Source organism: Phascolarctos cinereus, unplaced genomic scaffold (assembly GCF_003287225.1).
Source record: "Phascolarctos cinereus isolate Bilbo 61053 unplaced genomic scaffold, phaCin_HiC Scaffold_4;HRSCAF=312, whole genome shotgun sequence".
NCBI lineage: Eukaryota > Metazoa > Chordata > Mammalia > Diprotodontia > Phascolarctidae > Phascolarctos > Phascolarctos cinereus.
The window spans coordinates 154296274-154348185 of NW_027555847.1; the positions used below are offsets into that span (position 1 = coordinate 154296274).

Here is a 51912-nt window from a genome sequence, read left to right on the forward strand (position 1 = left end):
AATAGTAGCTAAATTAAGTTTAGTTTGGGTTCAGTGATGAAGGGCATTAGTATGTGAAGTTAAAAATAGTGACAGTGCATAGCACTGTGCTACTTTCACAGTACTTCCCCCTTTTTCTTGTGACTTCTTGGGTGCTATTAGCTTTACAAGGATATGGGAAACCATCTAGCTGTTAGTGTCAAATCTCTGAGAACCATAACTTGGTTTTTCTTTTTTGTTTGTTTTGTTTTACCCATAAAGACTCTGCATAAAGGCAAATTAATTTCTTGTGTAGCACATGGTTTGGGCTTACTATTCCAATATCAACTCACCCTACTAGGTTGGAAGGTGGCTTAGAAGGTGACTGCTATTTCTGCCCTGGGGAGCTTCTAAGAAAGCTCAGATTGGGGGATAGTTTCTTTGATACTATAGTTCCTGAGCCCCCACCCACTACTTCCTACGTTGATTGTAGTTGATGTCAGTTAGTCAGTCAGGTGTAATTACTTCTTAGAAACAGGCATTATACCACTAAATGGTATAATAAAAACAGCTGGTATGAAATATCCTTCCCCAAAAACCCCTACAACGCAGGGGCTCAGTCTCCAATGAGTACATGAAGTCAAGGGAAAAGTGGACTCAAGCTTAGAGCAGATGAGTTGTCAGACTCAGAGATCCTGAAGTCCTTTTGTTGGAAGTCTTTGTCTCCACGGTGGAACCCTCATGGCATTCCCCTTATGGATGGTATAGCTTTTTTTTTTCTCCTGACAGGAAGGATGTTTTATTTCAACAGACAAATTTGACAAAATCCAGAATTCAACCAGTCATCTCACCCTGTTAAGGAGCCAAGTTCCCAACCTAGAGTCAGTAGGGAATCTTTGCTGGCCCAAAGAAGGATAGAAGCTGCATTTTCTAAGTTTTACTGAAAAAATGAAATTGTATGTGTTCATTCTCAAGGAGGTAATGGGTAGGGCCCTAAGGAAGAAGGTCCTAGATGTGGAGCTGCTGGGGCCCCAAAGGGTGTTAACTGGGAAGGACAAGGCTAGGCCACCTGGTAATGGGTAAAGGGGAAGATGGCATCCTTGAGGAAATTAGTTCCAGAAGCCTAGAATCCATATTTGGCTTGGGTCTTGCCAACAATTGAACTTGTTCTCTGATCAGGTAATCTTCAGCTCCAATTTTTGCTCCTTAGCCTGGCCAATCAGATATGTGATTTGGTGTTTTTGCCTCTGGTGGCCTGTTGGCTGCCCACCTTCTTTCTTGCTGAATGACTTCATGGTTTTTTTTTTTTCTTCTGTCAATGACTGTCATTCACTGCTGGTCATCCCCTCTGATCTCTACAAAGTTAATCTCGATTTCTTGGTTCCACTTGCCCTAAGGGCTCTCGAATGCTTCATCATCAGTGAAAGAGGCATCATGGTCAATGTCCTAGGAAGGGGGAGCTAAGGCTGGATCAGGGTAGTAGCCACTTCTGTAAAAGTCCTGATAGTAAATGCTGGGGAGGATTCGTGTCACCACATGTAGGGAACTGGTTGTAGGGCTGACTGCTATAGGCTTAGGCACCCAGGGAGCCCCACTTGAGCCAGCCACCATCTTGAAATCAAAGGGAGCATTGGATGCATCATCCTGGAAGGTGAGATCTGGCTCTTTACTGCGGGTGGCTCTTCAGAAACAGCAGGGACAGGGTAAGGGTATAGCTCATTTTTGACTGGAAGAGAGTTCTCAGGGGCTACTTCCTCATCATTGTCATCCTTCTCTTGTGGGATCTGCTTTGTCACCTGTAGGGCAGCACTCTTGTGGGCAGCTGCTCTGATGGCTGAGGGCCATGGCGTAGTGGTGGCACCCACAACAGGGTCAGAGTGGAAGTAGAAGAAGCAGATTTGGACTTGGGGGGCTGGTTTGGAGAGCTTGGTGTGGGCAGAGCCATCAGTGAGTTTTTGGGAAAAGCATCAATCAGTTAGCCCCTTTTGTGGTCAGGTTTTTGGGATGAGGAAGCAAAGCTTATAGACCAGATTCCTGAAAACGTTTCCTTTGTATGTTCATCTTCCTCTGAATCTGAATCTCCCTGATGCAGCTCGGGCGCCGCGATCCGCACCGGCTTTGCAGTCCTCTTCTTTGACCTGGGGAGTCCCAGAGGGGTCTGGCACTGCGGATGAGAGCGGGCAGGCAGAGGCGTGAGGCCTTGGGGGCGGGGGAACCCACCCACGCAGAGGGGCAGCGGGGCCGGGGCTGCAGCCAGGGGTCCCCGGCCGCCGGTGGGGGCAGCAGCAGCGTCTCCTCCAGGTCCCCTCCTGTGGCTCGCCCTCTTCGCTGCTGGGCTCTGTCTGCCTCCAGGGCTCCCTTACTGGGAGGAGCGGTCTAATTGAGGGCGGGGATGCACAGAGGCCCCCATGCTTGGCTCTCTGAGGGTTGGCCTTGAGCCCACGACTGCCCTTGCCTCCCGTCGCTTGGGCTGCCGGCCCTGGACAGCTCCGTACAGGTAATGAATGCACGGTGTACCTCCTTCTGCACACCGTACTGAATCCCGAAGCTTCCTTTCTTCAATATGCTTGACTTGTCCTCAGCTCCTTATAGACAGTGTTAACACTGCTGCCAGTTTGGAGACACTGCCAAAACTCGGATGAAGAGTCCAAACCCGCTGACCATCTGAAGTTCATGAAGTCCTCATCTGAGCAAAGGGCAAGGGAAGGAGACTGAGGCTCTTCTCCTTCCCTCCCAGTGATTGCCTCTTCAGGGCTTGGCTGGAACTGCACTGTCCTGGCTTGTCACCAGAACGTTGGAAGCTGAATGGCCTTGCCATTTCGTAGAAGCCCTCCAGATGTTACAGAACATACATTAATTTAGACTCAGTAGAATAGTTCTCATCAGTTAACTTTTAAGTGAAGTGAGGTAATGGACTCAATCAAGCCCTCGCGTGTGTGTGTGTGTGTGTGTGTGTGTGTGTGTGTGTGTGTGTGTGTGTGGTGTCCCTCAGCCTCTTTATTAAATTATACCTGTGTCCTTTTTACATTTGTTGCTTTAGGCCTATGTTAGGATTGATTAAGGGTGTTTTCCAGATTATCTTGATTAGTTTCCACAGCTGTGATCTTGTAGAGTTAGGAAGAGTATTTCCCTTAGAGGAAATTCATGTCTCATTCATGTCTCATTAAAAGGACAAAAGAGAATTCTTTATTTTCCAGTGACTCTTGGACCTCTTGCTGGAGAAGCCACCTCCCTATCCCATGCTGGCATGTTAAAGAGAACTGCCAGACTACTGGCAGTGTTTTTTAATCCTTTCTGTTGTTGCTGTCTTCTGAAGTCCAGTGGGGGGTATGTGAGCTGAGATACTTGTCTCTTCCTCTATTCTCTTTCCTCCTTCCTCCTTCCTAGGAGGTGCTAATTGCTGCTTTTTTTGGAGAAGTGGTGGTGAACCATTTGTGCTTGCTCAGGTGGGTCAGATGTGTTCTTGGCCTTTCTGAATACATTAGAAACTGTACAAATAAGAGTGAACTTTCCTAGCTCAGGAAATATAGCATCTGGCTAGAAGCAGATGGCATATACCTTGTCCTGTTCCTACATCTTTTAAAATTTCTTCTCTAGATCTCTATATTTTGAAAGCTTTTTGTTCCATGTAGCATGGAGATTTTAAGTATTTGGTCTACTGACGTCTATTAAAATGTGCTTACATTTTAATGGATCAATGTATGTCTGGGTGGTCGTGGACGAGAGTTCTGTCTGTGATGTTATTCTGGGTCAGGTATAGTTTATTTGTTGAATTCTCAGGGATAGAAATTGTCAAGGACAAGTCCCTATTCTGCTATTATCCTTTTAAATGTAATGTTCTGCACACTATCACATGGTTGAAAAAACAGCCGTTTCTATTTGGGTTTTCTATTTTTCAGTAGTTTATAAAGGTTAAAAAGCTTCTGGTGTATAATTTTAGCTAGTTACCTGATTGTCTTTCTTTGTATCTGGTAGATGTTAAATTTTTACGAAGTTCAGTGATATGTTGTAGATTCTGCTACCTTATTGCATAATTTATATCAATTAATATATCTAGACTCCACAAAGATGTTTTTCTGATTTATAATGTAAGTTATCTGCTTCTGCAGAGATACCATAAACCATTTCTTTTAAATAAGCATACGTGCATAATTTAGCCATTTGTTTGTTATATCTTTGTCAACATGTTGGTTGAGTTCATATGGATGTTGTTCATGGGCTGCCTATAAAAATTTTTTTTTGTTTTATACATTGAACTTAACAAGCACCTAATAAAATGAACATTTCCATATACAAAGTAGAATAGAACAAGATTATACATGAAATTTAAAATCTGTTATGTACAGTTAACTTTTCCTTTTAAATTCAGCACACTAACTTTTTTCCAGATGTAGTAACACTGCATTCATTCAGAGCAAATCATTTATTGCATATTTTTCATTTTCCATTTTTTTGTTTGCTGTCATCACCACCTGTCCCCATTTCATCATTTTATGCTTTTGGTATGAACTTGCTCATTTGATCTCAAGCCAGGCTTCCTGAACTTTCTCTCCAGTATTTAACATGGCATCATTACTAATGATCTTGCACTATCCTTCCCCACAAGATTCTACAGATTGATTTAATAAAGCAGTATTTGGCCACCATATCTCCTTGATGGTCAAGGCTATCAAGTATTTGCTCATTGATGCAGTTTTTAGGATCTTCTGGTTTCCTGTTGTGATCATTGTTTTATATTGGTTAAACTTCCATAGGAAATAGCATTAGTCTTGATATCTATTCCTTTATCCACTTTCCTTTTTTAGGAAATTTAGTATTATTGCTATTTAGTATTAAATAGCATTTAAAAATTGATCAGATTGGAGCTGTTTAAATTGCAGACTATATTTTCTCATCCTTATGCTTTCTTCTAATTTGGTGTTGACTTTAATCTTTGTTCTAACAAGTCAACAATCTGACCTTGTATAATCAGCTATTTCAAAAATGATTCCCTGTCCATTAGTAGCTGGCTACTTCTACCATGGGGTAGTATATATTGTGCTGGAATTGGAGTAAATGAGACAGGTTAAAAGCTCACCTCTAACCCCTAATAGATAAGTAAAAGACTTATTAAGCCGTTAATAGATGCTTGCCAGTTGCCACAGAGAAGTCACTTAAATTTCCTTAGCTTCGGTTTTTTCCTCTTTAAAATGGAGATATTAATTTACCACAGATTTTAAAATACCTGCTCTACAGATATTAAAATAATTACCTTATAGTAATTATGGTACCCAATTACCTATCCTACAGGTATTAAAATAATTATTTCACATTTATTAATAGAAAGATCAGAATTTAAGAATACCTCAAAGGTTCAAGTTATATCAGTTGACACATTTGCACATACTAGATGTAGTAAAATGAGAATGTTTATTACAATGAAAACATGTAATATCTCTTTGTAATCATTTGTATTTAAAGTACATTTGTAGCCAGTCACCACCACAGGACCCCACCTCAACACCAGGTAAGCTGCCAGACCCCTATAGCCTCCAGCAGCACCAGCCATCCTCCACCACACACCCTTAACATAAGCACCAGACAGGAGGGTTCCCTGTGGGCCTCACGGCAACATTAGTGCAACACCAGGTAAACAACCAGCACCTGCAACCACTGGCACAAGAAGCCCGAGACAGAACTCCTTCCACCCTAGGAGAAGAGATCAAATTTAAAAGAAAGGAAAAAGGCCAGTAAAATGTGCAAAAAAAAAAATCTGACCATAGAAAGTTATTATGGTGACAGAGAAGACCAAGATGCAAACTCAGAAAAGGAAAACAATGTCAAAACACCTGTGAGCAAACTGCCCCCACAAAAAACAGGAAATCATCTCAAGCCTGGAAAGATCTCATGGAAGAGCTCAAAAAGAAGTTTAAAAATCATATAAGAGAGGTAGGAGAAAAATGGGAAAAGAAATGAGAAAGATGCAAGAGAATTATGAAAAAGACTCAGCAGTTCGGAAAACTGCTTAAAAAGTAGAATTGGCCAAATAGAAAAGGAGATACAAAAATCCACTAAAGAAAACAGCTCCTTAAAGAGTACTCTTGGCCAAATGGAAAAGAAAATACAAACGCTATTTGAAGAAAAAAAATACAAAAGCTAATTGAAGAAAAGAACACTTTAATAGTTAGAATTGGGCAAGTGGAAGCTAATGACTGTATGAGACATCATGAATCAGACAAATTCAGAAGAATGAAAAAATGGAAGAAAATGTAAAATACCTCATGGGAAAAACGACTGACCTGGAAAATAGATCCAGGAGAGACAATATCAGAATCATTGGACTACCTGAAAGGCATAATCAAAAGGAGTACCTGGAGAACATCTTTCAAGAAATTATCAAGGATTCTAACCTAGTTTATAGATCCCAAACTTTGATCTCCAATTATTACAGGCTTTGATGTGGCTGGAAATAGCTTGATATACCCTAATGTTGTGTGTGTGTGTGTGTGTGTGTGTGTGTGTGTGTGTGTGTGTGTTGTGGCTCCATTTTAAAAGTGAAGTTTAAGTTTAGTTAAATTTCCATTTCTTTATACAATAGATGTTTGCCTCAAAAAAAAAGAAATTATTAAGGAAAACTGCCTTGATGTGCTGGAACCAGAGGGAAAAAATAGACATTGAAAGAATCCATAGATCACCTCAGGGAAGATCCCAAAATAAAAACCCCAAGGAACATTATAGACAAATTTCAGAACTATCAGATCAAAGAAAAAATACTACAAGTGGCCAGAAAGAAACAATTCAAACACTGGGGAGTCACAATCAGGATCACACAGGACTTGGCAGCTGCAACATTAAAAATCAGAGGTCATGGAACATGATATTCCAGAGGGCAAAACTGCTAGGACTACAACCAAGAATCACTTACTTGGCAAAATTAAGCATAATAGGGGGGAAATGGTCATTTAGTGAAATGGAAGGATTTCAAGCTTTCATAAGGAGAAGACCAGAACTAATCCAAAAGTTTGATCTCCAATATCAAGACCCAAGAGAAGCATAAATAGATGGAAAGGGAAAACATAATATATAAAAAAATAAAATAAAATACATAGTACATAAAACATAAACAATAGAGCTAAACTGTTTACATTCCTACATGGGAAGATGATACTTGTAACTCTTAAAAATTGTATCACTAACAGTACAGATAGAAGGAATTTGCATAGAGAGAGGGTATTGGGTATAAGGTATATTTGAGGGAATGATATAAAAAAATTAAGGGATGAGAAAAAGGAGTTCAAAGGAAGGGAGGGGTAGAATGGGGTAATTTATCTCACATGATGAGGCTAGAAAGACCTATTACAGTGGAGAGGAAGACAGGGCAGGAGAGCAATGGGCATTGCTTGAACCTTGTTCTCATCAGTATTGGCTCAAAGAGGGAATAATATACACAGTTAGATGAATACAGAAATCTATCTTACCTGACAGGGAAGTAAGAGAGGGGTAGATTAAGTAAAGGGAGGTGGGGTGGAGACTGACAGAAGTGAAGGCAAATCAGAGGAGGTAGTAGACAGAAGCAAAACACTAGTGGTGTGGGAAAGGATGAAAGGAGAGAAAGGACAAACTGGAGGAAGAATAGGTTGGAGGGAAATACACAAGTAGTAATCATAAGTGAATGTGAATGGGATGAACTGTCACATAAAATGAAGTAGAGAGCAGACTGGATCAAAAACCAGAATCTTACAATATATTGCTTGCCGGAAATATACGCTTGAAGCAGAGACGCACACACACACACAGAGAATAAAGGTAAGGAGCTGGAACAGAATCTATTATGCTTCAGCTGAAATAAAAAAAAAGCAGAGGTAGCAATCCTGATCTTAGACAAAATAAAGGCAAAAATAAGCCTAATTAAAAGAGATAGGGAAGGAAACTACATCTTGCTAAAATATCATAGACAATGAAGCAATCAAATTAGAAGAGCAAGGAACAGGCTACCTGTAGGATTTATGGGGAGGGGAAGAATTCATGACCAAACAAGAGAGAGCATTACGAAATGTAGAACAGATGATTTTGATCATATTAAATTGAAAAGGTTTTGTACAAACAAAACCAATGCAACCAAGATTAGAAGGAAAGCAGAAAGTTGGGAAACAATCCTTACAGCAAGTGTCTCTGATAAGGGCCTCATTTCTCAAATATATAGAGAACTGAGTCAAATTTATGAGAATACCCCAATTCCCCAATTGATAAATCATCAAAGGATATGAAAGGCAGTTTTCAGATGAAGAAATCAAAGCTGTCTATAATCACATGAAGAAATGCTCTCAATCACTTTTGATTAGAGAAATGCAAATTAAAATAACTCTGAAATACCACCTCACATCAATCAGATTGACTCGTATGACAAAAAAGGAAAATGACAAATGTTGGAGAGGATGTGGGAAAATTTGAACACTAATGCATTGTTGATGGAGTTGAGAACTGTTCCAACCATTCTGGACAGCAATTTGGAATTATGCCCAAGGGACAACCAAACTGTATGTACCCTTTAGCCAGTAATACCACTACTAGGTCTGTATCCCAAACAGATCATAAAATAGGGAAAAGGACCTACATGTAGAAAAATATTTAAACCAGCCCTATTTGTGGTGACAAAATATTGGAAATTGAGGGGATACCCATCAATTAGGGAATGGCTGAACAAGCTGTGGTATATGAATGTAATGGAATACTGTTGTGCAATATGAAATGATGAACAGGCACATATCAGGAAAACCTGGAAAGACTTGTACAAACTGATGTAAAGTGAAAAGAGCAGAACCAGGAGAACACTGTAAACAGTATCAGCAACATCATGTGATGATCAACTATGAATGACTCAGCTTTTCTCAGAAACACAATGATCCAAGACAAGTACAAAGGACTCTCAAAGGAAAATGCTATCCCTATCCAGATAAAAACATGATGGATTCTGAATGGAGATTGAAGCATAATTTTTTCACTTACTTTTTCTTTCTCATGTTTTTATTTCTCCTTTTGACCTGTTTCTTCTTCCGCAACCATATGAATGTAGAAATATGTTTTACATGGTAGCATATGTATGAACTATATCAAATTGCCTACCAGTTTTGGAAGAGTGGAGGGGAAGGAGGGAGAGAAAAAAATTTGGAACTCAAAATCTTGTAAAAATGAATGCTAAAAATTTTCTTGATATGTAATTGTGGGAAAAATACTGCTTAAGGCAAAAAAAGTACATTTGTACGGATAGGATAAATTATAGTAAGTCATAGTAAAATTATAAAAAATTTTAAAAAAATTATTGAATCAGCTGATGCAGTTGATGTTCCTGGTAATTATAGTAAGTCATAGTAAAATTATAAAAAATTTTAAAAAAATTATTGAATCAGCTGATGCAGTTGATGTTCCTGGTAAGGTTGAGCCATTTAAAAAAATTTTTTTTTGCAATGTTATACTGTGCTTGCTGTGTCTAGTACTGTATTTCACTGCATAACTGTTGCCATCACATAATCGTTGCACCCTGTTTTTTCAGTCCCAAAATTGGTTTATAACTTTTCATCACAAAATCGTTGCATGGTATCATTCTGTTTGTCAAGCCACTTAAAAGGTAAACAGAACAGTAATGCAATATCAGTTGCACATGGATATGCATTTATCTCTCCCTCATTGCAAGCCCCAAGCCTAAAATTCTCAGCACACGCAATGTCTATGTGTAAACAAACCAGTGAAAGACTACTTGCCCCGTTTCTACGAGGAGTGGATGATGAGTAGTGATCACCAGTTGACCACTGGAAATATTAAGTGCCCTTCCTTGGAACTGATATGCATGTGGATAATTAAAAGTTGGGACCCAATACCACACGAAATAGTTATCAAAAGCTTCAAAAAAATGGAATTTTGAATACACCAAATGGATCTGAAGATGATACACCATGGCAGAGCAATGATGAAGTAAACACGTGGCACTGAGGATGGCACATCAGATAACAAAACCAGTGATAGTGGCACAGAATCTTGGGACACAGAAGATTAAATTTTGTAAGTCCGTATTTTGCAAAACTGTAGTAAATTTTCTCAAGTGTAATATTTTGACTATAATTCACAAATCGATAACAACTGATGTGTTAACTTTATTTTTCAGACTGGAAAAATTTTCGCTGAACTGTCATTAAGAAATGATGTGCATCTATTTGGACTATTCAATTTTAACATATATTCATTAGTATTCTGTGCATCCTAAAACTGCATCAAAGACAGTTTAGTAATAAATGATTTTTCAGTAATACCAGCACAAAGTTTTTTCTTAAAGCTTCACATAATGGTTGCACTCTACTTTTTTGCAAAAAAAAAAATTGGTATAAAATCTAAGATGATTATGCGGTGAAATATAGTACCTATTAACTCTATTCTTTTAAAAATTATTATTCATTTATTTTCAACATTCTTTCTTTTTAAATTTTGACTTCCACCACCTTCCTCACCCACTGAGAAAGCAAGCAATATGATATCAGTTATACATGTGAAATCATGCAAAACTTTCCATGTTAGCCATATTTTTAAAAATTAAGAATAATAAAGTGCTGAAGTTATACTTCAATTTACGCTCATATTTCATCAGTTCTCTCTCTGGAGGTGGGTGGCATTTTTCATCATGAGGTCTTTGAAATCGTCTTGGATCGTTGTACTGATCAGTTTTTCCCAGTTGATCATCATTACAACATTGCCATTACTGGCACAGTGGTCTCTCGGTTCTTCACTTCGCTTTACATCAGTTCATATAGGCCTTGCCATGTTTTTTCTGAAACTACCTTTCTTAGTCATTTCCCACAGCACCATAGTACTCTATCACAATCCTATGCCACAGCTTGTTCAGCCATTTCCCAGTTGCAGAGTAATCCCAGGGTTTCCAATTCTTTGTCAGCACAAAAAGAGCTGCTATAAATATTTTTGTACATATAGGTCCTTTTCCATTTTCTCTGATCTCTTTGGGGTGCAGATGTAGTAGTGATATTAGGGTCAAAGAGTATGCACAGTTTCATAGCCCTTTGGGCCTCGTTCCAAATTGTTCTCCAAAATGATTGGATCAGTTCACTACTCCACCAACAGTTCATTAGTGTACCTGTTTTTCCCTCATCCCTCCAGCATTTGTCATTTCTGACAGGTGTGAGGTGATACCTCAGATTAGTTTTGGTTTTTTTTTGTTTGTTTGTTTGTTTTTTTTTTTTAAGGCAATTGGGCTTAAGTGACTTGCCCAGGGTCACACAGCTAGTAAGTGTCAAGTGTTTGGTCTGAGGCTGGATTTGAACTCAGGTACTCCTGACTTCAGGGCCAGTGCTCTATCCACTGCGCCACCTAGCTGCCCCCTCAGATTAGTTTTAATTTGTCTTTCTCCAATCAGTAGTGATTTAGAGAATTTTTTTCATGTGACTATGAGTATTTTTGATTTCTTCTGAAAATTGCCTATTTATTTCTGGCCATTTATCAATTGGGGAATGGTATATTTTTTATAAATTTGACTTAGTTCTATATTCAGTATATGTTCGAGAAATAAGGCCTTTAACAGAGAAACTTGCTGTAAAGATTTTTGATATTCATTGTTTATGGTACCTTTTAGCCAAATGTAGTTTCCCTGATTGTCCCTTTTAATTAGGTCTATTTTTGCTTTTGCTTTGTTACCCCTGCCTTTTTTTTTCTTTTTCAATTTAGCTGAAGCATATTAGATTGTGCTCCAGCCCTTTATTTTGAGGGTGTATCTTTCTGTTTCAAGTGTGTTTCTTGTAAACAACATATTGTTGAATTCTGATTTCTAATCCATTCTGCTATCTGCCTCAGTTTTATGAGTGAGCTCATCCCATTCATCTTCACAGTTATAACTGTGTTTTTCCCTCTATCACATTTTTTCCTGTTTCTTCTCCTCTTTCTCTCTTTATCCTGTCTGTCCTCAAAAGCCTGTTTTGCTTCTAACCACTGCCTCCCTTAATCTGTTCTCCCTTTTATCATTTCACCCACTTTCTTTTATCCCCTTCCCCTCCTATTTTCCTATTGAGTAATTACATTTCTATACACAATTGAGTGTATATATATCTATATAGATATATAATTATATATTCTTTCCTCTTGAAACAATTCCAGTGAGCGTGAAGTTCAAGTATTGCTCTCTACCCCTTCATTTTCACCTCCATTGTAGATGCTCTTCCTTGTATGCCTTTTTTCCTTCAGTGAATTTTTGTATCTCTTTTTCCATTTTACCTTTTCAGCTTTTTAAGGAGTTTTTTTCTTCAGTGGATTTTTGTGCCTTTTTCCCCCATTTGGTTGGTTGTGTTTTTTAAGATATTATTTTCTTCGATATTTTTTGTGCCTCTTTTAACCAAGCTGTTAATTCTCTTTTCATAATTTTCTTATGTCACTCTCATTTCTTTTCCTAATTTTTCCTTTACCACTTTTAATTTATTTCTTTAACTCTCCCAGGAATTCTTGTTGGTTGTGGTCCAATTAACATGTTTGAAGCTTTGTAGCTATTTTCACATTGTTATCTTCTGAGTTTATGTCTTGGTCTTCCCTGCCATAGTAGCTTTTTTGTGGTCAGATTCTTTTTTTGTTGTTTGCTAATTCTTCCAGCCTATTTTTGAATTTGAACTTTATGTTAAAGTTGGGCTCTGCTCATCTGGGGGTGGGGAGGCAAATCCCCAATCTTCAGGCTTTTTTGTGCTGCTTTTTTTAAAAAGTATTTTACTTCCTCTTCTGTTAATCTGGACAATTTATATTTTTGTAAATATTCATCCATTTCACTAAGATTGTCAAATTTATTGGCATACAGTTGGGCAAAATAGATCCTAATTATTGTTTTAATTTCTCTTCTTTGGTGGTGGATTCACCCTTTTCATTTTTGATACTGATAATTTGTTTTTCTTCTTTCTTTTTTTTTAAATTAAATTAACCAAAGGTTTATCTATTTTATTGTTTTTTTCTTAAAACCAGCTCTTAGTTTGTGCTGCTGTTTTCATTGCTAGCTCTGTGGCTCTGTGTTTTCAGTGTTTCCAAGGTGGTACAATCTGGGGAGAGGTGTGCTCAACACTCTCCTCATCTATGCTCTGGTCTTTACACAGGAAGGGCCCCTCGTCCCCTGCAGCCACAAGTGCTAATGCCCTCTTTGCCTTAGAACTGAGACCAGGGGCCCCTGCTCCCTTTTGGCCAACCATTGGCCTTTCTCTCCTTCCTAAAACTGCAACCCAGAACTTCATGTGGGCAATAGAGTTGCCAGTCAGTGCCAGCTGTTCTCTGTGCCAGCAAAGGATCTTCTGTAAACTCTTTCTGACTAGTTGTCCAACCCACTTACCATCTCTGGGCTGAGACCTCCTGAAGCTGCTGCTGTAGTGTGTGTGCGGATTCTGGACAGGCTTTTACTTCGTGTTACACACTTCTCCTGCCAACCTCCTAAGTTTCCTTAGACTGGAAAAATGTCTCACCCTGACCTTTTGTTGTTTCTGCTGCTCTATGTTGCCCATACTTGGACCTGGGTCACAGTCCTGGGTCTCAGTTTCTGGGGAAGTAGGAGCACTAGCACACCAGAGCTTGCAGAGTTTGCAGGGAGTAGGGACCCTGGTCACAGTTCCAAGGTGGAAAAGAGTGCTTGTGGTCACTCATAGAGCAGTGTACAATACAGGAGGGCAATAAACACACTTCTTCCTAGGTCATACCACCTTGGAAGAACCAAAAACTTACAGGTCTCCAGATTACCTCTGAAAACAGCAGCACAAAAATTCTGAAGCTTTGGACGGTGCTCTCTAGCTCTGGAAGCAGATCCCCACTTTAGCATGGAGTTAAAAGTCAAGAAAAAGGCTGGAAAATGAGCAAACGGCAGAAAAATATCTTGACTATAGAAAGAAATTTCTGCTACTCAAAAATTTTATTTGAGGCATTATAGTTATTTGGAGGGGAATGTTGAAAGAGTTCACCTGGGTTGCCTCTAATCTTCCCAACACATTTAACTTTCAAAGCTGTTCTGCTTATTGTATTTCCTTCTGGCCATTCTTCTCTTATGTGCCTTCAAAAATGCTTCAATGAGCTTTTGTTTTTTAAGCTCTTCTGTTGCTAATTACTTTCCCTCCTCACTCTCCCTCCAAATTAAAAAAAACAACAACAAAACTCAACAACCAAACCTTGTTACAAATATGCATGCTCAAGCAAAACAAATTTCATCAGAAGTTTCTGCAAATGTGTATTTCATTCTACACCTTGAAGCCATCACCTTTCTGTCAGGAGGTGGGTAACGTGCTTTATCATTTAGTTCTCTGGAATTGTGGCTGGTCATTGCATTGATGAGAGTTCTTAAGTCTTAAGTCTTTTAAAGGTTTTTTTTTACAGTGTTGTTTTTGTGTTATTGCATAAATTATTCTTTTAACTGTTCACTTTACTGTTGCATCAGTTCACACAGATCTTCCCAAGTTTCTCTGAAGCCATCTCTTTCATCATATCTTATGACTGAATAATATTCCATTATATTGATATACCATAATTTGTTCAGCCATTTCTCAGTTGATCCCTTTTACTTTCTAGTTCTTTGCTATAACAAAACATGTTGCTATTAATTTTTTTTGTACATATAAGTTCTTTTCAGTGAAACTTTTTTTGATTCCACTCTTGGATCTTAGCACTTTCATAGTTTCTATCTAGAGATAAACCGGTTTTGGCACGTATCTAACCATGTCACTTTCCTACCCAATAAACTTTAATAGTTGTTTATAACTTCTAGAATAAAATATAATCCCCTTTGTTTGGCTTTTCGAGCATATCACAGCCTGGCCAGCTTCATCATGCATTATACACTGCCTCTTTCATAGCTTATTGTTCAGTTAAACTGGCCATCTCACTTTTTCTCACATAAAGCATTCCAGTTTCATCTTTGTGTCTTTGCATTGGTCATCCTCAATGCCAGGGACATACTCCCTCTTTAAATCTACCTCATGGGTACTCTCACTTTTTTAAGACATAGCTTAAGTATTACCTTCTATACAGTGCCTTTCCTAATCCTCCCCACCGTTAGTGCTTTCCCTCTCTAAGTAGTTAGTATTTATTTGGTATTTGTTCTGTATGTGCTTATATATATGTACAACATATCTTCCCCAGTAGAATGCAAGCTCCTTGGAGTTATTGCATTTTTTTTTGCTTTAGTAGGTGCTTAGTAAATGCAGCTAGATATTGTAGTGAATAGACTGCAGGACTTGAAGTTAGGAAGACCCAAATTGGAATCCTTACACTAGCTGTATAACCTTGAGACAGCTGCTTAATTTTCCTCAGCCACAGTTTCCCCATCTGTTGAAGGGAAATAATAATGCCACTTACTTCTTTGGGTTGTTGTGAGGATCAAATGAGATAAATATATATATAAAACACTTTGCAGATGTTAAAATGTTATAGAAATGTTAATTTTTTTGTTATTAGCCAGTTGAGTGGTTTCCTTACATTTGTCAAAACCAGCAATGTCTATCTGTTTTAAGGCTTTGCTTATTACTTTGTGAAATGAGGTCTGTTTATTTCAAAAGCATTAACATTTTAAGCTGTTTATCATATACTCAGAGAACATCTGTCCTTCCTCTTCTTTTTTCATGATGAAGCATTAATCTTTCTACAGATGCTTTGGGGTGATGAACTCTGTTTCACTAATGTATAGGTTTTTGCTTGGATACCTTCTATGTCCATTGTTGTCCATTTTACCATGTCAAAAGTATACATTAAGACTGGTTTGGTATTCATATTAATTGCTCTAAACATATTTTTCCCATCAAGTTTTGACTTTTAGGATGCCAGTCATTCCCTTTACACATGTAGCTTCAGCTTTCTTCTTGATAGCTTTATGCTCAGTGTGCCTTAGGTAGTCTAAAGTATTATAAGAAACAGCTTCATCCATTTTGACCTCTAGATTCAAGCTAAAATATTTAGCATCTATTTTTCCATGGCACGTATGAAGAATTTTATGCTTATTTATATTATTTCTATTTTTATATTCTGGAAGGAAGTTTCCTTAGGTGGAGTAGCTGTTTAATGTGTATTTCAATGGAGCCACATAATGATATCATACACATACATCAGGTGGTTAATATGATGTTTTAGTTCAAAATTCTTTTTTACTCCAAAGCCATTTTTGGGTTCTATTCAGGAATGATAATATTGTATTTAGTGTAGATAGAACCATAGTGGGTTTGCACTATTTCCATGAAAGATGCTATGTTTTATACTAAATGCCCTTGACATTGTGTTAATGTCATGTTTTAAATCCAGGATAGTTTTCCATGTGGAAATGAAATACTCTAACATTTTCATTGATGTTTAGAGCTATTTTAAATGTTTGTATTATAAGACTAAGTGATGAGTGCAGGACTGAGTCAAAGGCTTTCTGTTAATAAAGGTGGTGTTATAGTTTCTTTTCTTTGTAAATTCAATAAATAAAGTTACACAGAAATTTCTATAGGCTCATGTTTACCTTGATGCTTGTAAGAGTTTGTCACAAACCCCAAAAACAACAATGAAAGAAAAAAAGTCAAAACAAAACAAAAAAGTTCATAAGCCAAACCCAGCCAAGTAAAGATAATAAGGTGAGCTTATTTGTCTGGCAATAAACCCATTTCCTGTGTTATAGGAGTAATGGCAAAACAAAGGAATGCCAGTCAAGGTGATTTGTATCAAGGACTCTGTGTGCCCTGGGACTACCATGGTAGCTGTGAAGACTCTCAGAAACACTGGTCATTTGGGCTTTGGCAATATCACTAATTGGTTTAGCACCCTGGCCAGTGTGATAAAACTGCTCGTATGAGTCAAAGAAATAGTTGGGGTACCCTAGCATTGTAGACCTACCCTACTCAAAACCAAAATGATAATCAGCTAGACAAGGAGCACAGTAGAGCAAACAACACTCTTTTGTTTTCTGGCACCACAAGAATGTAAGATACAGTAGAACAAATCAGAAATACAAATACTCTGATGGAAATGTTTTAAGTGCAAATGGTGGTGATCAGTAAAGTAGGCAGACTAAGAGCATACATGAAACAGACTAAAGACGTGACTATGGAGTGATCATCTCCCCTTACAGCATCACTTATCATCAGAGACTACCAGAAAGGGGATAAACCCCGAAGTGGAGAGGAAATCCGCCAAGAAAATGGTTGAAGAATATGGCAAGGGTTCTGATTGGCTATTGTGTTTTGAAGGCACCTTCAGTACTGGCTACCCAGCCTGTCAAAGATATCTTAACTATGTTGTTGGCAGACCAGAGCTAGTTATGTAACGTCTATGTATGTTCCAAAGTCTCTTTAAGGTATTACACATCATCACAATTCTATGGGAAGTAGAGTCTGTAGCTTCTTCCACATGGGAAACTGCATTAGGCCAAGATGCTGATGCATTCTGTTCAGGTTCATAAGGAATGAGCCCACTGGCCAATACCCATTATTTTTATATAGATAAATGTTATATTTCCGGTTAGACTATAAGGTGCTTGAGGTCAGAGATTATTCACTTTTGGTTTTATATCCCTAGTGACATGTAATAGTGGCTTAATAAATGTCAATTAATTGATCTATACTTAACACTCCAGAAGAGCTATCTAATAATAAATGGAAAGGCAAAAATAATGCCAGTATCTCAAATGGTTTTGTAAGGGAGATAGAAACCACTTAGGATGGAATTTCAAAAAGCCATTTTTTAAATTTGGTGGCACAAATTCTACTAAAAAAAGAACAACCATACCAAAATAAAGCAATTAAAAAAAATTGATACCTGCTGTAACCATCGTGAACAGATAAATTCTCCCTCGATATTTAACAGAGAGTAAAAATCATTTTAGGACCTGCATATAACACTGTATCCAACAGTTGTTCCGCTGATAAGGATTAAAGAAGAAAAGGTAGAGCTATACAATAATACTCTTAAGGACAGGTGTCAAATACCACCTGGACAGAAGTAGCTTGAGAAAAATAATTGAAGACCTACAGAACAAATGTGGAAGGGTATATCAATATCTACGTAGTATGAGTTGTTTTTTGGGTTTGTGACAAATCCTTACGTGCATCAAGGTAAACATGAGCCTATAGCAATTTCTGTATAACTTTATTTTTTGAATTTACAAAGAAAAGAAAAAAAAACCCTTGCTCTCAAGGAATTCACAGTCTAATGAGTAGCTCATAGTCTAACAAATGTCCTCTTTTCTCCTCAGGACTATCTAGAAATGGTCTCATGGTGCCCCACATTGTCTAATGCAGCAACCTCCAAGCTTAAATTGAACCTTGAAGTAAATATAGGATATTGATTCATGGAAAAGAAAAAGAAGTCATCCCAGACAGGTGAATTGCATGAGCAAAAGCATATAGGTAAGCTTAGTTTTACATAGGAGGTTGAATGAAGCCTTTGGAAAGGGTCTGAATTTTGTGATGGAAATCTTTCATTTTTCTTTTATTAAATTTTATTGTGCTATTTCTCATCGATATTTAGGCTATTTCCTGTTAATGTTAACTTCTCTTGGCAAAAACCTAATTCATGGAATGATAAAATTTTTGACGTTCTTCAGATAAGAAGCCAAAGGGTAGTTTGAACTTCCTAAAATGATTTAATTATTTGTGAAAGGATTCTCCTGGTATGGACTCTGTAGGCACATAAATTTCCCCTTTCAGTCACCCCATTGTGAACCCTCTAAATGTAGTTTAATTTGTAATCTGACTTAATTGACCTATAGAGTCTAACTAGTTTTGTTTCCGTAAAGGATATATGAGTTATGATTTTGTTTAAGTTTGTTCATCTTTTATGACATTGAAAGAAACATGAGATTATGAATCTGAAATTTTTAATAGCTTAAAAGAATGTATGAGATTGCAATATGTAAAAGAATTTATTTCTCTGTCTCTCTGATGTAATTTGTTCCATAAAAGCTTGTCAGAAACTCCAATTCAGATTCAGGTTGATTATTCTACCTCTTGAAACTATGCTTAAGCATAATAAAGCCTTTTACCTCTATAATTTCTGCATTGTGGTAGATTTATTTTGGCAGAAGTAACCTACCGCATGAAATTAAAGAGGAGATATTTCTCTCATAACAGTTTCTATATGCTAATTCACACTAAGGAGTTAATCACTTTTGAGGGCTTAATGTGTTACATTTACTGAATGAGAGACAGCGGTAGTGAAGTAGACAGAATACTAGGAGACTGGAAGAGTGGGTTTCAAATTGGGGAGAAGTGTGCTATGATACTGAGCCATTTGATGAAGGCTTGAAAGTCATCCCAGATAACAATCAAAAGGGAATCCATACAGGTTCTTGAATAAGGGGAGTGGCACAATAAATGATTAATTTCTGAACCAGGATATAAGATGGAGTTAGCAAGAGGTCAAACAACTCAGTGAAAGAATAGCCAAACTGGATTTTTGTTCTTATCTTGATGACAGTATTCCATCTCATTACCACCGTTCACCTCTCCTAATTGGAGGGGGTTGCTAGGAACTCCAAACCTGCATTTAAGGAAGGAGCTTGATTCAGATATCTCATTTCCACTTAGCTGAACTACTTTTGGACTTTTCCACCCCCTAGGAAGCTCATTATTGAGATAAGCTCATCATACTGTAAGATCTCAACAGCCTTGGTGCTCTACCTCATCACTACCTTCTGCTTCTCTGATTGGAAGGTAGAGCCATGAATTCCAAAACTCCGTTTAAGGAGAGAGCTCCTCTCAGACAACACATTTCTTTTTTTTAAATTTTAATTTTTTGTGGTTAGACTTACTTAATTTTTTAAATTTAATTAATTTATTTTGATTTATCAACAACCACTTCCATAAGCTTTTGAGTTTTAAATTTTTCTCCCCCTCCCTCCCTACTTCCCTCCTCAAGATGGTGCACAATCTGATATAGGTTATATATATACATTCCTATTAAACATATTTTCACATTAGTGATGTTGTAAGTAAGAATTAGAAGCAATAGGAGGAACCACCAGAAAGAGGAAACAAAATGCAAAGAAGAAAAAAAAATAGCAACTAGTATGCTTCAATCAGCATTCAAATTCCATAGTTCTTTCTTTGGATGTGGATAGCATTTTCCATCATGAGGCCTTTGGAGACAGACAACTCATTTCTCACTGGGCTGCACTACCTCTCTAATGCCCCCACCATGCCCTCCCATAAGGCACCTTTCCCCTTTCCTTATTAAATTATAAGCTCCTTGAGGGCAGAGACTAGATTTTTCTTTTGGCCTATCTTTATCCCCAGTGTTTAGCACAATACTTAGCACATAGTAAGCACTCAATAAATGTTGATTGATTGATTAAAGTTTCAGTGATTTTCTTCTTCAGGCCTCCTCTGCTTACATTCCTCTTCACAATGCCCACTAGAACTCTAGTACAGGCAAGTGAACCTAAGCAAATGTAGTTACTCCTGTTGAACTGGTCACTTAAAAATCATCAGATGAGAAGCAAGGACATAGTAATTATGTGCATAGTTATGAAAGCAAAGCCAGGAAGGTATGATGTTAAAAGGAATAAAAAGTCTATAATCATGTTTTCCTTTTGCCTATAAACTTTCAGGATGCTAGATGGAATATATATAAAAGATGAGCCTGCTCATCTTTTCTTATAGCACTATTGCATTCATATACCATAACTTGTTCGGCCATTCCTCAACTGATGGGCATCCTTTCAATTTCACACACACACACACACACACACACACATACACACATACACACACACACACGTATATGTGAATTTGCATACATACAAATATATATGCATACATACATATATTTAATTTGGGGAAAAAAGCAAAGGGCTTATACATTTCAAAGGGCCAACCTAGGGGAGACCCTGTGCCCTCATGGTATTTCTTGACTCAGGAATCCCTTCCTAGGCCTGTCACCCCCACACAATGTTCACTGTGATCTAATTTTTCTCTTTCTGACTCTAAGGGAAATCTATTTTCAAGACACTTCAGATAAAACAATTCATGCTGGGGCATAAATGACATTGCTGGCTCAGTGTGTTACTGTTACTGATTTTGAGACAAGTACTTGAGCAGAAAGAACACAAGTCTCAATTGTGCAGCTTGCTTGCTGCGTGAAGCACAGTGCTATAAAATGTGGATATGCAGCTTACTTAACTAGGCTGTTTTGAGGAACAAATGACATAAGATATATGAAAGTATAAAATTGAGCTATTATTATGAACAAGATTTTCTCATGTTATCCTGCGGATATTTGCATTTTTATTGGGAATCCTGGATTAACACAAAGGAATAAACCTCTAAAAATCGACAGTACCTAGCATGAGCAAACTTTTATTTTTTTCATATATGAATTACTTTAAATTTTTTCCTTTTTTACAGTATTTTATTTTTCCCAATTACACATAAAGACAATTTTTAACATTTACTTTAAAACATTTTTGAGTTCCAAATTTTCTTCTCCCTCACCTCCTTCCTTAAAATGATAAGCAATTTGATATAGGTCATATATGTGCAATCATGTGAAACATATTTCCATGTTAGTCATGTTGTGAAAGAAGAAACAGACCAAGAGAAAAAAAGACATGAAAAAATAAAGGGAAAAATATATGCTTTAATCTACATTCGGATTCCATCAGTTCTATTCTCTGGAAGTAGATAGCATTTTTCATCATGAGTCCTTTAGACTTGTCTTGGATCATTGTATTGCTGAGAGTACCTAAGTTATTCAAAGTTGATCATCGTACAGTGTTGTTGTTACTGTGGACATGTTCTTCTGGTAGTGCTTATTTCACTTTGCATCAATTCATGTAAGTATTTCCAGGTTTTTCTGAAATCAGCCTGCTCATCTTTTCTTGTAGCACCATTACATTCATACACCACAACTTGTTCAGCCATTCCCCAATTGATGGGCATCCCCTCAATTTCCAATTCTTTGCTACCACAAAAAGCTGCTATAAATATTTTTGTACAAATAGGTCCTTTTTTTTTTTCCTTTGGGATACAGACTTAGTAGTGGTATTACTGGATCAAAGAGTATGCACAGTTTGATTGCCTTTGGACCTAGTTCCATATTGTTCTCCAGAATGATTGGACCAATTCACTACGCCACCAACAATTCATTAATGTACCTATTTTTCCCTCATTCTTTCCAATGTTTATCATTTTCCTTTTCTGGCATATTAGTCAATCTGATAGGTGTCAGAGTTGTTTTAATTTACATTTCTCTAATCAATAATGATGTAGATAATTTTTTCATATGCCCATAGATAGCTTTGATTTCATCTGAAAACTACCTGTTCATATCCTTTGACTATTTATAAATTGGGGAATGACTGTATTCTTATAAATTTGACTCAGTTCTCTCTATATTTGGGAAATGAGGCCTTTATCAGAGACACTTGCTGTAAAAATTGTTTCCCAACTTTCTGCTTTTCTTCTAATCTTGGTTGCATTGGTTTTGTCTGTGCAAAAACTTTTAAAGTTAATACAATAAAAATTATCCATTTTATATCTTGTAATACTCTCTATCTCTTGTTTGGTCATAAGCCCTTCTTTCTCCATAGATCTGACAGGTAAACTATACCTTAATGAGCAAATTTTATTGAAAAAAATTAAATTAAAAAAGACAATACTTAACATCACATAGCATTAGTGACACATTGGCAGTGTAGATATTTGGGGGTAGAGTAGTGAGGAAGGATGCTTCTAGATACTCAAACTCTATTCCATAGATAGCTGTCTAAAATTCTGCTTCTCAGATTCTGTTCTGGCTATAGATAAGACCAGCCCTTTTATTAAGCCATTAAATATTATGATAATCTCTCGAGTTTTTTTATTTTAACTTTTTACTAATGAATAATTGGATTTTCTAGGAAATAAAGATAACTAAAAATGTGGTTCTTGAAGCATTTCTTCTTTTTTTTAAATTTTTAAATTAATTTGTTTATTTTTAGTTTTCAACATTCACTTCCATAAGCTTTTGAGTTTTAAATTTTCTTCACCCCCCCAAGACAGAATGCAATCTGATACAGGCTCTACATATACATTCTTATGAAATATATTTTCACATTTATCATGGTATAAAGAAGAATTAGAACAAATGGGAGGAACCATAAGAAAGAAGAAACAAAACAAAACAAAAAAAAAGAAAGCAAATAGTATGCTTCGATTTGCATTCAGACTCCATAGTTCTTTCTCTGGATGTGGACAGCATTTTCCATCATGAGTCTTTTGGAGTTGTGTTAGATGCTTGTATTCATGAGAAGAGCTAAGTCTATCAAAGTCAGTCATCACACAATGTGGCTGTTACTGTGTACAATGTTCTCCTGGTTCTGCTCACTTCATTCAGTATCAATTCATGTTAAGTCCTTCCAGGTTTTTCCTGAAGTTAGCCTGCTCATCATTTCTTATAGCACAATAGTATTCCATTATATTCATATATCACAATTCATTCAGCCATTCCCCAATTGATGGGCATCCCCTCAATTTCCAATTCTTGACCACCACAGAAAGAGCTGCTAGAAATATTTTTGTACCTGTGGGTCCTTTTCTCATTTATGTGGTCTCTTCGGGATACAGCCCTGGATATTGCTGGGTTAAAGGGTATGCACATTTTTATAGCCCTTTGGGAATAGTTCCAAATTGTTCTCTAGAATGGTTGGATCAATGAAACATGTCTTCTTAAAGCAAACTAAAGAATGCATGAAATCCTCCACTCCTGTGATTGATTGAAAATGTCCTGTTGATGTAGCATTCTCTTACTGTCAATAGCTCTGAGATCCTTCAAAGGACAAATTAGAAAATTAATTTGAACTTAGATGTTTTCATTTCTAATATTGTAAACTTGCCTAAAATTTTGGGAAGGATCTGTTTCTGAAAGGAAATGTGGTATTTGGCATAGATAGTATTTACATAATTTTGTTGACCATGAAGATAGCCATAAGGTAGAGTGAGGGGAATAGAGAGATGACAGGGTTATGTTGAGTGACCCAACCTCCTCATATAGTCAAAGATGGATTTAAGTCTGGTTGCTAATGCCACTGCCATTGTTGCCAAGATCATAGATAATACAGGAGTCTTGACTGTCTTCAAACAAGATAAATTAGAGATTGAGGCAGCACTAGAAGATATAGTTAGAAAACACCGTAATATCCGTGAAGTCAAAGGACTGGGTCATCTGTGCCTGGTCATTTAGTGACCTAGAAAAAAAAGTACAGTAATATTATCTCAGAGTTAACCATTCATTCTCTTGATTTCACTGGAGATTCTGTCATCTTCTGAGATGTTTCTGATTCCTGGCTAGCTGTATTTGGGCACAGGCCTACTTTTTGCATTTTCTTTGTATTCCCAGCACTTAGCACAGGTTCTGGCAGCTATAACAACTACTTAATATTAAATGTTTCTAGATTGATGATGGCTCATTTGGATGTTTCTGGGATGCCATCAGGGTTAACCTTTAAGCATAGGATCCTGTTGGAAAGCATGTTGGACTCAGAGTCAGGAGAGACCTGGATTCAGATCCAGGCTCTGGTGCCTACATGTGTGACCGTAAATAAGTCACTTATGTAACTTAGGTGCAGGCTGTATATGAACATGATATCTATCCTGTGTGACACTGGAGTAATTATCAGAGTCCACATTTACTGTCTGATGTCTTGCCTCCCATAGGCCTACAGAAGACAAAGTATCATGTGGCAATGAATCAACCAGTTATGAAGCATAGTATATCATTTGCTCATTGGTGATGGTATTCTGCTGAGGCCAGGCTCATGGTCCCATTAAGATCCCTTTAATATATGGGCAAAAGATTTTTCTACGTGCATATGCAGGCAGCTGAACCCTCCCAAACCATCCAAACCCAATTCTTGTTGACCAGGCTCTGAATTCCTGGTATGGCATGGAAAAACCACTCTGAAATAGTAAGACTATAGAACCTATGACTGCCTCATCTTCACGCCACATCAGGGAAATTTTCTGCTCTCTGTTGACCAACCATGACATTCATAGAAATCAGGGAACCATCATTCTGTAGCCACTTGTACAAGGGAACAAAAATGAAAAAGAAAGATATGAAGTGCTTACTTTCTCTAGGTTGTCTCCCCCAAATCTCCTTCCCCAACCTTCTCCTGATGTTCTCTCTCAGGGTATTGGGTATTGGAGGAATAGTTCCAAAGCTCCCACTTTACTTGTAATTAGTAGGAAAAGATCCAGGGGTGGGGCAAGAATCATGTGTCTGGGACCTTCAGGATCAACTCTGCAGGCAAAAGTGAAAGATTGCGAAGGGATTAGACTGGTCTACTGGTCTGATCTCACCTGATTTCTCAATCACTGAAGGTTTTGAAAGCTGCCTTAAAAAAAAAACACCACTTACTCTGGATACACCTCTTGCAGTGCTGGTCCTATGATCCTGGCTCCTGACCCAATTTGAGCTTCCTTACCATGGACTCTAGGATGGTTCCCAAGAGCAGCAGCCACAACAGCAGCAGTAAGCCATGGCTATTGCCTACATCATTTTACAGATGTCTTCAGTGTTAGGACAACATAGCAATGTCTCTTCCCTCCATACACCATGTGCAATATTGACACCCAAAAAAACTCTCAAGTACAAAAAGAAAAAGGGTAAGGAATCAGACCTTTTCATTTGTGCACAAAAACTCACCACCACCTCCAACCTTCCCATTCCCTCATCCCTTCAAGAGGCTTTTTGTTAGCTATGAATGTGCAAAGAGGGCAGATTCTCTGTGATGGGAATGGTGGAGGAATGATCCTCAGCACCTGCATCTCTACTCAGTCTTTTCAAATCAAAAGAAAGCTCTATGTATACCCTAACATTTATAGTAGCACTTTTTGTGTTAACAAAGAACTGGAAACAAAGTAGATGCTCATTGGTAAGGAAATGCCTAAATACATTGTACTTCATGAATGCAATGGAATATTACTGTGCTGGTAGAAATAATGAACATGATGAATACAGAGAAGCATGTCTCCCATCATGTGAACTGATGAAAAGTGAAGTAAGCAGAACCAGGAAAGTAATAGATACACTGATTACAACAGTGTAAAGGGAAAGAACAACTACAAAATTGAAAATTAATGTTGCAAAATTATGAAGAAGATACTTGGTTCCAAAGAAGAGATGTGGGAAAACACTCCCCTACCTCCTCCCACTCCTTTGCAGAAGTGGAAGGTCAATGGGTATGGAACACTGCCCATAATGTCAGATTTTAAAATGTATTTATTGGTTTTGCTGATTTTTTTTCTCCTTTTTGCACTGGGTCACAGGAAATTCCTCAGAGGGAGTTCCGTATAGCAATGAAATGGCATATCTGGCCTCCCTTCCTACCTCCAATTATTATTGTTGTGGTGGTCAGTAATTAGTGAAGGAGACGACTTTAGTCTAACCCTGGTGTGACTCCCTTATTTTACCAATCAGGAAACTCATAGGCTAAGTAGAAATTTAGAATTTTATGGCTACTCACCCAGTGTTTCTACTCAAGGTTGTGAATAAGATGATATTTGCCCTTATCTTCCTCTTTTCCTCCTTTCTCTCTAGTTGGTTCTCTCCCTACTTTGGGCACCACTGACAACCTTGCCTTTACCAGTCCATCCAGTGATAGCCCTCATTCTGTCCCTTTATATGAGTCTACTCATAGTCAGCCTATAAACAACAGAATTTCATTGCTGGAAAGGATCTTAGAGATCTAACCCCCTCATTTAACAGATGAGCAAACTGAAACCTGGGGATGCTAGATAACTGGCTCATGGTACTTATATCCCTAGTGCCCAGCACAGTGTCTGCTACATAGTACATGTTTGAGAAATAATTTTTGATTGGTGGACAGGTCAACCCAATAATCTAGTGATTGAGTGATCTATGTCAAGTCAACAAGCATTTATTAAGTACTTACTATTTGTCAGGTACCATGCTAAGTGCTGCTCTAGTACCTATTCTCCATTCCCTGCTGCACCCTGATTTAAAAAAAAAAGATGCTTTTTAAAAAAGTACAGATAGGGAGAAAGGGCCAGATAAAGTGCTTTTATAACACCCAGACAGTAGGTATCCAGTGTAATACATAGTCTTCAGTGGTGATTTTAAATTTTGCCTTGTACAGAAAAATCAGTGCTCAGTTTTTTTTCTAGCAGGGATAGATGTCAGAATCTGCAGAATATTCAGCCCCAGGTCTTCTCTCCTCTCTCAGTTTTAGCTATTTTAATGCTGATTAGTCTCTTTCTACAGGTCAGATAAATGAAGGGAGAGGAGGCAAAATTTAAATAATCTATTTTTGCTCTTTATTAACTCTCCAAAAGTTTGATAGGCTGAAGAGGTTAAAACTAATACATTTACTCGTTTATCCCTGCTCCCTATTAGAACTAATGTGGTAATGGAATGCTTTATCGTATGGACTGATAACAGCAGCTTAAAGTAATTATATGTAGGAAATGACCTACACCTATGTGTCTATAGATAGCCAATGCTTCTTTTTTGAGTGTTACTAATTTTATTTAGGCTTTGGGGAATGGATGACTGATTTTGGATTAGATGCAAATGAAGTATCTGGTAGATGTGAAATGAGCCCTGATATTCACTTTCTTGTTCTCTTAAGTCCCTCTCCTTGTATAAATAAATGTCTACACACACCCACACACCCACACCCACACATACACACAACGTGTGTATATGTGCATGCCCTTTGAGATGATGAAACACTTTTTATTGGCCCCTGAGCACAGAGATGGGATTTTGTGTTTTCTATGAAAAGCTGAGAGAAGTTACATTTGGCTGGGTCACAGGGTGCAGAGCTGGAGTAATGTACAGTGAGTCTAGAAAGATAGATTGTGGGTAGGTTGTGAAGTTTACTAAAAAGAAGAGCTCATCTTTTATCTTATAAAGAACAGGGAGCCACTGGAGTTTATTGAATAGGGAAGTAGCAGATCTGTGCTTAAGGAAAATCCCTTTGGCCTCAGCGTATAGGATTGCTGGAGGTGGGAGAGACTTGAGGCAATGAGACCATTAAAGAGTAGTCTAAGCCAGAGGTAACCTTAGGTTAGGCCCACATAGCACTTACTCATCTTCCTGAGTTCAAATCTTGTCTCAGATACTAGCTGTGTGACCCTGGGCAAGTTACTTAGTCCTCTTTGCCTCAGTTTCCTCATCTGTAAAATAAGCTGGAGAAGAAAATGGCAAACCACTCTAGTATCTGCCAAGAAAACCCCCAATGGGGTCACAGAGAGTCAGATGCTACTGAAAATGGCTGAATAACAACACAGGCTCCAAAGAACTGATGTTGAGTATCACCTAAAAGACAAGGGAGAGGTACATGCGGGCTTCAGAATATACAAATGAGGGCTTATGCAGAAATATGAAGGATATCATCAGATAAATGCTTAAATATATATGCCTATATATGCATATATATAGGCACATATATACATATATATAGGCACATATATACATATATAGGCACATATATATATATATATATACATGTATATATATGAATCATATAATGAGAGCAAGGGGTAACCAGTAGTCTATGTGCTCCATTGGTGTTCTTGCAATGTCATGGGAATTCAAGGAAGGACCACAGCACAATGGCTGGACTCACTGTGGTGAATTTATGCATGAGAATCACACAGGATGGGTAGGCCCAGATTTTTTTTTTGATCTGTACTGTCTGAGAAAATACCTATATTGATGAGATTCCATGTCCATTGGAATATTGGACTATTCTCCTGGTGATGCTGAATGACTATGAATCATGGAACACTACAGGGCTGAAGAATCAAAATTATGGGTGACAAAAGTAACAATGAAGAGATTCATTTTGAGCCAAGGCAGGCTGTAGTGTATTACTGAGAATTATGGGTGCCTGAAATACAATAATATGTATGATGCATGATTGGTATGATTGGAACTGGAGGTGTACTGTTATTGTAGGGAAAGCAAGGAATAACAAATGGACAGCCTGTGTTCTATATTGGTACCCAGACCTAGAAGAAGGCCTCTAGCAGTTTGGATAGAACCTTTTATATAGGAAGGGCATGGATAAGAACCTCACAGATAGCCAAACTTCTAGAATAAATGGACTATATTTGATGCCTTCACTTTCTTACTTCTGAGTCATTTTTCAACTGCTTGCAATTTGGCTTCTGTCTCTATACTCAAATGAAACTACACTCTGTAAGGTCCTCAATTATTTCTTTATTGTTAACAGCCATATTTAAATCCTTATCCTTCAACATTCTGTGTTTTTTTGATGTTGCTGTTCATCCCCTTCTTCTGGATTCTCTCTTCCCTGAGCTTTTATTCTGCTGCATTATTGTTCTCTTTCCACCTGTCAGACTGATGCAAAATTATCATCTGTATCTTTCCACATATGCATGGACACATCCCAGAACTCTGTCTTGGGCTGTCTTCTCTTCCCTCTTCTTTCTCTTAGTGCCCTCATCAGATCCCGTGGATTCAAATATCATCTCCATGCTTGTGATGCCTCAAACTACATATCCAGCCCTCATCTCTTTCCTGTACTCTGGTTACCTTATTCCCAACTGCCTTCCAGACAACTCCATTCATATGTACCATTGACATCTCAGGCTCAACATATCGGAAATAGAATTATCCTTCTCCCTAAACCTACCACTACTCTTAACTCTCCTATTTCTGTCGAAGGCACCACTATGCTTTTAGTTATTCAGATTTTCAACCCAAGAGTTATCCCCAACTCTTTACTGTCACTCATCTTCCATAGCTAGACAGGTGTCAAAGTCTTATTATTTCCACCTCCTCAATATCTCTCACTTCGGTCCCTTTCTATCTTCTCACATCACACATGCCCCAGTCCAGAAACTCATCACTTCTTACTCAGACTATTGCAATAGATTCCTAATTGGTTTCCCCATATAGATCCTCTTCCCTTTTCAATGGATCCTTTACATAGCTGCCAAATTGATATTCCTAAAGTATGATCTGATTATGTCACTCGCATGCTCAAGGAAATTTCGTATTCCTTCTTCCTTTTGGATAAAACACGAGCTCCTCTGTTTGGCATTTAAAGCCCTTCCCAATCTGGCCAGTCTTTTATTTCAAGCTAATTATGCATTTATTTCCTTTACTCTGTGTTCCAGACAAACTGTCCTACTTGAACTACTTGCTATTGCCCATACATGACATTCTACTTTTTACCTCTTTACTTTTGTACACTGTCTTCCATGGCTGGAATGCTTTCTCTCCTCACTTCTGCCTCTTAGAAGTTCTTAGCTACCTGAATGCTCAGCTCAGTTACCACCTTCTGCAGGAGGTCTTTCCTACTTTCCTAGTTGTTAGTGCCCCATACCAAATGACTGTGTATTTATTGTGTATACATCTTGTGTTTACTTATCCAATCTCTGCTCATTAGAAATTAAGTTCCTTCTGTGCCCAAAGGGCTATAAAAATGTGCATTACACTTTGACCCAGAAATAGCACTTCTAGGGCTGTATCTCATACAAATGGGAAAAGGACCCACATGTACAAAAATATTTATAGCAGCTCTTTGTGTGGTGCCCAAGAATTGGAAATTGAGGGGATGCCAATCAATTGGGGAATGGCTGAACAAGTATATGAATGTAATGGAATACCACTGTACTGTAAGAAATGGTGAGCAGGTAGACTGCTTAGAAAAACCTGGAAAGACTCATATGGACTGAGCAGAACCAGTAACAGTTACATTGTGCAACGACTAACTTGATTACACTTACTTCTCCTCAGCAATGCAAGGATCTAAGATATCTCCAAAGGTCTCATGATGGAAAATGCTGTCCATATCCAGAGAAAGAACTATGGAATTTAAATGCAGATCAAAGCACACTATTGACTCTTTTTTCTGTTTTGTTTTGTTTCCTCTTTCTTGGGTTCTTCCTGTTGGTTCCAATTCTTCTTTACATGACTAATGTGAAAATATGTTTAACAGGAATGTGTATGTAGAGCCTATAGCAGATTGCACACTGTCTTGGGGAGGGAGGAGGGGAAAGAGGGGAGAAAATTTAAAACTCAAAAGCTTATGGAAGTGATCATTGAAAACTAAAAATAAATTAATTAATAAAAAAAGAAATTACGTTCCTTGCTGGGATGATTGTTTCATTCTTTAAATTTCTATACCTGGGGGCAGCTAGGTGGCGCAGTGGATAGAGCACCGGCCCTGAAGTCAGGAGGACCTGAGTTCAGATCTGGCCTCAGACCAAACACTTGACACTTACTAGCTGTGTGACCCCGGCAAGTCACTTAACCCCAATAGCCTAAAAAAAAAAATTCTATACCTAACATCTAGCACAGTGCCTGGCATGTAGTAGGTGCTTAATAAATATTTGTTGATTGATAGGAGACAGTTGGATTGTGATTCAATAGCAGTAGGAGTACCCACACAGATCACATCACATGTGTAGTGGAGTATTGCAATATAGCATTGTCACTACTAAAGTTATTTTCATTTTAATGCTTTAATTTATAGGAAAGAATCCTAAAATTTCATGCTCAATAATAGGACTGAAGTATTTTTGGATGCAGATATCTTGAATCCTAAAGACAATTGCTTATGCTCATTTGTAAGGCAGATTCTGTGTATATTTGAAGAGCTTATAGTAGAGAAAGAGTCACAGAGCTGGAAGAGATCATCTAGTCCCACACTAAACCTAACTCTCTGCAGCATCCTAGGCAAGTAAGCATCCAGTCTCTAAAGACCTCTCATGATGGGGAACCAACAGCTTCCCAGGGCAGCCCATTCCTTTTATGGGTGGCTTTAGTTGTTTGTAGAGTTTGCCTTTCATAGAGCCAGAATCTGCTTTTGGCAACTTGTACCCATGGTTCTTAGTTCTGCCCTTGGGGGCTAAAGTCTGATCTCTTCCACGTGAGGGCTCTGCAGACACTTGAAGATAGCTTCATATCTCTCTATTCTCTGCTCATCACCCTTCCAGGTTTTACTTCTCTAGTTCCTTCAACCAGTCCCTGCATGGGATGGTTTCCAGGCTGTCACCATGCTGATTGCCCTCCCCTAGACAGGCTTCAATTTGTCAGTGTCCTTCCCATATTGTGACTCTCAGAACTGAGCACAGTCCTCTAAGCCAAGGCAGAGTACAGAGCCATTACACACCAGGACCAAAGCAGGTAATTTTGGAAATGATAATAATTATAATGGTAGCTAACGTTTACATAGAACGTTAAAGGTTACAGAATGCTTTACGTATATCGTCTCGTCTGATCCTCACAATAACCCCATGTGGTAGTCAACAAACATTTAATAAAGGCTTACTGTATGCCGGGCACTGAACCAAGCTTAGGGATACAGATAAAGACAAAAGTTGGCCCTGCTCTTCAAAAGCTTACGAATGGGAGAGATGACATGCAAACAGCTTTGTACAAAAAATAATACAGCGAGGATAGATTGGAGATAATCAACAGAAGGAAAGCCTTAGCACTAAGGGGATGGGGAAAGGCTTCTCATAGAAGGTGGGGTTCTAGCTGGTACTTGGAAGAAGCCAGGAAGACCAGGAGATGGAGAAGAATAGTGAGAAAATTCCAGGCATGAAGGACGCAGAGCACAGATGCTTAGAGTGTCTTGTTCAAGGAGTAGCAAGGAGGCCAGTGTTCGTGGATCACAGAGTATGTAGAGGAGATTCAAGTGCAAGAAGACTGGAAATCCAGGAAGGGGCAGGTTTGGAAGGGCTTTAAGAACCAAACAGAGGATTTTACACTTGATCCTTAAAAGGAAAAAGATTAGTGATCAATGCCTTGAGTGCCCTGCTCTGTGTTGCCTTGCTAATCCTTTATCAGCTGTAATAATTAGGATAAGAAATGACTGTGTGATTTATAGTAAAGACATAGTCTTGGGTAAGAAAAAACTGTGTAACCATACTATGACATAGTCCCAGGAAAATTCCTGTGTTAGTTGACCTTAGAAATGTAATAAAGTGTGTATCTTAAGTATATGACTATAATAATCATACCTATATGTAATCTTTGTATTAAAATGATAAAGTAAAAAAGTCCTGTAAAGGGCTAATTGAGACATCAAAGGGCTAATTGGACATCATGGAAAGTACAAAGTTAGGACTTCATAAAATTAGGACATAAAGACCTGCAAAATGCAATCTTGCGTGAGTCAGCTTCATTAGTTTCACCATACATGAATCGAGACCTATAAATAACTGTGAATTCTGTACCTCAAGGTCTCAGACTGTACTGGGAGAACTGTAGACCCCACCTTTGTTTCTCTTAATAAAGATTGATTTCTTTGCCCAGAGAGGCTTCCCAGTTTCTTTTTTACATCCTAGAGGTAACACGCAGTCAGTAGAATTTAATGAGTAGGGTGTGTGTGTATGGGAGGCACATTGCCAGGATGAGCATTTTGATGATACCTGAGTAGAGAATGATCTGGAGTGGGAAGAGATCTGAGGCAGGGAGACCAGCCAGAATAGTCCAATCGTGAAGTGATAAGGTCCTGCACCTTGTGAATAGAGAGAGGAGATGCAGAGTACTAATGTGAAGGTAGAAATACAGAACTTGGCAACAGGTTGGATAAATGGGGTAAGTATGAGAGAGGAACCTGGGTGACTTGGAAAGATGGTGGTACCCTTAAGTTGGCAAGATGGATGGGTTTGGAGGATAGAGTGGGAAGATAATGAGTTCTGTTTTGGACATATTGAGCTTGAGATGCCTGTGGGACAGTTAGTTTGAGATGTCCAAGAGGCAGTTTGTGATGCAAAATTGGAACTCAGGAGAGATGTTAGTGCTGGATATATAGATCTGAGAAACGTCTGCATAAACTTGTTAAATGAGCCCATGCAAGCTTATCGTATCACCAAGCAATTGTATAGAGGAAAAAGAAAAGCGGGACCAGAACAAAACCTTGGGGGAATACACACTAAAGCTTAGAGAAGTAGATGCCTTGCTTAGGGTCACAAAGCTAATAAAGGTCTGAAGTAGGACTTGAGCTCGTCTTCCTGATTCCATGATTGGCACTCTCCCCTCCGCCACCTAGCTGCCTTTGCATGTACAAATTATCTTTTTCATAAAGTATGACTTAATTTTTTTAGTCCCCTTCCTTTTGTTCCATTCATTACTATTTTTGAGGTGAGCTTACCACAGTGCCTTCTTATTTCAATATGTTGGTGGATCTATGATTTCACTGATACAGGTTGTCCCTTCATCGGTAGTCACTGCAGTCCATCCATGTCTTCATTGATAAATTGGAGAATATCCAGAGGAATGCAGCTGGAGTAATGAAGGTCCATGACATAGGAAGATTGGTTAAAACAATTAGGGATATTTAGCCTGGAGAAGGGAAGACTCAGCGGGGGAACATGATAGTTGTCTTCCATGTAGAAGAAAGATTACATTTGCTGTACTTGGCCACAAGGGACAGAAGAAGGAACAATGAAAGGAAGTGGTTAAATTGTAAATAGGTACATTTAGACTTGAGATAAGGACAAACTTCCTAATATTTAAAGTTTTCCCAAAGCAGAATGGGCTACCTTGGGAAGTACCGGGTTTCTTTTCACTGAAAGTCTTTAAGGAAAGGCGGACCACTTGCTGAGTATGCTTTAGTTTTGTCAGCTGTGTTCTAATAAGGATTCATTTTTGGATATGAGTTGGACTATATGGCTCTGAGTTCCCTTCTAACTCTGAAATTCTTGTTGTTGTAGTTGTTTAAAATACATTTATTTTAAATAAATATTTATATTTACATAAATATTTATGTTTAAATAAATACATGATATGTATTTTTAAAACATTTTTCAAAATTTGAGTTCTGAATTCTCTCCCTCCCTCTAACCCCTCCCTACCCACTGAGAAGGCAAGCCATGTGATATCAATTATATATGTGAAATCATACAAAACATATTTCTATATTAGCCATGTTGCAAAAAGAAAAGCAAGAAAAATAAAGAAAGTGAAAAAATTGTGCTTCCGTCTACCCGCAAACTCCATCAGGTCTCTCTCTAAAGGTGGATAGCATTTTTCATTGTGAATCAACTTTGAAATTCTGTGTTTCTCCTGGCTGATTCTTGTCTATGTCTACTCAATATGGGAGAGGCCTCCCTCTAAGTTTTAAAATACATAGATTTTTATGAATACTGGTACAGGATTTGGGTTGTCCTGTTATCCCTCACTAGCTTACTGCTTTTTCCCAAGATGTGTTCCTGAATAATGTATCTTAACTCCACTTCTTTGTGTAAGACATTTTTAATAATATCCTAAAACCTGTTCAGACCTACCACACATCCTTTCATTGATCTTTAGGTCACTTTAGGTCATCTTTAGGGAGGAAATAGTGCTGAAGATTTAAGATGGAATAGAGGGAGAAGGAAGAAGGAAGGAGGGAAAAAAGGACAAGAGAAGAAGGCTAGGGTCCCAGAAAACAAATTTGTTCTACTTCATGATTTTGCCTTAAGCCTGTCCTGCAAAGAGGTATTTTGATGGCAGGATTCACATAGAAGCTAGAGTATCTTGTGGTATAGAGATCTTTTTTAGCCACCAAAAATCTTTTAGTAAGTTATTACTTCTGTGCATTTCATAGTGCTATTTAGTATCTTTATTTTACTTACGTCTTAAGAGAAGCCATTCCTAATTCTCCCTTAGTATTCTCTCCCTCCCCAAATTAGCATATTTATTTTATGTTTTTATGTGATGTTCCTGTTCACTGCTGCCACATCCCCTCCCCTCATGTGAGCTCCTCGGGGGTCAGGGGTCATTGACTATTTTTCCTTTTGTTATTGTATTACCTGTAAGATGATATTTGCAAAGTGCTTAGTGTAGTGACTGGCACATAGTAGGTGCTATATAATTGTTTATTCCAGCTCCTTCCCCCCTTCACTTTTCTAGGTCATCTAGGTCCCATAAAGAAGAGTACCTGACTGGGAGTGAGGAATACTAGAGTTTAAATCTGCCTCAGACATTGACTAGCTGTGTGCCTCTGGGCAAGTCGTCTAATCTCCTTCAGCCTCAGTTTCCTCATCAGTAAAATGGGGATAATAGCAGTATTTACCTCACAGGGTTGTTGTGAGGACAGATGACATTGGTAAGCACTTTTGTAAGCAAAAAGATTTGCAAATTTTTGGTAAGCAACTAAGCAAAAAAAAAAATTTGTAAGCAAAGCTTAAAGTGCTATATAAATATTAGCTTGGTAGTAGTAGTAGCAGTTAGTTGCTCATGATGAGATTAGATAGGTAACAACTCTGTGGCATCTGGTGTTTTAGAAAAAAAATGTACCTTGGAATTCTTGAGAGTCAATGTAGTCAAATTTTAAAAATTTACTTTGTATCCACAGAGCATTGCAGGCATCCTAGGTACAGGAAAACGGGAAAGATTTTCTTCAGTTTCATGAAATGATTGGTTTTGTTGAATAAAGAACTAGGATTTGCAAACTTATACTAATGAAATTCACCTAACTAGTGGTTCCTTCTTGTTTCTTACCCATTTTAGTCACCTCATTAATGCTTCTTTCTCCCTTCTACTCTTTTATAAAGTCCTTTCACTAGAATGTCTTCTCTCAATTCTTCTCTCTCATTTTCTGTTCTTTTATGGGAGTCAATATAGTATGATGAAGAATACCATACAACATTGAGAGTCAGGGGGCCCAGTTTCTAGCCCTGGTTCTGTTACTAATCAGCTGTGTGTTACCTTGGCAAAGTCATTTCTCTCTGGGCCTCAGTTATAACATCTGTTAAAACAAAAGACTTAGACTAGATGGCTTCTTAAGCCTGTATCCTTTTTAACATTGATTCTAACATTTATATTAGGCCAGAAACTTATCTCTAGGTTTTATTTGAGCCTCCTTCAGACTTACTCATTTGTTTTTGTTTTGTTTTGGTTTTTTTCTTAAATAAAGTTTTATTTATTCTTTTTCTTTTTATGTTACAGTCATTTCCTGGTGTATCCTTGTGGAATCCTATTCTATTTTTTTTTTCCAGGCAATTGGGGTTAGGTGACTTGCCCAGGGTCACACAGCTAGTGAGTGTCAAGTGTTTGATTTGAGGCCGGATTTGAACTCAGGTTCTCCTGACTTCAGGGCCGGTGCTCTATCCACTGCGCCACCTAGCTGTCCTGGAATCCTATTCTATAATAAAAGAAAACAACTAAGCCAAACTAGCTGACATAGAAACCACCGAACAATGCCATGTTCTGGACCTCTGTGTAGTTTCCATGTCTCTGCCTCAAAGAGTGAGAAGCATTTCATCATGGCTTCCCTAGATGAGCCTGGTCATTACAATTAATCAGAGTTTGTTTGCCTTTTAATGTTTTCATTTACATGATTGTTGTCATATATTTGGTTTTCTGGATTTGAACTCAGGTCTTTGTCATTCCCAGTCAGATCTAGTATTTGTTATGGGACCTAGATGACCTGGGAGTGGAAGGGGTAGATTGTGAGAGAGGGTGGAATAAGCATTTACATAGCACGTCCTATGTGGCAGGCACTGTGCTAGGCACTGTACAAATATGACAAAAGGAAGAATAGTCATTGACCTCCAAGGAGCTTACATAGGGTGGGGGTGGGGTGGGGGTGCAGCATCAATGAGCCAAAATATCACATCTAAGCATAAAATAAGTATGGTAATTTGAGGAGGAAGAAAATACTAAGGGGGAATCAGAAATGGCTCCTTTCAAGAGGTAAGTGAAATAAAGGCACTAAACAGTACTATGCAATATACAGAAGTAATAACTTACTAAACGACTTTTGGTAGCCAGACAAAAGATATGACTAGAACAGAAAATGAGAGAGAAGAAAAGAATTGAGAGGAGAGCCTTATTCTGCTTATTCTACCTTACATGTTCCACAAGTCTCTGAATTATTCATATTTGTTATTTCTTTTGGCAGAATAATATTCAATGGATATTCATTTGAGAGATAGTACAATGTAGTGAATAGAGAGTGGTAAGATCCGGATTCAAGTTCTGCTTCTGACACATCTTGGCTGTATAATTGTAGGCAAATCACTTAATCTTTCCATTTTCTAGGCAACTCTCTAAGTTATAGAGAAGGTGCCAACCTGCAGTTATAAAGTTATATAAATGAAATGAAATAAATATAATTCATTTACGTAAATGAAAGCCGTTGTGCCTGTTAGCTTAGCCATTTCCCAATTGATAGGCACCTGCTTTGTTTCAAATTTTTTATTGCCACAAAAATTGCTACCTTGAATATTTTTGTATCCTTGGGACCTTTCCTTCTGTCTTTGACCTCCTTTGGGGGAGTACTGATTTAGCCAGTTGTATAGAGGTTGGTAACATTTACTAAGTGGTTTTCCAACGTGTGACACCTTTCCTTTTGACATTGGGGAGGGTTAGGACACTGCCAGCTTTTAAGAGTATGTCTGTCATAGGTTGCTGACCTCTTCAAAATATGTTTCTGCCTACTTTCTCATCACTTGTTTGGTCAAGCTTCAGTCCTGCAATATGCTTGAAATGTAATTCCATGTTGATTTTATTATTAGTATTCTGATGTGATACTATTTGGCTCTTAAATAGCATCCAAATGGACAAATGTCTCCAGATTTAACACCTGAGAACAATGGAATACAATCACTAAAAGCTTAGAAACTCACAGTTTTGCAGTAAATTTAGAGTTAGGGATGCCCACTTATGTTTTCCATTACTTAGCAAGAATAACCAAGGAGACTGTACCCTTGACTGAGAGATGGGAATTAATTGTAATGATGGACTTGGAACACTAAGATAGGAAGAAATTAAATTAAATTCTTACAGAAGTGTTTAGGCAAAATGAAGATAAATTATGGTTTTAATACATGTACTCCAGATATTTAAGTGATTGTAACATCATTTAGGTGTTTAACAGCAGTGAAATTATTCCAATAACAGCTGTGATTTGTGATGAAGATCAACACGTCTAGTCCTGAATTGTATTAGTAAGTAAAATTAGTCATTAAGTAAGAAGGACGAAGCCTTCTGTCCAGTACCCAAAGATTTCATAGTATCATGTTTCCTTTTATTATTCCTGCTTTGAAATAACATGCTTTTCTTCACTAAAGGCCTACCTAATGCCTTATCATGGCACGAAGGTGATCCTTGTTTTTTGAAGGTTATACCAAAGAAGCACAATCTATGGCAGATCCTACTACTTTGGAAAGGCATCAAGTACAAGACTGGCAATGGCTTCTATCATCTGAGGAATAGCCAAGCCAAGTCAAGTTCAAAGAGGGTTATCACCAGAAGGTTGACCAGTGATTGATTATTCTTTTTTCTTTTCTCTCTTTTATTTTTTGCTATAGCAGCTCAGGGAGATTGTTTATTAAGGGGAATAGGAGCTGAGTTCTGCATCTTTGGAGGGAGCATTGGCACTGACAAAATCACAGATACTCAAAATGCTGAAGGATATGGAAGTCCAGGTGTGGGAACTTCCTCCACCAATATAGATCACAACTCATTTGTGACTTAGTAGATAAGTCACAAATAGTGGCAGTGGTTGTTGCTGTTTATCCTTCATTCTCAAAGATTACCATGACATCCGGAGAAGTGATGCCATGACATGCAAGTGAATTGAATTTAAGTGAGGGAGGGCTGTGCAAAATCACCAGCCTCACTTTCTCCTCTGGAGCCATCTAGGTCCAGTGGCAAGATGTGGATCAAGATGACTGGAGACGGCCCTGGATGCAGTGGGAGACGTTGGCTTTTTTAAGCTAAGGTCTTTAACAGGTTTCAGTCTGACAGAGGCAACTCCCATTCAGTGATTAAGGCTAGGTAAGAAATGAGGCAGAGAATGGCCTCTTTACCTAGTTAAAAAAAAAATCAATCTGGGAGGGGAAGACCCTCAGAATTTCTGGCTAAAACAGAAAGAATTGCTATTTACGTTTACTCTGAGCCAATCAGAAGATTAAATGGCCTGCTAGTGAGTATTAGTGGCAGGATTAAAATCTAGGTTGCCCTAACTTGAAGCCCAATATTTTATTCATTATGCTGCACAGCCTTTAAAATGAAGAAGCTATAGATTATAATTTCTAATCTTAGGGCTGATGAAGTAGTATTGAGTTTGCTCTTTTTTTAGGAGAAAGTAAAATCAGCCTTTAAAAGCAAGAGGGATGAAGTTAGAAGATTTTACATACACACACACACACACACACACACACACACACACACATTTTCATATCCTTTACCTCATTTCCTTCAGGTAGGACTCTATTTTCTGGAGATTTGAGTGTCAGTAAGTCAGTCAATAAACATTTAGAGTAATTGAACAGGGCTTTAGTAGAGTTTTTCAAGAGTGTTTTGGAAAAATCTTAAATGCCAAAGTACCTTCATGGATTAGAATGAGAATTTTCTAATCTCCACAGTTGCTCTCCTACCTTGCTCCTCCTTAAATCATTTTGTATATATTCTGAATTAATTTAGAGGTATACATGTTGTTTCCCAACTCTAATAGAATGTGAATGCCTTGATGATAGGGGCTATGTTGTTTTCAGGCTCTCTATCTTCACCCAACACCTAGTACAATGTGTGACTCACGGTAGGGGCTTTAATAAATGCTTGTTGAATGAATTACGCTTAAGAAATACTAACATTGTTAAGCACTTTAGCCAAAAATCAGCCTGTTTGGAATGAATGGGACCCATTTCCCCACTCCTACTAGTCTTTTACTGCTTCCCATTTTCACCTCCCCCTTCACTTTGAACCTCTTCCTACCCTCCACTACAGTGAGATGATAAGACCATTTGTTTTATTTCTTGAGGACAGGCAGTAGTTTCAAATGAGGAAAGTGAAAGGCCACCTTCAGCAGTCCTGAAATTCTAAACACAGGAAGTCATGCACCAGATTATGTATTATTTTGCTGGGTCAGCACAGCCTTACAAACTGACAGCCGGTTGGAAGATTGAGGTCACAATCCTGTAGCAACCTAGAGGGTTGGACTGCTGTACACAGCCCAAAATCTCTTCCCTGGCAGCACAAAGTAGAAAGCTAGCTAGCTAGCTAGCTAGCTCTGAATTCTGCTTTGAAGCACTCTGAACAGTGTACTCATGGGCAAGAGCTTGAGTGCTGTATCAGGAAGGAAGCCAGCATTTGGCTCCACATTCACTAAGCAAGCTAAGCTGTCCATAAAATGTGTTACTATTCAGGTCAAGTTATAGCTATTGGCATGAAATTAACAATGCTGTACAACCTCCATTATGGATGGGTGACTGGAACCTTTTTTCTAGACTCTTCTCATTTTTTATCTACTGTCCACATATATTTAGATGAATCCCATATTCAGATCTCATCAGTTCTGGAACTAGAAGGGCCCTGAGAAGCCATCCAGTCTGTCTTCCCCTAAACTTCCACTCATTTTGCAGAGGAGGAATCCAGGACCGAGAATGGATTGTTTTGACTTGCCCAAGGTCACACAGGTAAGTGGCAGAGGTTGGATTCCTCTGCCTCCAAATCCAATAATCTTTATAGTCTTCCATGAAATCTGACTCTTCTGTTGAGCTCTAGCCCAAATTTCTAACTGCCTACTGTATGTATCTTCTTAGGTGCAATCAGTTGACTCCACTTTTCTGACTTCCTTATCTGTGAAGGATATTACCATTTTCACAATCTCTCTGGCTGGATTTTGGAATCTTAATTATACAGACAGCATGATATGATAGAAAACCAGCCTCCAAGGGAGGCTGACTTGAGGTCAAGTCTTATCTCTGACACACTGGCTATTCAAGTGACAACATCTCAGTGCCCCAGGTAACTCTCTAAGATAATAAATTGCAGGATAGGTACCAGTCTGCATGGGAGCTTCTCAGACTGATGAAATCACAGGTCTAGTCCAAAAAAGAAAAATTGAAGTCATAGAGTCCATTTCTCTCATTCTTTGAATAAAGAGATTAAAGCCATGGAAGGTATGTGACTTGACCAGTGTCACAGTGAGTCAGCCTTAGGCTCAGGAACATCCCAGATCTACTGACTTCTGATCAAGTGGGAATTGATCCTATAAGCATACCAAGCTTTCAGGAACTGGAGAGGGAAAAAGTACAAAAACAAACAAGGAACCAAGGAAAAAAAGTTAACATATTTGAATTGGAATCACTGGCTTTTCCAAGTCCCAAACCCTGTGTGCTATAGGCTTAGGGAGAGGTGTAGAAGATCCTTTCCTTAGCTTTAGATTTTGATGACTTGAGTTAGTATAGAGCTGGAGGAGACTTTAGAAATCATCTCATTCAACCCTCTTATTTTTAAAGAGGAGGAAATTGAGGCCCAGAGAGACAATGTGACTTTCCTAAGGTTACACACCTCCTTTATGATAGTAGTGGGGTTTGTCCCCAGGTCTTCTAGTTATCCAATGCTCTTACCATTACAATACCCTGTTAATGACTTCCTGAAAACCAGTCCAGATACCTTGCACATGTTCTGAGGGCTGTTACCTTTGGCTGCTTCCCTAAAGTTTCCTGGATCACTGAAACCCAACCCAAGACATTATAGCTTCTCTTTCTCCTTAGTAATGTTTCCCCCCAATTTATTCATCACCCCCCCATTTCCATAATCACTACCTATTCAGACCCTTATTACTTCATTTGACTTCATGCCTATACTACTTGCTGCAAGAACTTCCCAATAGGGGCTTTTCCCCCTTTAAATTATTTTTTTTTCCTTTTAGTTTGAATCTGTGATTTAATTGATATCAGCAACTCTCAGTGAGAAAATTCTCTCTCCCAATATGGATAGCAATCATTCTACAACTTTGGCTTTGAAAAGTTAAGTAATTTGTCTAGAGTGGCACAGCCAGTGTGTCAGAAGTGGGACTTTAACCTAGATCTTCCAGAGGCCATGTGACATTTGGAAGTGAACTTAGTGGAACCGATGCTATATAAAAACTGCTTTAGGAGTCTGAACTCACTCTCCCCAGGAACTAAGGCAGAATAGGGGAGAGCATCTCCCCAGGTATTGGGGGTGGGGAAATGTTTGTACTTCTGTTCTAAATGGAACTGGGGCACCAATCACTGGTGGTTAAGACTGCAAGGCAGTATACCTGAATGGGGGCACAAGCTGCTTGCATTAGACAAATACACCCCTATCTCCTTGGAATGACTCCTAGAATTGAATGGGAGATGTAGCCAACTTCATTTTGCAAGAGTGAGTCCCTTGCTTTGTTATATTTTAAAATGTGTATCCTGACCTTCCTAACTTGACAGTAAGGCTCTGGAGGGTAGGGATTAATCTGACATATAATTGCATTAACCACAGCACTATCCATCCATCTATCTTTTCATTTCTATCTATCCATCTATCTATGACTGTTATCCACTCTCTCTCTCTCTCTCTCTCTCTCTCTCTCTCTCTCTCTCTCTCTCTTTTTCTCTCTCTCTGTCTCTGTCTCTCTCACTCTCCCCATCTGTCCATTACCAGAACTAGACAAATTCTATTCAGATTGTAAATTTGCGTTGCTGCTGCTTATGCCCATTGAGGGATGTTTTTTTTCCTTTTGGTTACCCTTAAACTTGGAGTTTTCTACTGTTTTTCCATATCACTCTGTACTCTTGTTCTCATGTAAAGGTAGTGCTTCTGACTCGCCATCAGTGGAATTTCTCTATTGAACTACTTTCCCAGTAGTGATGATGTATTTGAATAGATTTATCCTCATTCATTTAAACAGTCCCTTATAAGGCCAGTATTTGAATTTGAGAAGCAACTAGCCAGATTTATAGCCTGAGAGAAAAGAAAGCAAGATTGATCCTTAGCAAGGTTATAAATAAAATGAACTTTGTTTTGGGGCTACCATTGATCAATTCCTTTGGAAGTGGCAACTTAGAAGCAAGTTTAGCTCTGCCTGTGATTCTGGTAAGTTGCATTACAATAGATAGGTGGTATACACTGTGTGTATATTTGATTCTGTAGGTAATAGGGAGCCATTGGAATTTATTGAGTGTAGAAGTGACCTAGTCAGGCCTGCACTTTGGGAAAATCACTTTGGCAGAAGAGTGGAGGATAGACTGGATTGGTGAGAGACAGGGAGACTAACCAGGAAGCTTTTGCACTAGTCCCAGTGCAAGGTGATAAAGTCCTACACTGGGATGGTGGTGGTGTGATTAGAGAGAAAAGGACTCATTGGAGAGATGTCAAGGTAGAAATGACAAGAGTTAGCAATAGTTTGGGAATGTGGAGTGAATGTGAGTGAGAAGTTGAGAATGACACCCAAATTACAAGCCTGGGTGACTGGGAAGATGGTGGTGCCCTTGATAGTAATAGGTAAGTTGAGAAGAGGAGAGAATTTTCAGGAGAAAGATAATAAAGTTTGTTCTGCACTTGTTGAGTTTGAGATAGCTATGGACACTCAGTTCAAGATGTTTAGGTGGTAGTTGATAATGCAGGATTGGAGCTCAGGAGAGAGCTTACAGCAGGATAAATAGATCTGAGAAATATGTGAGTAGACATGATAATCGAGCCCATGGGAGCTGATGAGATCATTAAGCAAGATAATAGAGAAGAAAAAGAGCAGAGGGCCTAGAGAGACCCTTGTAGCACATTTGTGCTTAGCAGGCATGACCTAGAGGAAGATCCAGCAAAGGAGGCTAAGAAGGAACAGTCAGAGAAGAGAAAAACCAGGAGAGAGAATGTCATGAAACAGGAAAACAGGGTGACTCACAGAATTAAAGACTTCAGAAAGGTCAGGAAAGATGAGGATTGAGAGGAGGCCATTAGATTTGGCAGTTAAGAGATCATTGGTAACTTTGGAGAGAGGAGTTGTGGAGGGTTAAAATTGAGTGAAAGGAGAGAAAGTACTGATTGCAGAGAGCATCCTCAAGGGTGTTAGCCATGAAGAGGAGGAGAGATATAGGATAATAACTAAAGGGGAGGTTTGGCTCAAGTGAGGATTTTCTAAGGATAGGGGAAACAGGGATTTTTGTAAACTTTAGCCAGTCGATAGGAAGAGGCTAAAGATGAGCGAGAGAGTGGGGATGGCAGAAGAGGGGCAATCTTCTGGAGAAGACAGGATGGGAGGGGGTCAAGGATACATGCAGAGGAGTTTGCCTTGGCGCAAGTAAAATGACCACCCCTTTATGTGAACAGTTTTGTTTTTTTCGGTTTTTCCCTGCTGCCTGGATTAATGCCTTATGTTTAGTAAATGCTTAATAGGGTCATAGATTTAAATCTGGAAGGCATTGTAGAGCCCTTCTAGTCCAGCTTCCTCATTCTAGAAGAAACTGAGACTGAGAGAGTCTGAAGGTGATTTGTTCAAGGTCACACAGGGTAGTGAGTGACAGAGACAGGATTTCGACCTATGATCTCTAGACTCTAAATTCAGTGCTTTTTCCATTGGACCACATTGTTTGTTGAACGAGTTGTTAGATTGAATTTCATTGGCACAGCTGTGGCCTATTGAGCAGAATAGGGAAGTGGGCAGTGAATGTGCACCATCCAACTGAGTGAAAACTAATTTCCTGTGACTGCTGACACTCAGTAATCCTTGTATTTGATGCTGTCCTCTGCAGACCTTCTCAGCTACCTGTTAATTCTGAATGGATTCTGCCTTAGCCTTAGCCCTTCTCATATGTTGTTTGCTGTCTTATGATTGAATTCCTTACTGATGTGCAAGTCTTTTTCTCTTGTCTCTCTGGCCTTTTGTTGGTTTCGGCTCTTTAGACCTGTAGTTCTGTGTCCCAGTGAGACTTTGCCTCTGTCCTTTGAGTAAAGTCTACGAGTCCTGGTCTATCCCTGTTCCAAGATTGTTCTCCCGTTATGGAAGCAACAGGAGCAACAGGTTTCCCATTCTAAACATAGGCAGGGCTAAGTAGGATGACAATTTACAGAATACCTTAACCTTAGAGAAGCAGGATACAAGGTCAGCTGCTAGGAGTAAGAGAGTAGGGGCAAGATTGGGGGCTAATGTGGAATGGAGAAGGTTTGGAACAGCTCTTGGGTAATATCTTGGGGGAATTGAAAAGAGATGAATAAAAGATTTGCTAAGTAGTTGTGAGGGCTTAGCTGAGGTTAAATAGCATGACTTTTTACTATTCCCTAATCAGCAAGGTCTCTTAATGTTGTCAGCTAGAGTGGAGGAGATAGATGTTAGGATTGATGCTCCATAGTTGGATAGTATCAAGATGGGTACAAGAGAGAGGTTAGGGTTGGATAAATAGATCTGAGAAGCATTTGCATAGACATGATAATTGAACCCATGGGAGTTATGAGATCACTAAGCAAGATAATGTGGAGGAAAAGAGATGAGAGCCCAGGAAAGGCCCTTTGGACACACCCATGGTCAGTGGGCATGAGTGTGTGTATGTATGTGTATGTGTGTCTAGTGCACACACGTATGACTATATATTCAAATATCTACAGGGTGTCCCAAAGCTCTGATAACTTAAAATAGGAGTAAGACTTTTGGGACATTGTATACATACACACACACACAAACACAACTTACCATCTTAACCATTAGATTGTACATATATTCATGTCTATATGTGCATATATAACCGTGTGTACGTATAGACATGTATGAATGTATATGACCATGTATATAACATTAATATAAAGTAAGTAAATACAAATATATACAAAGTAAGTACAAAGTAGTTTGGGAGGGAGGGTGCTAGCAGTTTTGGGAGATCAGGACAGACTTCATGCAGAAAATGATTCCTTTCAAAACCTTACTCAGACACATAACACTTATTAGCTGTGTGACCCTGGGCAAGTCACTTAACCCCATTGCCTAACCCCCCCCCCCCAAAAAAAAAAGAGAGAGAAAATGATTCCTGAGGCATGTTTTGGAAAGGAGAGACTATGAAGAGGTAAGGAGAGAGTACATTCTGGGCACAGGGGACAGCCAGTGCAAAGGCGTAGAAATGGGAGAGAGGGCATCTTAGGAGGAACACAGAAAAAGCCCAGTTTGTTTGGATTGCAAAATGTAGGAGGGGGAGTAACGTAGAATGAAGTAGGAAAGATAGGTTGGGGCCAGATTGTGTAGAACTTTAAAAGCAAAACAGAAGTCGCTGGAGTTGAGCAGGGAAATGGTCAGCATCCTTCTTGTTACCCCAAACCAATTTCACATTACTGTTTGGTCACCCTTACTTACAGCCCCTTCTTCTCTTTTGAAGTTCTTACTGTCATTTTACATCACTCTTTCTCCATCCTCATCAATACTGTCTATAGAGCTATAGGATATCTTTTCATGTTCTTTAATAAGGTTGGCATTTCACTGAAAAGTTTTCCTTTTCACTTTATCTTCCTTTAAAGTCACTATACACACACATACACATGCATTTACAATGTATATAAACATACACATATATATTTATCTATCTATATCTATATCTTTCTCCATTAGAATGTATAAATTGGAAAGATAACACATCACATCTATGCATCATACCTGTCCTCATTAGAAATTAAATTCCTTGGAGCAGCTAGGTGAGGAAGTGGAGAGAGTACTGGCTCTGGAGTCAGGAGGACCTGAGTTCAAATTGGGCTTCAGACACTTGATACTTACTAGCTGTGTGACCCTGGGCAAGTCACTTAACCCCAGCCAGGCACTGTGCTAAGTACTTTACAAATATTATCTCATCTGATGGGAACTTTCCTGTGCATTCTCTAATGGCACCATGTGTTTTTGGGTCTGTAAAAAGTGCTATCTAGTTATTTATGTCATAGAATCACAGAATTTCAGAGTTGGAAGGGACCTCAGCAACCATATAGTCCAGTTGCATCTTCTGCCTGTTCCTCCTGGTTCTACCCTCTGGAGTCATATAAAACATCCATTTCCTTTTCAAGATGATAGGCCTTTAAATTCTTGAAGGCAGCTTCTATGTTCCACTTTAGTCTTCTGTCTAGATATCCCTAGTTACTCATGCTCTTCCTCCTTCTCCCTTTCTGCTCTGTAGATATTGCCAGACTCCCAGGGATTCCCCCTACTGGGTCCAGATATAGCCTTGACCTAAAGAAAGACTCACAGAGAGGCTTAGAGGGTTACAATTCCTATTCTTTCTTCTGTGGGGAGGAAAGAAAAGGCTCAAGCATATCTTCACATATCCATCAGTAAATAAAGAAAACAGACCTGAAATTACATTGTGTTCTATCATACCCAGTATAATATACTGCTTAGAAGACCTTACTTAAAGCAATTAATCATTGACACAGGGGCAGCCATTTGGACACATCTCATAGTATTGGTATTGAACGTGGGCTAATAACATGAGAGCCTTGATGATGGAGATAAAAATCATGAAATTTGCTGGTGGCAGCAAGGTAGGCTGGGCTAGGTTGGTTTGGAGAACAGGATCAATAAGATGTTGTAATGCATAAGTAGGAACAGAACTTGTAGAATTGTAGAGGTAATTAATCCTATTGGATTCAGTATGTTACGAAGAGTTTAGAATAAAGACTCTGACATTTAAGGAGAATGATAAGAGCTTAGGAGGTAATGTATTCTGTTGGAAATAGTCCTGAATTTGGAGTCAGACGACCTATAATCTCATCTCAGCTCCTCCTCCTTAGTTGTGAGACTTTGGACCACTCATTTTACTTCCTTTGACCTCAGTTTCTTCATCTGTAAAGTAAAGAGTTGGCCTGGGTGATCTTTAAGGTTCTTTCTAGCTCTGAATCTATGATCCTAGCTTGAAGAAGAAAGCAGAAGGTAACAATAGTAATGATCACAGAATCAGGAAATATGCTTAGGACATGATTTTATTCTTGAGAAGAAAAGATTGAAGGGAGATTTGATAACATTTACCCAACAATGTCGAAGGCTAATATATAGGTAGTAGCTGTGTGGCATTTCCATGTAGACCAGCACAGAAGAAAACGGACTCACCATGTGGAATGTTGGCAAGAACCTTGGGCAAATCATCTAACATCCCTGGGCCTCAGTTTCCTCATCTACAAATGAGGCAGTTGCACTAGATTATTTCTCAGGTCCTGGGTCTAAGATCCCATTTTAAGAATGTCTGCTCAGGACTGGAAGATACTAGAATGCATTCTTTAAGCAAGTTAAAGAATTTCCTATTTTGAAGAATTTTTTTGAGCTGCATAACTTTAAACCATTAGACTTGTCCAAGAAGAGCTAAGGATTAGGTAGCTGCTAGAGATTCCTTCCAGTCCTCTGGTTTTATGTATCTATGATAAAGTAATATAGAAGTACTGAACCCAATTTCTTTTGATCACAGGATCGTAGATCTTGATGTAGGATGCTCTCAGAGGCCATACAACTACTTTTTTTTTTTTAAACAAATGAGTAAATGGAAGCTCAGAGACTTTAACCCAAGGTTACAGGTAGTAAGCATCAAAGGTAGTATCTGAACCCAGGTCCCTTTGGCTCTAGAACTAGTACATATTAATTTCTCCATAAAGTTGAGAGAGGGAGACTTTAACTCTTCTATTATCCACTTTTAAGTTCTAAAGATCAATGCAGATATTCTTTAATGCTGTGGAAGGGAGACTAATGGTAGAATTTTCTTTTTCCCTCAAAGGGAAACAGGAAAGTTCATAAAATCTTTCCCTGTGTTGTAGGATTTAAATGTGATTTCTTTTTCTTTAATTTTTATGTAGTATATTTATTTTGTTTGTAAATGCTCTTCCCACACGTTTGCACACAGAAGGGTAATATCCCATGTTTACCTTATCATTTGTACATAGGGGGGTAATATATTCTGAGAACTCATTAGGATACATGGTTGGAAAATTCTCATTTTAAGTTGAATAGTTGTTAAGCAACTTTAAAATTTAATTAGAACTCTGTGCTGCATTTCATTATGAGGTTATTTTGTAATTACTCAGCAGGTCCTCTGTGTTTACTAATGCAGAAGTGACAGCACATAATACTGCTAAATTATGGCTGCACAGCTGGAGAAGACACTTGGAAAACGGGGAGCAGATCAGTGCATTGTTTAAAAAACAACAGGGGAAAACGCAGCAGTAGAACATAATCTTTATTTATTTTTTTAACTATATTTCCTTGTGTTTAAACTAGGACAACATACAATGTACCGCACTCTCTTTCAGTGGCTTAAATAGTGTACATAAAGTGACTGGTTGCATCTTCACGTTTCCATATGAAATGTATTTCTCAAGAAAGTAGGAATGAAGGAGGGTGCATAAAAGATAGTACTAACTAGTCAAGAGATTTTATATGTGAGGGGAGATTCCTCAAAGACCTGCAAAGTTCAATTACACTTTTATAGTGCTTTAAAATTTACAAATATTTTCTTTACAACTAGCATGATATTAATAATAAAAGCTAGTATTTATATAGCATTTACTGTATGCCAACAACAGTACTAAATGTCCTACAATTATTATCTCATTTAAGTGTCCCAACAACCCTGGGAGGTAGGTGTTATTATTATCCTCATTTTACAGGTAAGGAAACTGAAGCAAACAGACATTAAGTGACTTGGCCAGGGTCACACAGCTAGTAAGTGTCTAAGGCTGGGTTTGAATTCAGGTCTTCCTGCCTCCAGGCCTGGCACTCTATCTACTGAGTCATCTAGCTGCCTCCTAAGCAAACAGAGGTTAAGTGACTTGCTCAGCATCACACAACTACTAATTGTCTGAGGCTAGATTTGAGCTCATGAAGATGCGGTCTTCCTGATTCTAAGCCTAATGCTCTATCCACTTCACCATCAAGCTGTCCTTAGTGTGACACAGTAGAAAGAGCATTGTATTTAGACTCATAAAACTGGGGTTCAAATTTGTCAGTGCTTAGGTGACCTTGGTCTAGTCACTGAACCTCCTTAGGCCTCAATTTCCTCATTTGGAAAAGGAGGAGGATTAGTTTAGATAACCTCTGAGGCACCTCGTAGCTCTAAATCTATGATTCCATGAACTTTTAAAAAAGTATAATACAAATATTCTCATTTTACAGAGGAGGAAACTGAGGTCCGGAAACCTGAGTCTTTTACCTAAGGTAACAAAGAACTGTCAGAGTCAGGATCAGTTGCTCAATCAATAAGCACTTATTAAGTGCTTGCAGTGTGCCAGGTATTGGGAATATAAACCAGCTCTCTCAATTCTGGGTCAGTCTTCTTTCCACCACACCATGCTGACTTCCAATTAGTTTTAAATTGCTTAGATCATGGTATGTTACTACCCTGCCAATTATAGAACATCTGGATGGTAGATTTAGAATTAGAAGTCACCTTTAGAGTCCATCTAGTTCAAATACCTCAATTTACAGAGAATACTGAGGCCCAGAGAGAGAGTTAGTAGCTTGTCCAAAGTCATGCTGGTGGTAAGAAGAGTCAGAATTTGAACACAGCTCCTGCTGTTCTAAATTAAATATTCCTTCTACACCACGATGCCTTCCGTCTGTGGAATTAGAAAGTGCTATAAAGTAAGAGACATCCTCAATGGCGCCATTTTTATATGTGAACATGTTCAAATTTCATTTTTCTTTTCTTTTCTCAGACCTTATACTATTGTAATCAATTCTTTCCCCCCTTAGTCCCTCAGACCTAATATTATCTTTATGTTGAAAATGAAATAATTATCCAAATTATATGGATCAAAAATACTTGTGCCTTAAATGTCCTGATAAAAGATACTATCTTAGGATTTTTGGAAGTGAAGTGGCAAGTTTGGAATAGATTAGATAGATTCAATCAATCAGCAGGCATTTATTGGGGGCCTACCATGTGCAGGACATCATGCTAAGCACTAACAATCCAAGCACAAAAAAAAAAAAAAGAAAAAGAAACAATCCCTTCCTGTAGTGAGCTTACATTCTCATAGGGGAGACGACTACATATAAAACATATACAACATAAATGTAAAATGAAAAACAAATACAAGTATATACAAAGTAGTTAAATAGTTTTGGGAGTTTGGGAGGGATCAGGAAAGGTTCCATGCAGAAGGATGCCTTCATCTGTTGCCTTTGTATGGTCAGTACCATCCTTTTTGTTTTTTTTTTTCATTTTTTTTCTTCTTTCTTAATGGATTTCTTTCTTGTGAAACCACTTGCCTCCTGCTTCTTTAGAAAGTAGGTGATGAGCCATTTCCTATTAAGTTAAAACTAGAGTTCCTACCCAA

At 38.4% G+C, this 51912-nt stretch overlaps 1 pseudogene; it reads right to left on the minus strand.

Moving 5' to 3' along the window:
- Positions 1–1081: 1081 nt before the first annotated feature.
- LOC110194574 (proline-rich protein PRCC pseudogene) lies at positions 1082–13154 on the minus strand (annotated as a pseudogene).
- Between the last annotated feature and the right edge of the window lie 38758 nt (positions 13155–51912).